Source organism: Oryza brachyantha, chromosome 4 (genome assembly GCF_000231095.2).
Source record: "Oryza brachyantha chromosome 4, ObraRS2, whole genome shotgun sequence".
Lineage (NCBI taxonomy): Eukaryota > Viridiplantae > Streptophyta > Magnoliopsida > Poales > Poaceae > Oryza > Oryza brachyantha.
In genome coordinates this window covers 5,319,475-5,380,422 of record NC_023166.2, presented here as the reverse complement: position 1 = coordinate 5,380,422, position 60,948 = coordinate 5,319,475, and the positions used below count along the sequence as shown (strand labels likewise).

General features: G+C 42.0%; 2 protein-coding genes and 1 pseudogene across 2 annotated transcripts; 2 read left to right on the top strand and 1 right to left on the bottom strand.

The window, feature by feature from the left end:
* Positions 1–367: 367 nt before the first annotated feature.
* Positions 368–4,867, bottom strand: LOC102709831. The gene is made up of 2 exons (XM_040523639.1): positions 3,541–4,867; positions 368–684 (listed from the first exon to the last, which is right to left on the bottom strand). The coding sequence occupies exon 1, from the start codon at positions 4,769–4,771 to the stop codon at positions 3,545–3,547; it is 1,227 nt and encodes a 408-aa protein (XP_040379573.1). The 5' UTR covers positions 4,772–4,867; the 3' UTR covers positions 368–684; positions 3,541–3,544.
* An 8,019-nt stretch (positions 4,868–12,886) lies between these two features.
* LOC102722209 lies at positions 12,887–14,580 on the top strand (annotated as a pseudogene).
* Positions 14,581–39,316: 24,736 nt separating this feature from the next.
* Positions 39,317–41,849, top strand: LOC121054275. The gene has a single exon (XM_040523611.1). It carries the CDS (start codon positions 39,496–39,498, stop codon positions 41,842–41,844), a length of 2,349 nt encoding a protein of 782 aa, XP_040379545.1. The 5' UTR covers positions 39,317–39,495; the 3' UTR covers positions 41,845–41,849.
* Positions 41,850–60,948: the final 19,099 nt, after the last annotated feature.

Sequence of the window (60,948 nt, the reverse complement as noted above, 5' to 3'; positions counted from 1 at the left end):
TCCAAATATTCAATGTGATAGGGACTTAAAAAATTTGGAGGAATCCAAAATAGCCCTAAGTCAAACCACCTAAAGCCGGATTCGTATTGCAGAAAACATATGCTCTCACCCAAAGTCAAACTAGGCACAACTCTACATATATGACAAAAGGCCATAATGATCCTCGTTTGAGTAAACCCAACAAACTATCTATCCTATCATTTATCCTAAATATAGATAATATGAGAAAAAAAAGATTTCAGTAAATTATCTATCTCATCATCCAAATATATAGCATCATTCATATTAGAAAGAAAAACTTTAAATATAGATATTCTATCCTTCCTTTATATCTCAATCCAACCACAAGAGAAGAGTAATAACAACATTGAAGAAGATGGTTACAAAATATTAATAAAATGCATATGGATAATCTGTTGGAGTGATATAGGAGACAAATAGAAAATTTATTTTGAAGGTCATCTAAATGACAATATGGATGATGAAATTGAGATGGGCAAATTTAGATAAGCTGTTGAGAATGCTCTTACATCAAGTCACGACAATAGTCTTCCAACCCAAACCTCCAATTGTTCTTACAGGTTATAAAAGAAAATGCAGAGAGAAAAGGAAGATAGAAGGTCATAAATATCCTTCGTGTCATCGTCCTTGCACCTCAATGTATCAGCCAATCCTCTTTTTTATCTAAAACGAAAATAAATTATATATCAGAAAATGATCAAAATGTTTCAGAGTGGAGCACCACAAAGTCACAAACTAGTAATTTAAGAGGAGTTTAACTTCCCCGCAAAATAAATGTCGGTGCCATTACATTAGAAGCTTAGTCTGATAATTGTATGCAATAACCTTACACCATCAAGTGCTGGGCATCAGACCATTGACCAGCAATTTAAGCAGTGGATATATTATTATTCCAAACATCACCAGTGTTTGCCCCTTCAAATTCAGTATTACAACATAATGAAAACTATATTCCAGACAGCTTATTTAATATTGAAAAAATATAGCAGGCAGTGCATTTGAGACCACCTATTTAACATAAGAAACGAAAGGTGCCAGGCTTTGAAATTGCTTTTTCAAAATAATAAAGGAACTTCACGAAGAACACACACATGACAATAAAAAAAAAATAAAAGTCTAGTTATAAATATTCAGTGCCATCACCAGGTCCAAAATGTATAAACTACAAGGTCATGATGTTGCTCAAATCTTCTGGGTACCTAGGTCTAGGCAGACCCTGTTAAATTTGTACAGAGAAACAAGTTGATTTGAAAATATTTAAAATTAAATATGCATTGCATGCCCTTGTTCTGGTAAAATAGAACAAAATAGTTCAATAAAATGTTGTCTAACTCAAAACACCATCCACAAATGATTAATGCATATGCTTCTGAATAGTAAACAATGTAAGAGGTTTTAAGCCAAAGCAGGATATGTAGTTTGATGCACCCAAAGTTCCTTGTTCTGCTTTTTCTGATAGTACAAGGGTGCAAAATACAAATGTGAAGTTTAGAACATAGAACTTAGAGTTAATTAGGTACTCCAGCAAAAATTTCAAGTATAGAGCAATCTACAACTTCAGATAAGATTAACAGTGTTAGACTACAGCTTTAAGCGTTGCACTAAAGTGACAAAAGGGAAAAATGTATAGAGCTAAAATTATCTGTGTACATGATGTTGCTGACTGAAAATGTATCTAATAAATAATTATAAGACAGCATATTCTTCAAGCAACATATGGGTTTTTCTGAAAAAAAAAGTAACATCATTATGATTGCAGAGAAGTGTCCTCAATCAGACAAATAATTACGATTGAACTTCAATAATAAGTTCCTGAGGGTTTAACCATTTCATTTAGTCCTTTTCAAATTCTTACTTCATAAATCAATCTTCAATCAAACTAATTACAGAAAAGGACCCTTGACTTTGACTCTACTACTATTTGTGCTGAGCTGTTATCTGAGGTAGCACGAATTTTCAATGTCACTGGAAATCACCTCTGCACCAGTTAGAAAATTTGCAGGACATTATGTACCATAAAGACAATGATAGTAAAGTGGTAAGGAATTTGGCCTCTCAACTAGGATACCAAGGTCCAAACCCAAACACCAACCTTGCATATAAACTTTAAAATATCTGCAAGGTTGCGCTTTGAAGCCTAGTGGTCTAGTCCCTTAGGTGAGAAACAAAACCCCCTACCACATTGACAATATAATTTTGTGCTAGATGGTGCCTTCTACATTTGTTTAAGTGGTGCAGAGTTCTGCATCAAGTAAGTTGGCACAGACCTCTCACAACATGAAAAACAGGAATGTTAGTGGCTGCAATTAGTGAAATAGTAATCGGGAAACAGACTAAATTGTTAAGAGTTCAGATAAGTTTCAAGCAAAACCCTGCTGGTACAAAAGGAAAAAAGCATTGAATGAGAAAATAATGATTTACAGGGCTTCAGCAACTCATTAACATAGCCACATAGAGAATAAACATGCTCCAAAATCAGATCTCTATCTACAGTTAAAACATGTAAACATATAAATCAGTATATGACATAATGTCTCAGGTGAACTGCCACAAAGTCCACAGACAGGTAATTTGAAAGGAATTTTGTATTATGTAAGCTTTCATTGGTATGTTAAGCTGTGACAAACTAATAACAGCTCATTGGTATGCAGTGGAAGCATTCTTTCCAACAGCTCCATTGTTCACAGCTTGAACTTCAATATCATAAGTGACAGTGAAAAACAGCAATTGCAAATTTTATAAGTGTCTAACATAGAGAAGACTTTATGCGCAGCCCTGAAATTAAATATAAGCTTCACATAGATTACATTATTACAGATGGAACGATTTCAAAATGTGCAAATATCAAGACATGTCAGGAAGGACCAAAATAAAAGTGGATCTCCATGATAATAAGGTTCGTGTCAATAGTATTTAATAAATTTATATGCAGTCATACTAAATTTATGTAGATAAAAGCCCAATAAAAATTACTAAAACACAAGGTTTGGCCATTTGGTTGCTCACTTTTGTGCTAGTTGAAGGAAATAATATGGTTTAATCAGAAGTCCCCTAATTGAAAATGCCACTCACAAATGCTTAACTAGGGACCAAAATCAGATCACGAACATAGAACTATGTTTGATAGAAAAACATAATCTGACGCATTTGATCTTCCATGTACGACTTTTCACTATGTTAGAAGGGATGGCAAGAAACAAACATACAACTGATAATTTAAAGTAAGAAGTTTCATCGATGATCTATAAAATGTGTACATAATTATCTAATTTCCTATAACATTCACTAAAATGGACCATATGCCATACTTAGTAATGCATTAAAGTGATATCTTAAGGAAAGGATACAATCATTAAAGAGCTAAATCGTCTACGTATGTTATTTGCATCATTATATTGTACAGCTGAAAGGCGTCAAGTACAGATATTATAATAAAAAATTCCCCAAACAAGATAATCAAAAAGTAACATTAAACAACAGAACGATATAAAATGATAGCAGCAGAAAGAAAAAGCTTACCTCATCAAACACATGGTAGTGTCTGTGATGGTGGAAAACCTGTGTAAAGGTAAGCTTCACTACTACCAGAACTTATCTCACAAAACCTCCCAAGCTGCATTGTCTTGATATCGAACACGAAATATGTAATATTTTGCTGAACTGGATCTCTCAAATTCTGCTTGGGGTGATCAAGCTTCATAAACAAGGACCCTTCATATGCACCTACGATGCCTCTAAATCGATACCCCCATTCCTCGGGCAAGTTGATTTTACTCTGCAGTTGCCACGGGTCACTGAAATACATGAACTTGTATAAATACAGGACACATCGTTTATCTGGCCGGAAAACATCCGCGACAACAACAGTAGTACTTCCGTCCATTGAGTCCATAGTGGAAATCTGATTACTGAACATCATAGCACGGCCTGAAAGGACAGGAGAGATATCCGCAACAAAGAACTCCATTCGCCGTGTGTCCAGTACAAGCCACCTATGGGTGAGGGTTATCATCCAGTAGAAGCACCCATGAGCATGGTTACGCTGCCCTAGTCGAACGCCCATGACCCTCCTCATACTCAAAGCATAGTGCTCGGGAGGTGAAAGAGCACGCCACTGCTGGGATTCGGAGGAAAAGAAGAACGCGACAAGCTTTCCCCGGCAGCACGCCATCCAGATCACAGCAAACGATGGCTCCTCTCCTCCTGAATCGGTGCCGCAAGATGCCAGGAAGATCTCGCTGCTGCGAGATTGCAGCCCACCATCGCCGCCGCGCTGGAGGTAGGGGTTCTCGACGGAGGCGGCAAGGTCGTCGGGGATGGGCGGGAGCATAACGTACCGCCGGAAGAGAGGGTCGCAGACGGCGATATCAGTGAAGGCCGTACAGCCGCCGGCGAGCGCGCGGTCGAGGAGCAACCGGTCGTCACGGTGGTCACGGAGGAGCCAGCCGCGGGCGGGGGAAGGGAGGAAGGACAAGAAGAAGTCGGAGGCAAGGGCGAGCGCGCGGGCGGCCGGCGCCGAGGGGTGCGGGCGCAGGGCGGGGTGGAACGGTGCGGCGGCGCCGTCGTGGCACAGGACGCCGAGCGGCAGCGGTGGGTGGAGCGAGCGGAAGCGGCGGAGGAACCGCGGGGAGGCGGCCAGGCGGCGGAAGGAGGAGCACGCCGCGGAGGCGCGCGCGAGGTCCCGTGGTGACGGCACGCGGACGAGGATCTCGGCGAGGACGTCGTCGGTGAGATCCAGCAGCCCGGCCATCGGCGGCGGAGTTTTTTTCCTTTCTTTTTTTTTTTTCTGAGACGGTCTTGCTGCTTGACAAGATTGGAGGAGGAAGCGGTGGCACGCGACAAATGGGCTGTGCCGAAGGGGCCAGAATGAAGGCGGCGGGGGCCGGTCTACTTTGCACGCGCGATCGGATTTCATATACCCATACGTATATTATATGTATATATATACGTATGGGTATTGGGTGTATATATATACTTTATACACGTAAACTTCATCATACAAACTTATATATATAAATACTATATAAATATAAATACTATATATATAAATATTATATATATAAATTTAATAAAGAAAATTTTTTATACATATAAGTTTATACATGAAAGTGTTATAACCATAAAGTAAAAAAGTACCATATATGCTAGAAACAGGTTGGCCCAATGAACTGTAACACAAGAAACGGGTCGTCTCCATCATGGACTGAAACGTTCGCGTGCGGCGTCGGTCTATGAGTACGTATCAATTAGACTTTTCGGCGGTGGGCTGCTCACCAACTTAGGTCTAGGGCTAGGAGGCCTATTGGCCATGTCGTTCATGTGTACCTGCTATAAGTAGAGTTAATAGGCTGCTTATATCACATTTTTATTATATACTAGCAAAATATATGTGTGTTGCAAATGGTGAAAAAATAAGAGTATTTTTGCTGTGCACCAATCCATGAGTAGTTAAGCACTATTCCTTCCCAACCAAAACGGTAGAGTATAAGGGTGTGAATAGGTTGGCTTGTGAATCCGTTTATAAGCTAATTAAGTAGGTACCTTGAGCCCTGCTAACCAAAGAATCAATAGCAAGTTGCGGGGACTTTAAGGCCCAGGTTTGGTAACTCTCAATTTGGATGGAGATGAGACATGCTGATCCAGTTTGTGATCTAGACGACCCGAACCCAAAAATCACAAAACTATGTCTCCTATGGCCATCAAACATGCGTTGGCATGAAATCTATTCCCTAGACATTTAAAGAAGTTATAAGCAATTAAAATTCATCCAAGTGGCTTGAAGCCATCAAAGATGAACTTTCAGATAGTAGGATGCAAATAGGTCTACAAAACAAAATTAGGCTCTAAAGAAAATATCAAACGATTCATAGCAAGGTTTATGAAGAAATGTTTTTTTAGAGAGAGGGAATTGATTATAATAGAATTTTTCCTTTTCTCAAGAAAAGGCTTATTTAGATTTGTCATCGTCTTGGCAACTCCCCATGATTTCGAACTACATCAAATGGATGTGAAAATGTTGTTTCTAAATAGCAAAATAATTGAAAATTTTTACATGGAACAACCAAAAACCTTTGTAATTGAATGAAAGAGACGTTTGGGATGCAAACTTAACAAATCCATCTACATACACAAACAAGCGTGAAGGCAGTGAAACCTTAAATTCAATGAAATTATTAACAAAGTTGGATTTAAGAAAAAAATAAGGTTGATACCTACATTTATACTAAAAATAAAGTTGAGAAATTCTTCATAATAGTATTCTATGTTGATGGCATTTTATTAGCAAACATCAATAAGAATTTGCTGCATGAAACCAAAGAATTCTTGTCATCAAATTTTGATATGAAAGATCTCATAGAGGTATCATAAGTCTTGGTTATTGAAGTTCACCGAAATAGTTCCAAAGGGGTACTAGGTCTATCTAAGAAATCATATAATTCTAGTTTGTTGGAAAGTTTTAATACGAGGAAATGCTCTACATCACCTACTCCAATAAGATAAATTTGGTTGATTCCAATGTCTGAGACATGATTTAGAAGCAAGACAAATGAATACGGTATTATATGCTTCAGTTGTAGAAAGCATAATGTACACAACAAAGAATTGACATTTTGTAATTAGGATGCTTGGTAGATATCTTTCTAATTCAGGCATGGATCACTGGAAGACAGTAAAGAAATTTTGCGATGAGTTAGACATTACATGCTCACATATGGAAAATCCGATAAGCTTAAAATCCTATAGTATTTAGATACTGACTTCGCAGGGTGCTTAGACAAACTACTTCAAAATATATTTCACTCATGCGGAGGAAGCTATAGGCAAATTGTGTGCCATCTTATCATGCAAGGCAGGTTGTATGTATGACTTAAAAACTTTATCCTATGCAACAAGTGATTAACAAGATGCAATGACATTGCGGTAATGAGGACACCATATTCAATAGGAGTAACAATAAGTCAAACTAGCTACCAAGCACGTTGATACAAAATGTCATGTAGTGAAAAATATAGTACATGATCAAACAATTAAAGTTGAATTTATAACAATTAAATTTATGCTCATAGATCCAATAAACAAAGTCTCATCTCCCAAATTATTTAAGAAACATGTGGCTGACATGGGATTGTGTAATGACTTTGACTAAAGATTTTGGAATCATGAGGTATAAATATTCAGTCAACACCTATAAATTAATGTTGAGTTTATTTATATGATATACTAAACTAAATGTATTATTTTCTCAATGATGTTTAATGTTGTTTGGACATATTACCATGGGGAGCTGTACTTCTGGATGGAATCGTCAATTAGCCTCTAAATCAACTAGAGAATGTTGGTTGTTTCATCTGCACTTGCTGACAATCGGGAAGAGATTTAGCCACCGTCAGATCTCCCTACCACAAATCGTAACAAACCCGATGGTTGTTTGCATGATCGGTTAAAACAAATCAAAAACCCATGAGGAATAACCCTCAAGGCACACCAACGTGTATATAAAAGAAAGAAATCGACTACGGGGGTGCTCGTCGGTTCTATGGCTCCTCTTTAAACCCTAAAAATATTACCGTTCAATCTATTGCTATGAAGAGCATTGTGAGGCGATTCCCGGCCAGTGTGGTTGGTGTCATGAAGGGCATCAATATCAGGCAAAGCTCGGTGACCACAAGTTGATCAAGTCAGCGTTGTTGCTACCCTAAATTCAATAATCGGAAGAAATGAAGATCTGAAGAGGGAAGAGGAGAAGAAGAGACTGGTGAATTCATCCACATGTCAAAAATTGATCTTTTTCATAAATAGGTGATCATGTTATATGATAATATTCGGTTACAGTAAATAAGTGTCCAACATGTCGTGCCCTTCATCTCGAATTTCAAGCATGCACTCGAGTTGTTCTTTGTCCACGAGCTGAGCCATTAGCATATTTATGATATAGCGACCAAAATGTGTATATACAATTAAATAAGTTATGACATGTGATAACAGATGATATGATAAATAAGTAAACGGAGAAAGTGGAGTAAACCATATATTGCATGAGACATATGTTTTGCAATACATAGTAGAATTAATGTTAGATAGATAATATTAAATTTAAAAGTAAATTAGTAGTATTTGTATATGCAAACGATATGAAAATCATTACTACTACTTGCACGTACGGAAAGAACCATGACAATGTGTTGAGCCTCATGGATGGCCACCTCGAGGTGTGTGTATTAGCTGTCAGTTGATGGATCATATATACCACGACAAATTTATGAATTGGTGATCGTGGGTGTTTTATGAAGATAGTTCGAATGGAGAATTTGTGGGATTTTGATTGTGAATGTGTATTTTGGTGCCACCTCGAGGCGTGTGTATTAGCTGTCAGTTGATGGATCATATATACCACGACAAATTTGTGAATTGGTGATCGTGGGTGTTTTATGAAGATAGTCGAATGGAGAATTTGTGGGATTTTGATTGTGAATGTGTATTTTGGTGCGTACTAGATTTGACTGGAAGATGCGGTTGGATGTTATTTTTTTTCTCAATCTCCATGAAGCGTTTGCCCAACATAACTTACCCATACGTTAATATCGTTTTTCATAAGTTAACATGGTGTCTCTTTCATAGGATCGTCGGTAAAAGTCGATTTTTGCCATCTACAAAAATGCGTTTTTATGATTCTTGGTGCTATTATGCCGAATGTATCGTTCCTAATTCATATCATTTGAAAGCAAGTATAAACTCATTGTGTGCAGTATCCGGAACATGTGTTACATGCTTAATCAATATTCAAGAACCCGATGGCCTGCTGCACCTATCAACAACTAAAAGCCACTAGACCTGTTTCACCTATAAAATCAATAATAACTAATTAAAAAAAGGCGAGACAGAACAACAAGCTAGAGCATGGCCTGCCCAATGACCTTGCTTATCTAGTTATAGCAGACAGTGAGAGATTGAAGTTTGTGTTAGAGTTTCCTTACATTATACTGTATTGGCCTATACTAGTGAATAATATAGTTCTATTGTTTCTCTATTACAACTGCTTATCATTAAGCTAAAAGTTTACTTTTAAAACTTTACTTTAGAGTTAATTTTGTAGATTTTTCACCGTGATTTATTTTAGAACATTTGTATTTGACTTGCTATAGACGTGTATATAAATTTTTACATGTAGTTTTTTTTTGCAAATAAGTTGTTTTTTCTTCCTAAAAGCAAAACGATATGTGCCACAATAGTTATCTAATGGTTCAAATCTACTCTATACTTAAATTTCATATCTATTTGTTATTTAAAGTTATTGATTTTTGGGACCACGTTTGATCCTTCATCTTATTGAAAAAATATAATTAATAATTGTTTGGTTATGATTTGGTTTATTATTAAAGAAACTTTAAGCATGACTTATAATTTCGTATATTAAAAAAATTAATAAGATAATGATCAAACGTATATAAAAAGATCAACGGCACTAAATAAAAATATCGAAGAAGTATAGGGTATAGACAGGCAAATTGTTAGGCATACGACCAAGGCCGCGTTCGGCTCCCCCCAATAAGTTAACTTATCCACCTCGTTTTTCATGCACACGCTTCCCGAATTGTTAAATGGTGTATTTTTTATAAAAGATTTTTATAGGAAAGTTATTTTAAAAATCATATTACTATATTTTATATTTTTTAATAATTAATTAATCATGTGATTGATCGATGGTTACATGCTTCTAGTCGTACGCAAGTCGTACAACTTGATCGTACGTATAGCAGCAAGTCGTACACTTGGTCGTACGTATAGCAGCACTGCATAGACACTGCATAGACAGTTACACGTACACATATATGTGTACCGCACCTAGCTTCACCCTGGTGCGAGTACTCGTGTGCCTTCTGATGAGGATGCTGTCGATCTATAGCCATAATAATAAAAGAAAAGGCCCTACCGACCAGCGGTTCAACTGGAAATCTGGCTACCCTAGCTGCCCGATTCTACTCAAATATCATTCGTGCAATCGAATCGGTAAAAAGTGGTGAAGGGGAAATTTTTTGGTGAACTGACAAACGGTGACGGTTTTTAGAAATAAGGTTTTTAAATTTGTCTTATGACAATATGGTATTGTGAATTTATTTTTGTTATGTTATGGCTACGAAATAATAGATATATTGTTTTATTTATATTTTTACTAATTTATGATGATGGTATATTTAAAATAATTAAAATTATATATAATATTTTTTATTTTTTTAGAGAAAATGCTCTCCAGCCCTGTTTTTTATAAAGCAAAGTGACGGTTTGTTGGGGTTACTGGCTTACATAGAAGCATTAAAACCATCCAAGAAAAAGAGACAAAGCCCCCACCAGAACTATCATCCAGCACAAGCAGAAGGGCTGAAATTCATTTCAGAAGCTACCCACTCAAGCCAAACTAACAACTAAAACGAAACTAGGTTTTACCCCACCCCCACCCTGTGATTGAGATGCCTGGCGCACAATAAAATCCGGTCTTTCAGCTCAGACACCTTCTTCTCTTCTTCTTCCTTAGCTAGAATGCTCCACTGCGTCAACAAGGAAACACCCCTGTAAATTAGTAAGCAAGGAGAGTTAACCATCTTAGCTCGAAAAATCATCTCATTACGGGTAAGCCAGATAGTCCAGCATAAAACACCCACAATCATCAGCATAGCTTGGCAGTGTTTATGAGAAAAACCATCTATACTAAAATGTAACAACATCTCTAAATTGTGTGGTGGAAAAGACCAGCCAAAAATATCCCTACAGGCACTACACACAAACTTTGCAATCAAACAAGTAAACATTAGATGATTAACTGTCTCAACCTCCCCACATAAGGTACAGAATTCTGAACCTCCCTCCCAATTCCTTTTTTTCAGCACAGCAGCGGCCTGTATGCTACCTCTTGCAACCAACCAGAGAAAATTATATATAATATTAATAAATAAAACACCAATGGCTCAACCAGTTTGTTTTTACTATGCCTGTAGCAACGCGGCTTCCAGTACAAGTCGGCTTGTTGATTTCTTGTGGGCTAAAGCTGAAAGGAACATCCTGAACCTAACATCACTTCCGTTTTTTGTGACAACGAAAGATAACAGATCGATTAATTAATTAACTGGCGTGTTTCTTGGTTATTGAATGTCTAATTAATTAACGAGAGGGAGCTGAGCTCCTCCGCGAGCAGCAGCATATATCGACAGATCTCGATGAAGTAATTGTAAATCTAGCTACAATTCGCTCACTTGCACGATGTTTAATTTCACCCAAATCTGTAGTATATAATCTGACGCGTGGCATTGCAGCTCACGGTGTCAGCAAAAGCATGACAGAAACGCAAAGTCGTCAAAATCTTAAGACAATTTGGTGTATAATCCAGGCGTATACTCTCTCCGTCCTAAATATTCGTTGTCGTAGGTTTTTCATACATAGTTGACTATTCATCTTATTTAAAAAATACATAATTATTAATTATTTTTATATAATTTTTTTTTGTTAAATATACTTTATATACATATATATAGCTTTACATATTTAAAAAGTTGAATAAAATGAGCGGTCAAAAAACTTGTGTTAAAAAGTTAACTATGTTAAATATTTAAAGACGGAGAAAGTATATATTTTTTAGCCTTAACATACTTGCTCGGCAAGGAGGCCTAAGATAACTTATGTGCGGTACGAAAAACATAGTAATTAATTAGTACATGATTAATTAATTATAACTTATAAAAAAAATATAAAATAGATTAATATGATTTTTAAAACAACTTTCCTATATAAATTTTTTGCGAAAAGTATACCGTTTAGCTGTTCGAGAAACGTACGTGTGGAAAACGAGATGGATAAGTTATCTTATCCGGGGGTAAGAATGCGACCTATGTCGATGAGAGCGTTCGTGTAGGCGTGTAGCCATTGCTAAGCTGGAAACACGTCTCGTTTCCGACCGATTTCTGTGTGCTATGGTGCGAACCGACGACGGCGCGCGGCGCACTAGTGCGGGCGATCAAATTCTCACAGTGAAACAACAACGCAAGAAAAAAAAAAGAATTGGGTTTGGACTTCGTAACCCAGTGACATGCTGGATGCTGGATACAATTGTGGTGACGGACCTATCTTTTCCACCAACTGCTCTATATCTTCTTTAGTTAAAAAATAGTCTTAGAATAAATGTTTACTTCTCTCAAAAAAATCTATAAAACATTTAATATACCGTTGTAAAACAGGGATACTTTGCTAGTTTTATAAATTACTCCATCAGATAAAATATATACCCATACAAATGATCTCATTCGTACCATTACCATAATCTCGTACAACTAAGGTATACTTTCGAAGAACTCTTCTTGTTACGTTCTGATTTATCCCTATAATTTTTTCTTCCTTTTTAGGTGCACATTTATCAATTTACTGTGTCTTTTCAAAAAATATTCAAAATTTTATTATCTCATATTTCTAAAATGATTTTAAGCATTGTAGTAACTATCTAACTTCATTATTTTTACTACTAATAACTATTTTTAAAAATCAGATATCTTTTATCTTTCCTATTTTATCCACTAAAGAACGCAGGGCACCTATCCTTTTCTCACTTAATTATGGTAACCAAACAAAGATTTTGAACAGGAACTGCAACGAAAAGGAAGCCACACCGACACGTACCAGCCGATCGGTGGAACTTATTCTCCGTCCTGGAAAAATACCTTCAATACCATATTAAAATAGCAGAATTTTATATTAAAATTAGAATTTTATATTAAAAATTTTAATATCTCAGGATAACTTATAAACTCCGGCTACCACTTCCATACTCATTATCTTACAGTCCAGGTCCTCTCTGTGCTCTCTCTGAACCTTTGAGTTCGCCATGGACGACACCGGGTCCTCGTCGTCGCCACGACCGCTGCACCTCGTGATCTTCCCGTGGCTTGCGTTCGGCCACCTGCTCCCGTACCTGGAGCTCGCGGAGCGCGTGGCGTCGCGCGGCCACCGCGTGTCCTTCGTATCCACGCCGCGCAACATCGCGCGCCTCCCGCCGGTGAGCCCCGCCGCGGCGCCGCGCGTCAGCCTCGTGGCGCTGCCGCTCCCGCGCGTCGACGGCCTCCCCGACGGCACCGAGTGCACCAACGACCTCCCGGCCCCCGACAAGTTCGAGCTCCTCGTTGCCCAGCGCCCTTCGCCGACTTCCTGCGCGCCGCGTGCGCCGGCGGCGAGGCCGGCAGCACCAACAGGCCTGACTGAATCATCGCCGACACCTTCCACCACTGGGCACCCCTCGTTGCCCAGCAGCACAAGGTGCCATGCGCGATGCTCCTCCCCACCGCCTCTATGATGGCTGGCTGGGCCAGCCGGTTCACAGATCCGGCCGGTGCCTCCATATTCCAACTGCTCGGAGCAGCAGAAGAACGACGGGCTGGCATGCCGCGTTACGAGTGGGAGCAGAAGGCAAGTTTTTTCGTCGTCCATGGCTCGTCAGGCATGTCCGTCGCAAAGCGCTGCGCGCTGACAATGGAGAGGTGCACGGTGGCGGCCATGCGGAGCTGCCCCGAGTGGGAGCCCGAGGCACTCCGGCAGGTCGCGACGGGCATGGACACCGCTCATCCCCCTCGGCCTTCTGCCGCCGTCCCCCGACGGAGGCCGCCGCCGCGCCGGCATGACCGGCGCAGCCGGAGAGGGCCAGGGCTCCATCCACCTGTGGCTGGACGCGCAGCCGCCAGGCTCGGTGGTGTACGTCGCGCTAGGGAGCGAGGTGCCGCTGCGCGTGGACCTGGTGCACGAGCTGGCCCTCGGGATGGAGCTCGCGGGACGCGCTTCCTCTGGGCTCTCAGAAAGCCCCGCGCCGTGGCGGACGTCGCCGCCATCCTTCCTCTCGGCTTCCCGGAGCGCACCCGTGGCCATGGGCTCGTCGCCACGGGGTGGGCGCCCCAGCTCGCCATACTGGCGCACGCCGCCGTGGGCGCGTTCCTGACCCACTGCGGCCGCAACTCGCTCGTCGAAGGCCTTGCGTTCGGGAAACCTCTCGTCATGCTCCCCATTTTCGGGGACCAAGGGCCCAACGCGCGGCTCATGGAGGAGAAGAAGGTCGGGTTGCAGGTGACAAGGGACGCCGACGACGGATCATTCGACCGCCACGGCGTCGCCGCCGCGGTCCGGGCCGTCATGGTGGACGAAGAGACCAGGAGGGTCTCCGTGGCAAATGCCGTCAAGCAGCAAGCGATCGTGGCCGATAGGGAGCTCCACGAGAGGTACATCGATAAATTTCTACAGCAGATTGCATCTTACGTCGTTCATGGCGACTCCAAGACACCCGGCCCAGCTACTTCCAGCTGAATTCTCAAATTAGCTTGCAGTCTATGTATCTCTTACCAGAGTAATTTTACAGCAGTGGAGAATAGTGAGAGCCCGAGCGGTACCAAAAATTTAGTGTAGAATTTAATACCTCTTAGTATTTAGAGCCTAGAAGTTACTAGAATTTTAATTAACTAGTACCTACTATAAAATTCATCGTGTTACAATATTTGTGATGTAATGGCTGCTACTTGGTGATGGTGCGTATATAGACATGGATTTACAATTAATTTCCTTGTCTCAAAGGGTTCACGTTCTTGCCCCCGACTGCAAATCATGTGCGTTGAATTATGGAATAAGTAATATGTGATCATAATATTGTTTCATGTTAGTTAATGCGCTGGTCAGCACGCTACCAGGGCCGTCACAAAAAAGAAGCTAATGTAGGGAGAACTGAGAACATGGTGAACAGAGGGGCAGAGCATAATACGGCAGAGGCAGAGGTTGTATTATTCAAATCTCACACAACGATAAGAGCTTTCAAATTACAAATGATTCGCACACCCAGTTATGAAGTCAGAATAAAATTAGACCCCAGATAAATAAACTATACCTACCACTTGCTATAAAAAAAATCTATGTTTAAATTTTCCAATTACATAGAATTTCAATGAAGCATCCGATGACCTAGCCCTCGATCCACCACATAACAGTATTGATGATGATAGAGCCTCCCCAAACTACTGCTCCCCTCGGTTTTTTATGTTCCACATTGTTCACTTTTAGATATATATTTGAGTCCCGGTTTTTGATGTTTGATATTGTTTATTTTTAGATCTATGCTTGACGACTATTCGCTTTACTAAAAAAATATTAATTATTTTTTTGTGATTTTGTTTTATTATTGAACGAACTTTATACATGATTTATATTGCATATATATTTGCACAACAATTTTAAATAAGAAAAATAATCAAACATTTATTTAAGAGTCAAATGGCAACACATTACAAATAAGAGAGTGTTTGAAAAGGGAAATAAACCTTTTTCTGCATATTTATAAAAACTTCACAGTTACACAAGTAGGGGGTGAACGACGTATTTAGAAAAAATAATTTATGAATATAATACGTATTCTTAGCCATTAAAAACCAAGGCTAAAAATAAACTTTGGTGAAAAAACTCCAAAACCAACTTGAGATCTAAGGTTTAAAATTTAAATTTTAGTTATAAGTGTAATCCGAAGCAAAATTATGGGGTTGTTCAAAAAACACTAATCCCATCAAGGATGCACTGAAAGATATGGTAGGTCTTTCGGTGCATTACCACCGGTAGTAAGCGTGTGCACGTGGAATCCAGCTTTGCTAAAAAAAAACATGATTGATTCAAACCTAATAGAGAGCTGTAATCGAACATAGATGTTTTAAGATACAATGTAAACCAAACAAAGAAGTATTTCTTCTATTGGAAGGTTCAATTGAATTACATTTAAGGGACTGCCATAAGAGTGCAAAACCTAAGCCTAATTTCAAGTTAATTTACACGATTTGGACAACCATATCGATTCCTTGTAAATATCACATGTTCGAGAATCACATTCATTTTTGGTTTTTCTGTGGAAAAAGCCAAACGACGTATTCGTAAGTAAAAAATAATTTATAAATAAAATTTTTATATGTGTGTTTTTAGCGACCTTAAAGCAAAGACTGAGAAATAAATTATGATGAAAAAACTCCAAAATCAACTCCATTAAGGTTGAAAATATAAAATTTTCCTTGTAAGCATAAGCATTAGCAAAAGCGAAAAGATGAGGATGAATAACAATAAACATGGTATATCATAAATGGTTAAAAGCAACTAGAACAACAGAGCAAGCGTGGTGAAGGTTAAAAACTTCTGAAATGACTGAACCAATCAACAAGTACTTTTATCCACTACATAGCAGGTATATAATTGTGAAGAGTAAAAAAAACATACATATAGGTATTAGTACAGACTACAGAGCATCAGGTGAGCAAAATTCACTAACCAAAGCTAATGACAATCACAAACCATCTAATGCCATTTTTGCAATAGGTACATGGATACACTTGATAAGAGTTTATGTAACATCCCGAATTTTCGACAATTAAAATGTAAATAATAAAATCGGACCCACCAAAACTATTATATAAAAAGTTGCATCATGTTGGATCTTCCTGTTTTCTTCATCTTTCTCATGCCGGTGCCAACCTCATTATTGCAAATTAACATGATTTAAACCTCGGAATTCTAAGAATCACTTTGTTTGGACGTAGACTTGTTGGCTTTTAAGCCAACTTTTCGGCTTACATGGTTTATAAGCCGTTGGCTTTAAAACTTCAAAATTAATAATAATAGGGTGCTACGACTATTCCAAATAAGCTAAAAAAACTTACTCGAACCTAGCTTTTAGTTTAACAGTGCAAGAGTAGATTATGGCTTTAAAAAATCTCATTGAAAAAATTCCTTATTTGGTTAGGCTATGTTTTTGGCTTAAAATCATCTTATAGGCCAAAATAAGAAAAAAGTCCACCAAAAGTCCCTAAAGTTAAATGCGAGTTTATTTTCGTCCTTTAATTGGGATACCATAAATGTGTGTCCCTAAATCTGTACAATTCGTTAAAAAAAATTACTCGACAGTATTTACTATTTTTTTATTGGTTTTGCTGATGTGATTTTCAGTGTATCCCACATATCGGTTTTTTATTTTTCTCTCTCCTCTCCAATCCTTTCCTCTCCTCTCTCTTATTCCTTACTTCTCTACTTCTCTCCCATCCTAGCTCACGGCCGGCCTAGACTCAGACTCGTCGTTGATTTGGAAGAAGAGGAGTTGGAGATGAGGATGAAACCCATCAGCCCAGGGTCGGAGCCCTGGAGCTGCGAGCCCTCAGGCACACGCCGCCATGACACCCCCGCGGACGGAGGCGCCCGCGACGCCGCTCAGCTTGAACCCGAACTCCTCGAACAGTGACGGCCACGCGTCGGCGACGATCGACGTCGTCTTTACCTCGGCGCGCGCCACGGGCAGCGCGACGAACAGGGTGCATATGATATTGATATTGTAACTAATATAACCTAAGGAGTAAATAATATGGTCGGTTCTTAAATTTGTCTTGGTACCATTTAGATTCATAAACTTAAAATATACATGTTTAGGTTCATGAACTTGTTTTAATCTACCATCCAGATCAATGAATTTGTTTTAATGTACCATCCATATCCATAAACTCGTTTTAATATATCATCCAGGTTCATAATTTTAGACGTTAAAACGAGTTCATAAATCTAAACGTGCATTTTGTAAGTTTATAGATCTAATTGGTACCGTGACATAATTTTAAGTACCGATCATATATTTTCCTCTAACCTAATCAACTTGGCTGATCGGTTAGGTTAGTGTGCATTCTATTGTAAGTAGTTAGGTCTGATTATGGCTGAGTTGGTAGGCTATATATATACATGTATATCTCTGCATCGTTTGATGATGCCATCAGACATCTATCAACACGAAACCACCGCACCGACAGTGTTCCTCCCAGCCGTAGAGGAAGGCGCCGTATGCCCACCAGTCCACGGCGGCGCCGTGCCCGCCACAGCGTTGCGACCTCAGGCGCCACGTACTCGTGCGTGACGACGAACGACGACGACCGCGCATCCATCGGCTCCACCACGAACCACGGCCGCGACGTGACGCGACGCTTCCACCTCCTGAGCCTGACCAGCTGCTTCGGGCATGACGCGGGTCGGTGGGAGGGTTCCCCTTACCGTTGCTAAAACCACGGTACCGCGCTTCCATGAGCCCGCACGGTAACCGCCAAAACCACAAAAACCGGGATGAATTTGAATCCAAAAAATTTGAATTTAAACTCGCGTGGTTTTCACGGCTTACCACGCGGTTTGCCGCGGTTACCGCACGGTAAGGCACAAAAACCGCGGTACCTACTTACTGGAACAGCACATGAGAACGGTGGTTACTGCGGCTTACCGCGTGGTTTTTTAGCCGAAACCGTAGTTACCGCGAGGAGACCGCGGGAGTGATGTCAAATGCAAAAAAACTTTAAAAAATCTAAAAAAATATATGAAAAATAGGAAAATATTTTGTGAGTATATTTATGACAATAGGACATGTTATAGGGAAAACAAGAAAATTTTCATATGACATTTTCTAAATTCTTAATATTGCAACGTACAAACATACACCGGCATATCACCCTTCACCAAATAATTCACTCCAATAATAAGTAATAACAATTTCATTTTGATTGTTGCGTCACAACTATACCTACTACCCATTATTACGAATAAAACTATTATGTACGTAGTAAGATGCACATATAATTTTTCTCTATACATATTTTCCATATATCCATCGTTGCATATTTGTATTTCAACATTATGTACCCTAGTGTCCAGTGTAAATTAATAATGACTCAATACAAAATATTCTTGACCATCTTCCTATGAAATATTACTTGCAATAGACTATTTTTTAATTTTATTTCTTAAAATACTCGTTTATGATTTTTAATTATGCTGGGAATATATTTTTTCATTGGTTTCTTTGACAAAACTACACTATATATATCAACATATACCACATATATTTTTTTCATTAAATTTCCTCCAAATTTTTAAATTCTCCTCAAATTTAAACTCGGTTAACGTGGCTTACCGAAACCGTGCCTCCGCGGAGAGCACGGTTACTACGATAATCATCATGGTTTTCGCGGTTTTGCAAACCCTGGACAGACAAGGGGCTCATCACTTCGCGTGGCGGTGTTTGCGGTGTCTCCGGCACCCCGGTCCGCCGGCGCCCGCCGCCCGCTGATCGTGGCCCAGCCCACACACCGTCGCCGGTGGCCGTGAGCTACAAGGACGGGAGAGAAGTAGAGATAAAAAAGGAAGAAGAGAGATAGAGGAGAGGAAGGGAGAGATGGAGAGAGAAAAAAGTGACATGTGGAACCCACCGGACACCATATCAGTCAAACTAGTCAAAAAAATAAGTCAATATTATCGAGAGACATTTTTTTAACGGATTATACGAGTCTATGAGTACACATTTCTGTATTCCGGTTAAATGAAAAAAAAAACAGACTTGCCAGTAACTTTAGGGACCATTGGTGGACTTACTCCCCAAAATAAAGAAGACCTAAATAGATTTCCATTCCTCAACCTGGGCCCACTCCTCCCATCCCCTCCCCGATGGGCCGAGCCGCGCAGCCTGCGCTCCTTCCCCCGCCTAGGCCACTCAGCCCAATGACCATTGACTTCTTTCCGTGCCCGAGTCCAAATCCGAAGAGGTGGTGCCAGTGTCAGAGGTCGTGCTGTTCTCGCTGCTGCCATTGTCCACGCCCCGCGGGAGCTTCACCTTGCCAAGCAACTCCATTAGCTGTTGCAGCTCGGTGTGGTGCTTGTCTGACTGCAAAGGAGACCGGATCGGTTTTCGATTAACTGAACAATCGGTCCGAGTATTAATCGGTCTACGTTTGCAAAGACTGAATTTTAGGAAGACGAAATTAACCCGGTTATGTATTACCCTCTTGTAGACCTGCCAGCCCCAAAAATCCCGGTTTTGCACTATTTAACCTTTTTGAATACAAATAACGAAAATGATTCTGTGTGAAAACTATTTTTCAAAAGTGATAGTTTGCTCTCCACCGCCTCCTGACGGAGCGGACGTCTCTCATCTCCGTGCCAAGGGATTAACGCTGAGATACCTGCCTAGCAAGGTCTGCGCTGAAAGACAAAGGACCTTCGCGCCTTAAGGGTGACGTGGAGTAAAACGGTCTATTCATAAAATAAGTTTTGAAATCAGTTTATTTTTTAATTACTTTTTAAGAAGGATCAAATTGCGTAAATTTTGGCCAAAAATCGATGCAACTGAATAAAATTCAATGGAATTGGCCATTTCTCGACGACTGCAAACCTTTTTGGACCTGTAGCTACTCCTATCTCGTTGATTTAGGCACCAGATCAAACACCTTGTGATTTATTGCTACACATAATCCGGCGAGAAACAAACCAAAAAAAAAAAAGAGATACTTTGAGGGAATTTTTCTGGACTTCTCTATCTGAACGTTCCTTTTGTTCTCTGTTACAGATTCTAGCTTATAACATACTTTCTCTGTTTTTTTATTGACTTTTTATTTATGTTTGACCTTCATCTTATTTAAAAATTTTATCCAAATATACAAAATGTAAATCGTACTTAAAGTTACTTTAGTAATAAATCAAATCATAATAAAATAGTCAATAATTATATAAATTTTTTTAATAAGACAAAGGGTCAAATATAGATTAAAAAGTCAACGGCGTCGAACAAAGAAAAATCGGAGGGAGTATATGTCATACATAATATCAAGTGTCATGCCATCCCATAACTTTGGATTTCCATGCAAAAGCTCGCACTTAGGGGTTGTTTAGATGGGGCTAAACTTTTTAGCCCTATGTCACATCGGATGTTTAGATACTAATTTGAAGTATTAAATATAGACTAATAAAAAACTAATTTTATAAATAAGTGGTAATCCATGAGACGAATTTTTAAGCCTAATTAATCTGTAATTATAGCATGTTTAGTGTAGCATCACATAGGTTACTCATGGATTAATTAGGCTAAATAGATTCGTTCCGCGAATTAGTCCAAGATTATGGATGAGTTTTATTAATAGTCTACGTTTATATTTATAGTAAGCGTCTAAACATTCGATGAGACAATGGACTAAAAAATAAGTACTTGTCCCAAACACCACCTTAAACTCACACACGCACAAAACGTGGTAACTAACCGGTAGGCATACATGCAGTTGCTGCTGCAGTATTCTTCTTGTTTCTGGCCAAATAAACATTTGCTAGGCTTCGCAAACAATTCATCGTAAGAGCCGCTACGACATAACAATCTAGATGTTGCAGCATGGTACGGTAGCAGTAGCGGAAAACTCCATTTAACACACGGGTGGACGTTAAAAATATCAAAAAAAAAATCCGATAAGATAGAGGGAAGGAAGCTGTTCGTGGACACTGTAGCATCCGTGTATGACAACGAATACAACAGTCAACAGGGAAGGAAGCCATGCGTGGTGGACACGGTAGCGTCCGTGTATGATAACGAATAAAATGGTGTCAGTGACTATACGTTTTCCATCCCTAGTAATCCCAATTGATAAGTTCATCAGCGGTGTAAGCTAATTTTATACTCCTTTCGTTACATATTAAAACTTTTTAGTCTAGTCTAAATTTATCGATTGATTAACTTATATAATCTATATATGTCTAGATTCATTAGTATCCATACAAATTTAGGCGAGGTTAGAAAATCTTACATCGTAAAACAGAGAGAGCACGTCGGACGACTCTTCTTCTAGCCTAGGGAAAGCACAGCCATATAAATTCACAACCAATTTGAGCCCCACGGATCAGCCTCATTGCATGTGTACTACCTTAACCTCGGACGCGCGGCCACATGTCAGGCACATTTGCGGTGGCGGCCCAGCACCGGGTGGGCCGGGCATGATGAGCCCATGCACGGCCCCGCGTGGTCGTCTGGTGGCGTGCCTAGTGGAGAGGAGTAAACCCGCCACCTCTGGGTCTGGGTGCTGGCGGGCCTAGGGCGGGCCCAAGATGGAATACGAGTAGGTAGGTGCGCAGTGTAGTGTAGCCGCAGCAGTTCATGTGCGCGTCGCAGGTGTGCGATGCATGCAACGTTTATGTACGTGTCCGTAGCCCGGAGGGCTTAGCTGGGCGTGCCTCACTGTGTACTACTAATAATGCGCTGCTGATTGATCAGGATGGTTGAGGGATGCACTCCTTCTGGTATTAATTAGTCCTCCCTGTAAGAGACAGCAACCATAACCATCTGGGTACCCAGGTCATTTGGCATCTACTATCTACGTCAAAAAAACTTTATATTTTTTATTTATGTGTTTAGCGTTTGACTATCTGTCTTATTAGAAAAAAATATAAAAATACTTTAAAAAATTAGTCACGCGTAAAGTATTATTCATATTTTATCATCTAATAACAATAAAAATATTAATCATAAAAAATCAAATTAGACAAATAGTCAACCATTGTATCCAAAAACTAAAAAGTAAATTTATTTTGCATGGATGGAGTAGTTATGTTATAAACAAAATTTTTAATTTTTAATCTTAGATTTGAAGCTGATTTTAGGAAAAAATTCGTCATTTATTTTTAGTCTTTGTTTTTTAATCGTTAAGAATATGTATATAAAAGTTTTATTTATAAATGATTTTTTTTTGCAACTATGTCATTTGATTTTATTTTTTCAAAAAAGACAAACAATGACTGGCTATATTGCCTGGATGTATACGTTTTTTATATCGACAGTAAAGTTGTAAATTTTCCGTGGTATTGAGTTGCTCGAGTTGGCGATAAATATAATGGAGTATTAGCTTGGTCCAATCAACAACAGGTTCACCTTGCTTATACACAAGATGACGGAGAAGAGGCGACGGAGAAATGTCAATTATTTTGTGAGCCAAATGAAACAGTTCTGCACTCGTTTCGTAGATTGTCCTCTGACCATGTTCATTTGGAATGATATACTTGTTCTTTCAATCTGAAAACCTTTTAGTAGTCCACAAGAAATGATTGGACCGTACCTGAAAGATCTTCACAAAGGCATGAAAGTTCTCATTTTAGTTGGAGTGCCTGTACTTATATGGGATAGACGTACTCCAAAGTCAAAAAACTTGGTGTCCAACACACATATATATACACATACATGGGTCCAATAGTTGTGGCTCTTAGAGATCAGTGACCAAGTCAGTTGCAACAGTCTTGCGTCATATGATCTATATACAGAATACATAATATGCTACTTGTTTTAAATAGAAATTTCCTAAAAAAAATAATTTTATCACTTCTTCGCCATTACTACTGAAGCAGTGGGAAAAATCAAAGAAGGCTGCTTTTGGGGACCCAGATCCTAACACAAGTAATAGACAAAGCTCTCATCCTTTTCCTTTTCCTTCGGCTCAAATTTTTTAGAGTTAATTTTGTTGTTTTGTAATCATAGTTTATTTTAATGCATTTGCTTTTAAATAGTTATGGATATGTTTATAAAGTCTGTATATTATTTTCAGTTGATAATATAGAACAACAGTTTTTCTAAAGATCAAAACGATAGGAGCAGGAGTTTACGACTCAAAGTTTCGATGGAGGGGCAACAGGAAGAGGCTGGAATAGAAGAGTTGCATCGCAGAAGAAATTGTTACATGTGCCCTATTGCCCTGTGTTTGGTTTGCGAGTAGATACTTTCTCAGGTTTTTTTGTCCGAATTAAGCCAGTTGAGGTGAAAAGTTCTGTCTTTTGGTGGAGAGACTAGCTAATTTAGAGTTTAGACTTCTTGTATTTTTGGAACCTTCCGTGTTTTTCGTTTGTTTAGCCAGTGTTCTTTTCGGAGGAAGCTATTTCGTTGTATACACGTGAATGTGCTTTCCAAAGTATTGAATGCGGTGCGTGTTAGCGTAAACTTTCTACGTAGAAAATTTTTAAATAAGTAAAACTTTTAGATTTACAATGGCTAATATTTAATTAATCATGTGCTAATGATTATCCTCATTATCCTACGCACGACTTTGTAGCTGAAAGCATCCGCTTCCGTTATATGATCTATATTGAGACGTAAAATGCTGCTGGGGTTTTGCACTGCCTCAGTCCAAACAAAAAATAAAAGTGATCATTTTAGCTAAAATGTTTATCTCAAAATAAGTGACTGTTTGGGGCTTGGAAGAAAAAAAAACCACATTAAATTGGCCATGTAAAATTATTGCACATCCTTCTATCACCAAAATGATAAATAGATTGAGGTACGAATTCATATTACTTGAGCTAGTACTAATTTATCTGTCTGGAGGAGAGAATTCTTTATATAACCGGTTTTCTTGTATGCCACTCAAAATTGGTTCTTCTCCTTAATACCATTGTTTGAAATGTATCTAATATACCACTCCGATCGATAAACCGTCGGTTGACCAAAAAAATACAGTTAGTCTTACGAAAAAAATATACTTATCAATGTTTATCGATGTTTTGTATCGACAATAATTTATGGAGATGGCATATGAGACTGAAAATATGATGGTTCACCGAAGATAAGGGTTTACGTAGGTTCAGGCTCTCAAGATAAGATAATATCCTACTCCTACTTAGGTGTAGATTGATTGTGTAAAGCCTTAGAATAGACTTAACGATGATTTGTTAGATCATGTCCCCAGGACCCCTGTCTCCCTTTATATACTGGGGGACAGGGTTACAAAAGATAGAGATATAATCTGAGCTGTTCTAACGAATCGAGTTAATTACATTGTGTTGGTAGCGGAACTCCCTTCTAAATTAGAGAAAGAAGGGCTTTCGAAATCTAATACACATATAGATACTGACATAGCAAACGATTAATCACATAACTCATATCATAATATAGGCTCTTTAGTTCAATTTTAGAGTGAAAATAGGAATGATTATGAAATAGAAAATTCATAATTTTTTTAGAATTGTTGTAAATCCATTCCAATCGAATATTGAGTAATCACTTCAATTCATAGTTTTTGTAATCTTTTAAAAAGTGGTACCAACGGCTAGACGGCAAGACCCCGTGCACCTTGACTATAGCTTCGCAGTGACAAACTTGATCGAATGTGTAGGAACGCACAGCGGGGACGGTCCTTTTTAGTAGACGACTCCTCGAGCCATCAGAGCGGGACTTTCTTTGGTGAAAAGAACTTGAATAACTTTGTTTTTCTGAAGGAGTCTGTCATTTTCTATCACGAAGGCTAAGTAAACTTCCTATTTGGTAAAAGGAAATATTTCTTTGTTTCAACTTTGCGACATCAAAAAAGAAAGACCGTCACGCCCAAAAATTCCTCACACGAATTTCTAAACTTAATTGTGTATTAAAATCCCTGTCCAGTACCAATCAGGGTACACAAAAAGACAATGTTGATTACATGACCATCGTTCATACAAACAACTGAAAATAACACTTATTCTAACGGAAATGCAGCGGAAAGAAAAGTAGACTAGCTCCAGCGGACACGGCTCCAGTCCACAGGCAAAGCTTCGATGGTAGACCAGCTCACCCCTGAGAGTGTCCTCCATCGGATTCCACTTCTAACTCTAGAGGGGGAAATTGGGCAAGGATGAGTACAAACCACCGTACTCAACAAGTAGCATGAAAAAGAGGGTAATAAATGATGCATAAGTATCAACAAGGACATGCTAGGGTTAGTTGCAATAAAGCAGTATTTGAATAAATAACAAAGATTAAATTGAATAAAAGTAATTAAATACATTAAAGAATAAGTAAATAACAGTTGTAAAATACCACAACACTGTCCAACGTTACACCACGTTGCGACAAGCCCAACCACTACTTAACGTTACACCACGTTGTAGTAGTCCCAAGTGAAAACCAGTTTACCCAAATCATTAAACGTTCACTAATCACAGTGAAGCTGGGAGTCCACCCGTAACCGTGTGCATGGCTATTCGAATAAATTATACTCTAATCAGAGGTGTACTACTGTACCCACAAGACACGACTCCACTACACTTGAACGTGTGCCGACATACCATCATGGCATACCGGAAAGGAGACCGTGATAGGACCCGTCACATAACCCTCCCTATTTAATCGCACCGCATTTCAGGTTTCACCACCTCCTTTACACCAAGTCGGGCAGTCCCCTCTTGTGCCTTGGTAGATCCGGAAGCAGCAGAGGCTTTCGTTACACCACGATTGCCCGTCCATACTCCATCACGCCTACCCTTACCTTGCTACGTCAAATAGTTCGAAACCATGCTCTAGATCCCACCTTACCCATTCGACATGTGGTTAGAACTAACTTACTTCCAGGATTTCCCGTGAACCGGTCCTTAATTGCCATGGGTGCGACTCTCAAAATCATGCACCCACAACCCACCATTATCAATATTTTAGTAGACATTAACCTGAACCGGGTGATGAATCATAATTAACAGCTACCCGTAACTAGTAATGATTAAGTGTGATCCCATGAGCTACTTGTTCTAAGCATGGCTAAGCATTAACCTAGGCCTAACTCTACTCAAGTTACCCCTGGTCTAACATGAAGAAAGTTAGATAAACAACGGCATAATAATAAGGATTACCCAAAAAATAAATATAGTAAATATTTTCACTAAAACAATGCATATTTGAATAAATAAAGAGGGGAATTTGCAATAATAGGTTTAATATGATCAAAGATGAGTGCCACTTGCCTTGCTTTGGCCCTTGAGGTACTTCGGCGACGATCTCGAAGTAAACCGGCGCTTCGGCGGGGTCCGAATCTAAGCGACAAAACACGAAAATAAATAAAACAGGCACAAACTCTACTGAAACAGTAAAAGAAAGTATTTTTAATGTATTCTTGATGATTTTATGAATTTAATGAAATTTGAATGGGCCTAAACGGAGACTAGATGAATTAGATATGAATTTTAGAAGTTTTCTGGGTTTTTATCTAAACAGAAAAGTCCTAAATCAATTATTGTGCAATTAATAGGGCTGCTGACGTCAGCGAGGAGAGAGGAGGCGCGCCGATAGGTGGAGTCCACCGTCGGTGAGGGAGAGAGGGAGGAGAGGCTGATCGGCGGGCCCGAGGGGAGGAGAGAGGAGAGAGGGGTCGGCCGGGCTGACGGCTGGGGCCTGCACGGCAGAGAGAGAGGGCGGGACGGTCATTGGAGACCGGGTTGCGCACGCGCGCGCAGCGGCGGCGGCCGTTGCAGGCGCGGCGGTTGCGGCGGCGGCGGTGTCCTGCTCGGACACGTCTGCGACGCGGGTTCGGTCTGGGAAGGAAGGAAGGCCGGACTTCGGGCACGACCCGGACGGGCGAGACGCACTGTCCCGTGGCGGCCCAGGCGGGGAGCGGAGGGCACGCGGGGAGGAAGGGGAAGCGGGCTGGCTCGGCTGGGCTGGCTGGCTGGGCCGGCCCAAGGAGGTGGGGAAGGGAAAAGAAAAAGAAGAAAAAGGGAGAGGGGAGGAAAATTGGACTTCGGCCCAATTTGGGAAGGAAAGAAAAAAGAGAGAAAAAGGAGGGAAAAGGAAAGCCCCACTTTTGCCGAGTTTTAAATTAATTTGTTTGGCAAAATTTTATACTTCTTTAATTTAAGTTTAAATCTTGTTAATCGATTTGCGAACCTCGATTTAATTAAATTAATTTCTTTAGAGGGATTTTTCCTGAGTTAATTAAGCTAATTATTATTTACGAATTTCTTTTACGAATTAAGGCTTAGGATAAAACTCCGGGTGCGACAAAGACTAGAAAGGGAATATATAGAACTAGAACCTTTTTAAAGCGTATCAACCAACCTAGCTTACAAATTTATGCCAACTATCAAGGAATTTGTAAGGTTTTGAGCGGAATGGGAATTGCTATTCTTTCCACTTTTCGAGGTATAATGACAGATCGAGAAGCTCAACTAAACAGAATTGGGGGAGAAGTCTTATGTTATATATGGTAATCGTCCCCACTTGAACTTCCTATTTTTTAAAACAAAAATACAACATTTTTTATTTGAAAATAAAAAAGAAAAATAGGAGAAAAAAATATGACGCAAAAATAAAAACAGGAGAGAAAAAACTCGCGAGAAGCGAAAATTACTAAGACTAAGCCTAACCCGACTCGTACCCAACTAGTTATGGAAAACAGGACATACAATCCTAATCCTTGTCATATATCTAGTTGGTTATAGCCTGGTATCTATCTTTACATCTTTATTTATAATTCAGAACCCCTTTCCTATACAGATACATACAGTCCACCGGAGTCGTACATAGCTGCACAAATCATAGGTAGATTCTCGATCATCAGGTATATCTTCACACACCATGTTGGTCATCTCTCAAGTGCTTCCTTGTCCAAGATTGTAGAGGCTGTGTAGGGCTCCGAAGAAAAGAAAAAACTAGGTGCATCAAGCATGCACCTATTAGGTGCATCCCTTGACTCTATGCTTAAATAGGAAATAATTTAAACATAGAGTGTAATATAGATTGTATCAAAAAATAATGTTTAGGTGCATCGAATAGATGCACCTAATAGGTGTAGGCCCCGACTGTATGCTTAAATGCGAAACAATTAAACATAGAGTCTAATAAGTACTTTAACCTAGGGCATCCTCAAAATCTCGAGTATCCTAACTCGAGCAGCACTCTCCCAAGTGCTTACTGACCTGAGTCATACCAGCTCACATTACTATCTTCAAGTGATTTGAACCCGAGTGGTTTGGATATTAAAAAAATGTCATAATACCTCAAAGACACAATTGAAAAATCATCCTGCCCAAAGAGTAGATAATGCTTTTTAAGAACAATCATAAATGCTAAGTAATTAAATACCGAATCAATTAGACTTTACTCAAAATCGGGCACATGCTTAACAACATTTTTAAGTGCCTTGGATGTGTCCAACAGCACCTGCATTTTTGGAAGAAACTAGCCATCAACCCATTTTGAGGGCATGCCATTGGTATCCCAATTGGGGAGATCACGACTTTCATGTTACCATTTAGGTCAACCATAAAAATTGCAATGTTCCCCTAGACTTGGCATAAACTTCGCTATCATCGTACAACGGCTTGCTCAGCCCCAAACACACATTTACACTTACTCAAAGTGGACCGCACCAGTAGGTACATTTTTAAACTCGTGGAGTATGTTGTCTGGTTCAAACTTTACATGCAAGAGATAAGCTCATGGCCATGAATCTATGTTACACACGTTCCAATCTAGATCTTATAGTATAAACACATAGAATAAATAGCATTTGATGCAAAATATATCTACTTGGGAAAATTCAATTAATATAACTTAAGGTATAAGCATTTTTATGTATTTTGCCCATTCCTCAATTAATAAGCCTTGATTAGTACTTAGGATCTCGCATTATAAACCCATGCCGACAACCCCCAAGTATACTTAGCCAACGCTAAGCGTAGCATATTATTCGGTTCAGTATGGTAAATAGGGCGTCACAACTTGATACCATTCTCTCTCAAAAACTCATAACCAAACTACGCAATGACTTTAAGAAAATATAGATATATTGTAGTCTATACAAGTATTTTTCCACCTTTTGATTTTAATTTCTCTGATTAGTTGATTTCTTATATTTAAACACTCATCCTATATAGAGCTAAGCTTCACGGATTATAATGTATGCTACTCGAGTATTTTTGCAACCATTAAGAGCAAAAACAAATTTATATATGCTTTTGATTTTCTCCAAGTAGTACTTAGGGCAGTCCCGATAGTATATTAATGGTGGTTTCTATCCTCATTAAATAACTTGTCACAAAAGCAACATGACAACGTAATTAAAGAAGAAAGAGAGGAAAAAACTTAGAAATGGTTTCCTCGTGAAGAAACCAAGTCTTCTCTTCACCCAATGTACCAAGAAACCATGAATTTACCATTGGGGAGAAACCACTAGTTTTAAGGGGCATGTGTGATGCTCACCATTGGTGGAAGAATATAGAGTTAGGAGAGAAAAACAGAAAATAATTATTACTCCAAGACACCTCTATTGTGAAAAATGACTTCTATAAATGATTTCTTATGCTATGATAATGATGGCAGTTTCTTCCATTAGGACCGCCCTTAGCACCTTATGTCATACACTCATCTCGGCAAGCCCCCAAGTGCCAAAAACCAGTACGAAACATAGCGCAACACTCAGGTTGAGTTAGTAAATAGAGTTTCACGACTCAACACTTCTTCTACTTGGATTCATTTGCAAGCAACCAACACAGGCACAATTCAAATTCTTACATGTCTAACTAGTATTTTTCTGAGTGGTTAATACCTATGTTTATACACCACTCAACGCGGAGTTGAGTTTCATAGTCGGAATTTGTTTAACCTAGAAAGTTTACTAAAAGGTTGAAAATATTTGCAAAAAAGTACGATACAACCTGTGCAGCTGAGACAATGAAGCAAAGAGAAACAACATTACTCGGGTAAGAATAAAAAAAGACTTAGCTTTCCGATATTCCCCGAGCCACAAGTTGGTGACGATGATGGTGACCGATGTGTGCACAAAGTCACCATGCGAAGACTACGTCGATGGCCGATGTAAGGAAATGACCATCATGGCGATGATGGATGTGGCCGGCATGATAAGGAATCATTACTTGGTAGTGACGATCTCAACGTCGAAGCTGGACATGGCCGGTGTAGTGATGGGATCACTACTCAACGACGACTATCTTAGTAGTGGTGGAGTATACAACCAACATGGTGATGAGATCATGACCTGATAGGCAACAATAAGTGTAGCCAACATAGTGGCTAGATCACCACTCAGCGGCGATGATCTTAACGATGATGGGGAAGGCAGTCGGTGTGGTGATAAGATGACCACTTGGCGGCAATGATTTGGTTGGTGTGGTGAGTTGATCACCATTCGACGGCGACGATCTTGGCGGCGAAGGCGGGATCACCACCCGACAACGGTGATGGATGTGGCCAGCATGGTGATGTGGTCACCACTCAACGGCAATGATCGATGTGGTCGACGTGTTGACGATATCACCACTTGGCAGTGATGATGTAGTCGATGTGGTGATGAGATCGCCACTAGGTGCCGACAATCTCGATGATGACGGAGGATAGGGCCATCATGGTGATGTATTCACCACCTGATGGGTGATGATGGATGTGGCTAAGTGGTTAGTAGATCACCACTCGGCGACGACGATCTTTATGGCGATGGTGATATATGTGGCTAGCGAGGTGATAAGGTCACCATTAGGTGACAATAGTCGACGTGGCTGACATGGCGATAAAATCACCACTTGGTGGCAAAGATCTTGTCGACGATGGTAGAAGCAGCCGAAGTGACGATGATATCACCACTTAGTGGCAATGATGGTTGTAGCCTTGTGTGGTGATGCAATCACCACTCGACAATGACAATTTCAACGTAGATGGTGGTTGCAACTGGCGTGGTGATGAGATAACCACTTGACGACATGTCACACCCGAGTTTTGTCCTAAGCCTTAAATCGTAAGAAGAAATTCGTAAACAACAATTGGCTTAATTAACTCAGGAAAAATCTCTCTAAAAGAACCTAATTTAATTAAATCGAGGCTCACCAATTGACTAACTGGATTTAAATTCAAATTGCAGAAGTATAAAATTTGGCCAAACAAATTAATTTAAAACTCGGCAAAAGTGGGGCTATCCTTTTTTCCTCCTTTTTCCTTTCTTTTTCCTTTCCTTCTCAAATTGGGCCGAAGTCCAATTTTCCTCCTCTCCCTTTTTCTTTTTCTTTTTCTTTTTCCTCCTTCCCGGGCCGGCCCAGCCGAGCCGGCCCATCTCCCCTCGGCCGGCCAGCCGACCGGCCTCCGGCCTTCTTCCCCCGCGCGCGCGCCTCCCCTCCGCCTGGGCCGCCGCTCGGCCCAGCTCGCGCGCCGCGCTCGCCCGCGTAGTTCGCACCGCCTCCCTCCTTCCCCGTGCCACTGACAGGTGGGGCCCACCTGTCAGCGACCGCGCCAGCTCGCTCGCCCGCGCCCGCGCCGGCCGAGTCCGAGTCCGTCGCCGCGCCGCAACCGCCGCCGCCGCAACGACCGCCGCCGAGACCTCGCCGCGCCCAACTCGGTCTCCAACCTCCGCCCCGCCCTAGCCGGCGCCGCCACCCTATAAATCCCCACCGTCGCCGCGCCGCCGCCCACTTTTCCCCTCTCCGCCCGAAGCTCCCGCAGCCGCCGCTCCTCGCCGCTGCCGTTCGATCTCGCTGCCGGACGCCTTCGTCGCCGTCCAGCCGTGTCACCACCTCCGCGCCGCCGTCGCCAACTGGTTGTCGCCCCCGTCGTCGCCGACTGGTTGTCGCCCCCGTCGTCGCCGGCGAGCATCCCCAGCGCCGCGCATTCTTTCGCCACTCGGTCGCCGCCGCGTCCGGCCTCCTCACCGCCGCCAATCGATCTCCGCCGCCATCGTCGATCTTCCGCTCCTACCCGCGTCGCCACCTCCGCCTCAACCTCGCCGACTCACCCGCACGGTCGACGCCGCCGGTGAGTGTCTCCTTCCTCCTCCCCTCTCTCTTTTCCTTCCCGGCCGACTGCCACCGAGCCGCATGCCGTCGCCGGACGTGTGCGAAGCTCGTCTTCGTCGCCGCTCGCTGCTGTCGTCGTCGCCTTCGCGACGCTGTCGCCAAGTCGCCGCCACCCGCGCCCGTGCGTGCCCGCGCTCGTCGCTCGCTCGTCGTCGCCGCGCCAGTCCGTCGCCACTGCTTTGCCCGGCTGCGCCGCGTGCGCCGCCGCCTTGGTCGCGCGCCACGCGCCGTCGCCGGACGCCGGTCGTCGCTGGACGCCGGTCGTCGCCGTCGCGCCGTCGTCGCCGTCGCCGCGCGTCGCCGCCGCCGGCTGCCGCCGTCCGCTCGAGCTGCTTTCCCCGCTCCCCTCTCTGTTCTCCTCTCGCCGACCGTCCCACCCGTCAGTTGCCCCGCGCCCCTCCTCCCTCTCTCCTCCCGTGGGACCCGCGTGTCAGTCTCTCCTCTCCCCTCTCTCCCACCGACAGATGGTCCCCACTTGTCAGCCGTCAGCGCCTCCTCTCTCCTCACTGACGTCAGCAGCCCCATTAATTGCGCAATAATTGATTTAGGACTTTTCTGTTTAGTTAAAAAACCCAGAAAACTTCTAAAATTCATAAGTAATTCATCTAGTCTCCGTTTAGATCCATTCAAATTTCATTAATTTCATAAAATTGTCAAGAATCCATTAAAAATAGTTTCTTTTGCTGTTTCAGTAGAGTTTGTGCCTGTTTTATTTATTTTTTGTGCTTTGTCGCTTAGATTCGGACCCCGCCGAAGAGCCGGTTTACTTCGAGATCGTCGCCGAAGTTCCCCAGGGGCCAGAGCAAGGCAAGTGGCACTCATCTTTGATCATATTGAACCCATTATTGCAAATTCCCCGCTTTCTTCATTCAAATATGCATTGTTTTAATTAAAGTATTTACTGTATTTATTTTCTTCGGGTAAACCTTATTATTTATGCCGTTGGTTATCCAACTTTATTGATTGCTAGACCAGGGGTAACATGATTAATGTTAGGCCTAGATTAATGCTTAGCTGTGCTTAGAACAAGTAGCTCATGGGATCACATTTAATCATGCTTAGTTCTGAATAGCTGAGACAATGATCCATCACCCGGTTCGGGTTAATGTCAACTAAAATATTGATAATGGTGGGCTGTGGGTGCATGGTTTTGAGAGTCGTACCCATGGCAATTAAGGACCGGTTCACGGGAAACCCTGGAAGTAATTAAGTGCTAACCACATGCCGAAATGGGTAAGGTGGGATTTGAAGCATGACTTCGAACTATTTGACGTACCGAGGCAAGGGTAGGCGTGATGGAGTATGGACGGGCAATCGTGGTGTAACGAAAGCCTCTGCTGCTTTCGGATCTACCAAGGCACAAGAGGGGACTGCCCGACTTGGTGTAAAGGAGGGGGTGAAACCTGAAGTGTGGTGCGATTAAATAGGAGGGTTATGTGACGAGTCCTATCACGGTCTCCTTTCCGGTATACCATGGTGGTATGTCGGCGCACGTTCAAGTGCAGTGGAGTCGTGTCTTGTGGGTACAGTAGTGCACCTCTGATTAGAGTATAAACTATTCGAATAGCCGTGCCCACGGTTACGGGCGAGCTCCCAGCTTCACTGTGATTAGTGAACCTCTAATAACTTGAGTAAACTGGTTTTCACTCGGGACTACTGCAACGTGGTGTAACGTTGAGTAGTGGTTGGGCTTGTTGCAACATGGTGTAACGTTGGACAGTGTTGTGGTACTTTACAACTGTTATTTACTTATCCTTTACTGTATTCAATTACCTTTACTCTTTTTAATCTCTGTTATTTGTTTAACTGTTGTTTTATTGCAACTAACCCTAGCCTACCCTTGTAAATCCCTATGCATCATTTATTGCCCTCTTTTCCGTGTCGCTTGTTGAGTACGGTGGTTTGTACTCAGCCTTGCCCAACTTTTCCCCTTCAGAGCTAGAAGTTGAGTCTAATGGAGGTGTCTCTCAGGAGTGAGCTGATCTGCCGTCGAAGCTTTGCCTGTGGACTAGAGCCGTACCCGCTGGAGCTAGTCTACCTTTTTCTTTCCGCTGCATTTTCGCTAGAATAAGTGTTATTTTCAGTTGTTTCTAAGAACGATGGTTATGTAATCAACATTGTCTTTTTGTATACCCTGGCTGGTCCTGGACAGGGACTTAATACACAATTAAGTTCAGAAATTCGTGTGAGGAATTTTTGGGCGTGACACGACAATGATGGGATTGACATGGTGAATAGATCACCACTCAGTGACGATGATCCTGGTAGCAAGGGCAGAATCACCACCCAACGATGGTGATGGATGTGGTTACCATGGTGAAGAGGTCATCACTCGACAACAATGATTGATGTAGCCAGTGTGGTGATGAGATCAAAACTGTATCTAGCCCCTAATCGAGTTTTGGATGATTAATGACAATGCTAGTCAAGCATATTTGTGCTACTGACTTTGTGATGCAGAGAAGTAAGTTCGGTCCAACAAGGATTGTGTATTTTGAATGGTCAAAGTACTACTAGGCGGATTTTGATGAAGATCGAAGACTTTTAATTTTGATTTTGAGTCATATGAACACTGTACTATAAAGAGGGTTGCAAGTACCTCTATATACATCCATGAGTAAATCGTGTCAGTTTTTCTGAGTCTAGGTTTGAATTTCCAGAGAGCCCGACAGGATAGTCCGGCCTCTGTCTCAAGAAAAACCCTAAGTGTTGGCCGGATGGTTCGGCCAGTTGGTGCACTTTTCCCAATGGCTACATGACGTGTGACAGGGATATATATTGGACTCTAGTGCTCTAGCCGTTGGTGAACCTTGTAGTTCGAACCAGTAAACTCCTAGGATAGTTTTAGCACCTCTCAAGCCATCCCAACTAGTTCTAACACCATCTAGAGTGATTATTGTGAGCATCAAAGTTTAGGATGGATTTCTAGTTGGAGTGTTCTTGAGTGTTTCTTCTTGGATATCATAGATGCATATGGTGGCGCTTGGAGCTTGTTACTCTTGGAGATCATTCTCCTAGACGGATAAGCGTCGCCTGTGAGTATCCGATTGGTGTGGATTGCCCTGAGAAGTTTGTGAAAGTTCCGCCTGGCCTCCACAAGGAAATTAGGTAACTTTATAGTGGAAAAACTCAGGCTTTCTTCTAGAAGGTTTTTCGGTAGAGCAAATCATAACATAGGGTTGAGAGGGATCGCTTGATTTTGATCTTGGTGGTCGATCAAGAATCAATCAACCTAGGGGTGTGGATTTGGAGACCCGAGTTGACCCTGTCGGAGAAAGCCGAGTGAGGAAAAGCATTGAGAGAGATCCAGCTTGCAGGAGCGCCTCAACGGAGAGTAGGATTGAAAGATCAGAACTTCAGAAAAAACTCGTCGTGTCACTATCTTTCTCTCTATCTTTATTCCTATTGATTTGGTGTTTTCTCTCTCTATCTTTTGTACACCTTCACCTCACGCTCCCTAGAAACTCATTGCAAGAAGGGGATTCTTTGAATCCTTCTTTTGCCTGACCGGACGGTTTGGTGTTCTTGACTGGACGGTCTTGCCAGAGGTCTCGGTCTCACCCGAGAGCCCCAACCGGACGGTCTGACCCTACCACCGGATGGTCAAGCCTACTAACCGTTGCGACTTTGAAAGAATTTTCAGGAATGCCTATTCACCCTCCTTAGGCTACTTCATTGGGATTTCAGAAATCACCACTTGGTAGCAAGGATCTAACAACGATGAAGTTGATGATGAGCCTACGACCTTCTATAGGAGATGAAAGTGGTGCCAACTATGCTAGGGATGGAGCCATTGTGCTCATTGAGATTGATGTCAGCACTGCCCCTATGTGATGCGCCAACTATCGATGTTTTGTATCAGCAATAATATAAGGGGGTGGCACGTGAGACCGAAACTATGATGGTGCATAGAAGACAATGGGTTACCCAAGTTCAAGCTCTCAAGATGATGAGATAATACCATACTCTTACTTAGATGTAGATTGATTGTCTAAAATTCTTAAACAGACTTAGCAATGATTGTTATGATACATGAATCATTACAACATATAGTGTCTTGCTCTTGTTCATTGCACGCCTTCTTAGGAACATACAATGTTGTATGATGCGGTCACGACGTTGCGTGACTAACTTTTAATGCATGATTTGTAATACATTCTCAATGTATGATAATTGCATAACTTTCACAACCAATATTCTCATTCTTGTACTTATTATCATGATTAAATACCTCGGCAAAAGTATAAAATATCAATAGACATAATGTAAACATAAGGTATGATAAATAGTTATATATTAATTCATGGTGAGAGTAATAGATTGTAATCTATGTGGTTTATGCTGGTGTTCTGTTTAGTTCTCTTATTTTTTTGGACAATTACAAATTTGTCACTGGTTTGAAACATTATTGCATACTGCCACTAGAAAATTATAAAATGCCACTAAAACTGTCATTCGGGTAGCATCCTTGCAATTTAGAAACCAGTGGCAAATTTCAAAATGCTCCTATTTTTTTATCAAACTGTATTTCAGAATTCACAGTTCTTTTCAACCAAATAAATAAATTTACGAAATGCCATATACTATGTGCTATCCAGACCTAAAGTGTACTCATGATTAATGGACATGAGGGCCATGGACCCACATGTCATAACAAATCGATTAAACACTAAATCTAAAGATGAAAAATAGTTAAATATCCCAGACTTTGTGCAGTGTACACCATGTAATGCTTTTTTAGTGATAAAAAATTGGAGAATAAAACAATTAAGTATGAAAACTGAAAACAACAAATAAGGCAAGACAAAGTAACAAAATGCACTCTTTCCATCCCACACTATAAGGATTTTTTTCACTCTAGTTTGCCCAAGGTATAAGAGATTTTGTTGTACTAGTTGTTAAATTAATGCCCAGTTCGTTTCTAATGGAGGATTTTGGATTTTCGGGGCTAGGTTCATAATTTTTTTTATTGGAGCAAAAACTGAAATTACTCATATGATATTTCTAAAGTAACAATTTCATTTTATGAGAGTTAATTAAATCATTTATGTTCGTAAATAATTATAAAAAACATATAACCCTTTGATTCTCATAGTTGGCTATCTCAAACATCCACCAATTTTAATTCATTTTTCTCATCTTATCCCAATTACTCTCGCTCAAACTAAGGGCGCAGCTACAACGAAATATAAAATACCACCCACTTGTATTTTAGTGCTGGGAGTAGATTTAAATTGTTATGGGTGTCTAAATTTCAATTGAGTAAGTATATACACGGTGAAAATAGATAAATTCTAGCTAATTTTTTTTTAAACCAGGCTCCTAGGCACCCCTTATGTACAGAGGGGCTCCGCCCCTGCCTCCAACGACATCTTTTTTGATAGGGGTTTGTTAATCTTTTATTTCCAACCTTAGCTTCTTTAGAATATGACATAGTATATCATATTAGGGGACAAAGTGAATAGTATACAAAATAGTCTTTTATGTAGTGTATATCTGATATTATTTTGAGATGATTAGGGAATAAGACCATTTTTAACCCCTCTTGTTTGTTCCAAAATAAATTTATTTTCAGAAATCATTACATTATAGATTATGAAAATAGAAAACAAATGCATTGGACTAGATAAAATGGATGACAATCGTGTTGATATTTAATAAAGAGAGGGTATTTTAATCCTTTTCTTTTATATTGGTACGCATGGCATGGTAAAACAATAAAGTTCCAATATATATATATATATATATATATATATATATATATATATATATATATATATATATAACGTATCGTTACATTTAATCATATAATTATAATTATTATGTTTTCCATTCAAAAGTAAAAACTACCATTCTAGTTGTAACTTATTGCCCTTATTTATTTTCTCAGCAAACATATCTATTTCCCGCTTACTCTTTGGGTTTTTTTTTAAGATGGGGCTAAAACTTTTAGTCAAATGTCACGTCAGATGTTTGGATACTAATTTGAAGTATTAAACATAGATTAATAAAAAACTAATTCATAAATGAGTGGTAATCCACGAGACAAATTTTTAAGCCTAATTAATCTATAATTAGAGCATGTTTACTGTAGCATCGCATAGATTAATCATGAATTAATTAGGCTTAATAAATTTGTCTCGCGAATTAGTTCAAAATTATGGATGAATTTTATTAATAGTCTATATTTACTATTTATAATTATTTATAATAAGAGTTTAACCATTTGATAGACCAAGACCGAAAATAAATTCTTGTCAAACACCACCTAATAATTTTCCGTGAGTTAGATAAAATAATTAAAGCTAGCAGTTTTGCCTGTTACGCAAGAATCTAGACGCAAATCCAGGGTACAATTACCCGGATTATTTTTCTATATCATCAGTGTACAATCCCTGCCGCCCTGTCAAAAAAGAAGCTCTGGTGTGGGCTCTCACCAACTGTTCCACCGCAATAATTGCCGCGGGGGGGCCTCGCACAGTGGCAACAGCACAACTCGCCCGTACCAATCCCCCACCTTTTTATATTATTATTGGCATTGTACCATAAAGCATACAGTAGCACTATATCAGAGCATTCCTCTTGCAGTCTTGCAAGCCCAGTCAACCCCCTACCCAAAGACCACCAAAAATAAATGCCAATACCACGGAGAAAAAAAATACAGTAGTAGTAGTAGTAGTGTGTGTCTGTGTGAGCGGCAGCAGTAGTGCGTGTGTGTAAGAGAGGAGAGAGAAGCAGTGCCCTTTAAATTGCAAGCTTGAGTTCTCTCAGTTGCTGCTCCCTTCGAGTCCCAGCTCCCAAGATTTACAACTTGTATTGGGCTCAAGAAACCAAGTTAAACAGTGTGGTTGTGAGAGAGAATTAGTGGAGTTTAGATAAAGAGAGAGAGAGGGAGAGGTAGAGGGAGAGGAAGAGAAAAGGGTAAAAATACCACTACCCTCCCATCCAGTAGTAGGGGAGGCCCCTGGCTCGGGTGGCCTCTCGCGTCGAAACGTTCGAAACCCCACGAAAACCTCCAAGAAAACGAACCCAACCGACGTAACGCGCGGGACATGACGGCCGCGTGACGCCATGTCGGCGGAGGAGGCGGGGGGCTCGTCGGCGGAGCCGTCGGGGTCGGCGGCGCCGGGGGCAATGGTGGTGGGCGCGGGCGGGGAGGAGGCCGCGGCGAGGAAGCGGTACGACGCGCTGATGCAGGTGCGTGCCAAGGCGGTGAAGGGGAAGGGCGCCTGGTACTGGGCGCACCTGGAGCCCGTGCTCGTCCCGCCGCCGGGCTCCGGCGTGCCGCCCAAGGCCGCCAGGCTGCGGTGCGTGCTGTGCGCGGCGACGTTCTCCGCGTCCAACCCGTCGCGCACGGCGTCCGAGCACCTCAAGCGCGGCGCGTGCCCCAACTTCGCCGCGCCGCACGGGGCGCCGCCGCAGCCGCAGCAGGCAATTGCCGTGTCCGCGTCCGCGGCGTCGTCCGTCGTGCCCATCTCGTCCATCCCGCCGTCGTCGCAGCGCCGCCACTCGACCGGCGGCGGCGGTGGGCGGAAGAGGCACGCGCTGGCCGCGGCGTACGCGGCCGTGGAGGCGGCCTCCCAGCTCGTCGTCGTGGGTGACCCTTCCTCGTACTCCCCGACGCCACCCACGCCGCCGGCGCTACCCGCACCGCGGCAGGTGCTCTCGGGGGGACGAGGTGACCTGGGCCCTCTCGCCCGGCTGGAGGACAGCGTGAAGCGGCTCAAGTCGCCCGTGGCGTCGCCTGGGGCTATGCTGCCGCGGCAGCAGGCCGAAGCGGCGCTCGCGCTGCTCGCCGAGTGGTTTCTCGAGTCGTCCGGCAGCGTGTCTCTCGCCGCGGCGGAGCATCCCAAGCTCAAAGCCTTCCTCCGCCAGGTTGGGCTGCCGGAGCTGTCGCTCGCCGAGCTCGTCGGTGCACGCCTCAACGCGCGCTTCGCCGAGGCACGCGCCGACGCCGCGGCGCGCATCCGTGAGGCGCGGTTCTTCCAGCTCGCGGCCGACGGGTGGCGCGACCAGGTCGTCATCCTCTGCGTCAACCTCCCGAACGGCACGTCCGTGTTCCAGCGCGCCGTGCCCACGCCGGCGCCGGCGTCGTCCGACTACGCTGGGCAGCTTATGCTAGAAGCTGTCTCGTCCGTCTCCGCCTCCAGCGAGCTCCACCATTGCGCCGGCATTGTCTCCGACCGCTTTAGCTCCAAGGCTCTGCGCGATCTCGAGCACAAGCACCCGTGGATGGTGAACCTTCCTTGCCAAGCCCATGGCTTCTCCCGTCTAATCAAGGACATGGCCCGCGAGCTCCCGCTCTTCCACTCGGCGGTGGCGAACTGCGCCAAGATGGCCGCCTACTTCAACACTGCACCCACGGTGCGGGCGCTGCTGCACAAGCACCAAGTCCAGGAGCACGGGCACGCCATGCTCCTCCGCGTCGCCACACCCTCCTCGTTCGACCGCGGGGACGGCAATGGCAGCGAGCTCACCGCCGCATTCGCGATGCTCGAGGACATCCTGACTTCAGCGCGGGCGCTCCAGCTCGCGGTGCACGAGGAGTCGTACAAGCTCGTGTGCATCGACGACCCCGCCGCGAGGGAGGTCGGTGGCATGGTGCAGAACGTGGCGTTCTGGACCGAGGTGGAGGCGGCGCACTCGCTCGTGAAACTGATCACCGACATGGTGAGAGAGATGGAAGCCGAGCGGCCGCTCGTCGGGCAATGCCTTCCTCTGTGGGAGGACCTGCGTGGCAAGGTCAGGGGCTGGTGCCGCAAGTTCAACCTGGACGAGGGCATCGCCATGAACGTGCTCGACGTGAGGTTCAGGAGGAGCTACCACCCGGCGTGGTCGGCAGCGTTCATCCTGGACCCGCTCTACCTGATCAAGGACGTCAGCGGGAGGTACCTGCCGCCGTTCAAGTACCTAACGCCGGAGCAGGAGAAGGACGTGGACAGGCTGATCACGCGGCTGGTGTCGCCGGAGGAGGCTCACCTCGCGCTGATGGAGCTCATGAAATGGCGGTCGGAGGGGCTCGACCCGCTGTACGCGCAGGCGGTGCAGGTCCGGCAGCCCGATCCGTCGACGGGGAAGATGAGGATCGCCAACAAGCAGAGCAGCCGGCTGGTGTGGGAGACGTGCCTCAGCGAGCTCAAGTCGCTGGGCAAGGTGGCCGTGCGGCTCATCTTCCTCCACGCCACCGCCAAGGGGTTCAAGTGCGGGCCGCCGATGTCCCGCTGGCTCACCGCCCCCGGCAGCTCCGCCGCCGGCATTGCCCGCGCGCAGCGCCTCGTCTACGTCGCCGCCAACTCGAAGCTGGAGAGGAGGGACTTCTCCAACGACGACGAGAGGGACGTGGAGCTGCTCACGGAAGGAGACGATGACATGCTAACTGAGACTACGACCACTGCCATTGTGGATCCCTCTTCGGTGTAGCTCATCATTCACCCTGCCTGGTTTTAATTGTTTTTTTTCTTACTTGTTAATTAATCCATTTTAATATTGCTCTTAATTAGCATTCGTAGAATTTGATCACTAGTAGGAATTGTTAGGTTCTTTCCTTTTTTTTTTCTCTCTATTTTATTTTTATTATCATTTTTCTTGTGCTCATGTTGCCAGTTCTTGCCTGCTCCCTCCTCTTGTTTTGGTGGGGTGGGGGTGGTAGGGGCATGAGATGGAGATCATTTGCACCCTTAATTTGCTTTGCTTTGCTTGCTAATCATGTGTGTTTTAATAACCACGCATTCACACAAGCCCTCTCATTGCCACACATGTGCCCCTCCCTGTGTTGTTGAGACCGAAATGTGCGGAAGCCGAGGGGAAATTGCTGCCTATATTTGGAATCAGCAGAGAGCCAGGGCGAGATGAACAGGGAGATTGTGTGTGAGCAACCACTTTTGGTATGGTTTGAATGGGAGCAATTTTATATGCACGATTGAATGAAGCCTTGCATTTGCTTCCTCAGTTCATTATTGGCTCTTCTCCCATATCTCTCCTCTTCTTTGGCACCGGTAGGAGTATATTCTTCTCTAGTTCTGCACTTTGGTTCTCCCAAAAATAAAAATGGTCTCTGCACTTCTGCTTGGCTTAGCAAATTTGTCAGCAAGCAATAGACTTTCAAGAAAGCAGCACTAAACTACTAATAATATAACAACGACACTGCAAAGGTATTGTTAGTACTCTAGTGACAAGAAGCCGGGTATTCTTTTCTTCTTCTTTTTTTTTTTCCTCTCTTCTATTCTGCTTCTGTGTTTTCTTCCCGTTTCCTTTCGAAAGTGTGATAGCGTTGCTGCCGAGCAAATGTACGCATAAGGTGGGTCATTCATCATTGGGTGTTGCTTTGGCTTGGCTGCTTGCAGTCTTCTGGCCAATGCTCACGTTGCAATAGTGCTAGCACAAGGTACAATTGTCTAGGATAAAGGGCAAAAAAAAAAAAAAAAACAGTCCTCGACGGCTTGACCTCTCTTACCCATGCATGCACACTAGCAGTAGTATAGTATCGTGTCGTGCCACACCTTCTGCACCGCCTACGAAGCTTGCACAGTAGAGGTGGCAGCACGGCGGCAGCCCTCATCAACCGAGGTGATTATGCAAGGATTTTTGCATGGATTCGTGAGGATTTTCCTCTCTACTCTCGAGCGGCAGGGACACGTACTACTACTCCTGTGCAATGATCCTGTGATGCTGCCTGCCACGCCCCCTAGCTAGCATGTATATATCATCGTCTTTACCCCCCAAATTCCAGCCGCGAGACCAGACGATGGACCACCGGCGAACCTACCTTCTATACTCTACTAACAGTACATTGGAAGCGTATGACACAAAGCTCGTGGCCTCGCTTGCGAAGCTTAAGCTTTTGGGCCAGACTGATCGATATCTCCACACGAATCAGAAACCGAAACATGGTAGTTAAGTTTTTGGGTTAGACTGATCGATATCTCTACACGAATCAGGAAGGTAGTTAAGCTTTTAGGTTGAACTGATCGTTATCTCTACACGAATCAGGAACCGTAACACGGTAGTAGTAGAGAGGGTGATCTAGGAGGCAACATGAAAGAGCGGAGGGGTACACCGGAATGGATCTCCACCGAATTCTTTTTTTTCCCAATGTTTTCACCGCAGAGGGAGGGGAGTAGTACAGGTTAAAACTTTTTTGGTCTTGGGCAACTTGCATGACGAACAGTGGCACTGTGAGTTTAGCACAAGGGAGGCGTGTTGCTTGCAGCAAGTTTGGCTGTGCTGCTTTGTACACACAAGAAAACATCTTCCTTTTGATTTATTGACATATTTATTTTTTGTTGTTGTTGTTTCATCTCCTTTTCTTTGCATTGATAGGTACTGTTGTCCCTTACAATGGCTGCACCCTTTTGTTGGTTGCCCCCCTCTCAACTGTCAGTGTCGTCCTACTAAACCAAGAGTTTGAAAAGAGAGGTAGAGAGAGAGGAGCTGAAGTTTGCATGCATGTGTGTGTTGTGTGTGCCCTAACGGGACAGTTCCATTTGTGAAGGAGAGGAGAAAAAAAAAAGGCTGCTATGTACAGGCTGTTCATGCAGGGCTGATAGGAGGAACACATGGGCCTCCCGCAGTATCTCTCCAGCCTCTGCACTGCACATGCCTAAGTAAGCAGCATTACAATATAATTAAGACGTGGCAGGGAAGTGCAGGGGGGGTTATTGTCGGAGATGAGGTCGTAGTAAGCATCTTTAATTACCCCTCTGTGTGCGGATGGTTCAATTCCCTCGCTGGCCAGGCCAGTTGGAGCCACAATGGCAGCAAGGTATTTGGTCGCAGACGATCAATTATAGCAATTCAATTCGAAAGCCTGCATATTAAAATGCTAACGGGTCATCTGAGCTAATAATATAGCCATAAGGCTAGTCTCGTAAAGGTTTTATGGAGGTGTCATTCGGATTAATTAGGTGACACATAAGCATAAGAGAATACATATTTGTATGAAACTATAAGGAGAGAGAAGAAATTAGTTTCATGACCATGAAACGTTTGGGCACTGTTACCAAATTCTCGGTAACGCAGTGAAACTCGTATCGAGAGGCTTGAGGTGTTTCATGCAATCAAACATTGTTTGTATGCAATTAAACTTTCAGCAGTAATTAAATGATTTATTTAGTTTGAAAACGGTACAATGAAGCATTGTATTGTGGGAAGTTGTTTCATGCATCGTTTCATTAAGTTAGTTGTTTTGGAAACCGTGTAGTGATTAAGCATTGAAACAAGCCTAATAGTCTTTATAGCCTTATCTCAGCCCACACTATATAGTAGATATCTCTTTATAATTAATACATGATTCACTTGTCTCTCTCATAAAGTTTCATGGTTCTTGTGCTACACCCGGTTGTAAGCTATCAGACCGCTTCTTATCTCTCCTCACATCTCTCCTCCATCTCAACATTTAGCTGGCTTGTAGCCTGCTATTATACTTGCTCTAAGTCTTGCTCCTCCCTCGGCCATATGATAAATACATTTCTAAAATTCAAATTTATATCATAAAAATGTTTGCATTTGTAGAGTTTTAGTTGACCCATCAATTATCTCATATTTAAATATCTATTCATTTTACCCATACCTACCCTATTCCATACGATTTTCTTATTTAATTATGCGTATTTAAATCGTTTCTTATTTTTAACTAATTTGCCAATACTATATTAAAAATTCACTTAAGGATGAAGTGGGTAGCAATTATATGCACTAATTCACTCCATCCAAAAAAAAATAAGCTTGTCTTTCTTGTTCACTACTCATTTTCTTTAAAAAAGTAGTAAAATTCACGCAAAGTTCCTTGGTTAGGAGGTAGGTCTTAACAATACTATATGTAATTTTTTTTTATCATACTAGTACTATTTTCGTGCTACCTATACATCTATGTTCAATAATGTAAATTAGAAGTCATAAACTGTTTTGTCAGATATGTAGACTCGGGGTATCCCCTGAGTGTGTATGGCGCACGGTGATCATGGGCCCATGAATCGAAATCCCCGGGATGGGAAGTCGGGCCGTGGAAAGCCGTGTGCCCCTAGGGGGTCAGGCCCGGAAGGTTGTAGGGTGATCGAGCGCCGGAGGGGTCGGCGTGGGGGCTGCGCATTGCGAGGCCCACCGTGGGTTAGACGCGACCTCATCGCCCAACAACCGCATTTACGGCGACGGGAGGGCGCCTAGCATGCCGCCGGGCGTAGGCGTGTGTCTGGCCGCATTAAACGCAACCGCATGCGCACGCCCCTGTCTACGCCTCTCTCCGAGAAAAAGCGGGGCGAGACATGCTACCCCTGCACAGTGACGTCTCTGTCACCTCAGGGATAACCCGTCTCCCTCGTGTCACAATCGCATTAAATGCGGCAGATGACCGAATGAGAGGAGTGGTGGCTTCTCATTTGGACCGCTGGGTCTAGGGGACGCTGTCCACTCCTTCACCTACTGACCGATGGGACCCAACTGTGGTGGTATGACGATTTGTTGACTGACGACGATATCCGCAGCAGTCCCAAGAAAGAAGATATCATACACACCGCAGGTGAGAAAAACCATGGTCATTGTGGTGTCCTCTTATAGTATAAAAGGAGGCCCTGACCAATGGAATGAAAACAACAGAAGACAAGTAGAACATTCCCACGTAAGCTTATAACACATTTATTCCCATAATGCACAAGCGATAGAAGTAGAGTATTACGCCTCACGGTGGCCTAAACCTGTATAATCCCTTTGCATCCACCAAGGGGCCCGATTCCCCTCGAATCTCTATGTGTTATATTTGCTTTCTTGACGAGGCTTTTAGGCCCTAGCTCATACCCTTATGCCAAACTCACAAAGAGCGTCCCATAGACTTCCGCTCCAACATGTTTCAAATGCAATACTATAAGCAAAATATTCAGAGTTATTTATCTACCAAGTTTTTTTTACTCTGAATATCTAAACAAACTTTGACAAAAATAGCAGCTGACCACCGACTAATAGTCACTACTATAGCTTTGTGAAATTGGAATATACTTACATCACTTATGCTTTAAATGGTTAATGTATTTTTATGTAAAGTTATACTAAATCTTGGTCGTGATGTCTGAAGAATATACATAACAACTATAAGCACTAATCAGCTTGACATACATTCAACAATGGGCAACAATAAGAGCCCATTGCCAATGAACATCATCTCGGCACGCAACCTTGAGGCTTGAGTCAAGGGGTGTCAAGATGCCCACTGCTTTGATGATCTGGAGCACATTGGGTCCACTGGTCAATATGGTTGCTCATGTCTTAACGAAAGAATATTATGCTAGCAAATATTTTATGACCTAGTTCTTGGTTCCATGAGAGTTTATAAGGTCACATTTAGCTTTTGTTGAATAAACTTCTAGCTGAATATCTGCATTTTGCTTCCACTGAATCTATTCGGTTATTCTTCTTGTTTTACATATTGGAATGAGGAAACAGCATGCATTTTCTATCCTTTTCTTATCTTTCTAAGTGAATTGAATTGAACAAAATACTTAAAATTTTGCATAAAATATATATTACTAACAATACATGTAGAGGCAACTCAACACCGATAAAATAAATTATTTTTACTTTCTTTTTGCAGCTGTTTTTCAGAGTTGCTATGGACGTATGGTCTCAAACAATATGCCAAAAGTATGTACTAAACCATGATATCATTTAAAGTAACTTGCTAAATATATCATTCAGTCAAATTATTAGTATCTTGAACAAAAAAAAGTAAACTCTTAAGCAAAAGATGTTGATTCAAGTTGATTATACTAAGACGGTGCCAACAGAATATTTTACCCAGGACTCCCCAAATATTGATTCGTAGTTAACATAGATTTATTTGATTATATTGCTAGCGATATGGCAATCTAGGCATCCAACAATGGTGGACTGGAGCCTTAATTGATCAGATGACGAGTGAAGCACCGTGGCCTGGCGGTGAATACAAACTTTAGTGTCTTGCCATCGTTGTCGGTGTTCTTACGGTATTACACATTAGGTTGCGCCATGCTTGGACTTTGATCCTAAAAGTATATTATGTATATTTATTAAAACTCTATAATTAGAAAATATCTAATATATAGAAAAGGTTTATATTGTTTCTAATTGGAATGATAAATTTCTAATATATAAAAATTTTATATTCCTTTATCTTTATATGAAAAGAAAAAGTCCAAATTACACCCGCAAAAGATTGGGTGAGTAAAATTATCTCCCTAAAACCAAAACTTAAATATCTTTCACTCTCAACTGGCAGTAACAGACAGAGAAACCCCTTTGAGCGCCTTTGAGGCTGGTTTTGGTTTAGATTAGGACATGTTGCCATACACATGAATCCAAAAAAAAAGGGCCACATGTACTAATCCAAGCTAAAACCAGTCTCAAAGCTACTGGAGGGGATTTTCCGTTCAGTATTGCCAGTTGAGGGAAAAATGTCTGGTTTATGGGTTAAAAAGGGTAATCCGTACTCACCCGATAGTCATGGGGTGTATTTAAGACTTCAATCGAAGTTGTTCTGGACCGTTGGAATAATACAAATGATTCTGGATCATAGGATTTGTTCAATGAGTAAAAGTAGTTGGTGTACTATACAGGGTAGGGTAGATTAGTTTAGAACTCACATTATTAAGGTTTCTTTTGAAATAAGATCGGTAAGAATTTCACACGAATCAGATAATCAATTTAAGTTGGGCAAAAAAATCTCTAAAATTCGTTAATTCAATCCAAAGGAGGCCCTAACTCCCTAAGGCCGCGATCGTGAGTGAAGAGGGTAAGTTAACTTACCTGGCGCGGAAAACGTAGTAATAGATTAGTACATGATTAATTAATTATTAATTATTAAAAAAAAATAAAAATATATTAATACGATTTTTTAAAACAACTTCTCTATAGAAATTTTTTGCAAAAAATACACTGTTTAGCAGTTCGGGAAGCGTGCACGCGGAAAACGAGAGAGGTTATCTTACCATCTCATACGAACGTGGCCTACCGTAGAGGAAATATTTATGAAGAACTAAATCACAATATATACAAATTAGAAGTAAATTTCAGTTACAAAAATGGATAGTATGGCTACTCCATTCACTTGGTAACATAATAATATTATAGTATGAAGTTTTCCTTTATGTTTTGTTTTATTAGCAAACTTAACAAAACAACAAGTTTTTTAGATACTGGAATTTATCTCAGCTTTACTTTAAGGAAGTTATAGCCAATTATTATACAAGTTGAACATAAAACAACTACGAATTATAGTGTTTGTAATTACGTGACCAAAAAATACGAGTGGTCAAAGTTCCAAAGCGAACGGTGTCCAAGTCAATTACTAAGAAACTGAATGAGTAATATTATATTGTTCAGCAAGTCGTTAACGCTATTATCAGTGCAAGATTTTATCATGCAGTTTCCATAGTGCCAAATCATCAAAACATCTTTTTAAGTGGGTGCATGAAACATGTGCTTCTCAATGTAAAATTTCACTTCGCAGTTTCATAGCCTAACATATTACTTAAATTCTATATTTAACTGACCAATAGGAGTTAATTAATTGCGTGATGATAAAACGAATTATTCTTAGTAAATGTTTCAATTCAGTTTCATGCTATAGGTAACCGTATACACCAAGTTTCATTTCAATAAAACTTAAATCCTCTCTCATCATAAATTCTAGTTTACATAATCTTGTTTGCCTATGTGACAGGTAATTTAATGAGTTTGAGATCCATATGAAAGTCTCACTTAGACTAGTCGAAGAGATATGGAACACGTATATTTCTTGATTTAAGAATTCCCCTGTGCCAAAATAACTGTGGTCAAATTGGTTAGCAAAAATTGAAATTTAAGAGAAAAAATGAATATAACGTCCCTTATTGAAGGATGTATGGTTGGGAGCGCCATGATAAAAAAAAATAGAAATGGAGGTGAGTGCTGACAAGCTTTTTTATACAAATGGATTATTAAAATGAGATATCAAGGAAGTAGGTAAAAATTAAAATTAATTTATTTTAAAATAAAGTTTAAATTTTAGCAGGAGATTCACTGAGGACAGGGAATACTAGCCATGTCTGTCCTAAAAATAAGGTCAAAGCAAGAAGTAAATGCATTGACAATATTATACAATACTACTCAGTCCCTAAAATGATAATTTCTGGGTTTTTAATTATTTGAAAAATTTATTAAAAAATCAAAAAAAATTAATTATATGTAAAATATTATTAATGTTTTATCATGTAGTAACAATAAAAATATTAATCATAAAAAAATTTGAAATAAGACGAAGAGTTGAAAATTCTATCAAAAACTTAGAAATTCGTTTATTTTGGGGTAATGTGTTGGATTCGGTATGGTATTTTAATCTTTTAGTTTATGTAGTGATAAATGTGTAATAAGCAGAAAATAAAATTATTTTACGATGGAGGGAGCGCAAGACTGTAACCATATTATTTACCTCTACGCTGTATTCGATTACTTGCCCTACGTAAATAACGCTCGCTTTTCTTTTAAAATACTCTTATATATGTTACGGTGTACTACTTATATACTCTATGTTACTAGTAGTATATTATTTTGTCAACATAGCAGACGTACGTTTGTTTTTTTAGTACTCGTTGGCCGTACGATTTTGCTGCTGGAACTGGTGTATTCTGCCTTTTAACTTTTTATTAGAACGGAGTCGTAATATTTTAATTTGTCAGGGCAGAGAGCTGCTTTCATCAGTGACCTTTGCCATGACCAGGTACCAGTACATGGTAGTACCATATTTTTGTACATGTGGTGTGCAGTAGTTGAGGCAAGAATACGATGATGTTGTTGCACAAAGGGCCCTACGGTGAACACCTTTTTTTCTCCATTTTGGACTGGCTGTCCCTGCCGTCCCAAGCCTGTGCATTTGACACGGAAGTAATTACTCCATTTTTGCCTTTTTGTCTTGTCAATTGACAAGGCAGAGAGAGAGAGAGTGGGGGTGAAATGAGATGTGAAACAGACGTGGTTTCCAGCTTTGCAAGTACCGACGTGGATAAAGAAAATTTCCGTGTTCCAACTCCCAGGAAGCAGTACGTACCAAAAGGCGAAAAGGCAGAAGAATACTGCTGCCTGCTGCCTGTTTCTGAACTCGGGGGAGTTTAGCTTAAGAAATAAAAAATGTTGGTTATCACATAAGACGTTTGATGAATGTTAAAATGGGTTTTCCAGACGAACGAAAAAACGAATTTTATGGCTCGTTTAGAAACCGCGAGACGAATTTATTAAGCTTAATTAATCCAACATTAGTATATATGGGCTACGGTAACACTTATGACTAATCATGGACTAATTATGCTTAAAAGATTCGTCTCACAATTTCTCACAACAATGTGTAATTAGTTTTTCATTTCATATATGCTTGGCTATTTAAATGTCCAAAGATTTGATGTGATGTTTTTAAAGAAAAACTTTTAGGAACTAAACAGGCCCGTTCAAAAGATTAGTAGATAGAAACCTGCAGACAGCGTGGAGATTTCGGGAGGAGCCACCCGAATTCAAAACCCTGTTTAAGATGTTTGCAAGGACGATGTTGCTGCAGTTTTAGAGTGATCCTGGATACACACACAGGTCAATTGCACTATTATTAGGGGTTGAGACTTGACAGGGTTTAGCTAGCTGGCTGCTCGTCCGATGGATGGATTGTGATGCTTTCACTACTCGGCTGGTCGGTGTCTACTACTTCTATCTCAGCACATGAAAGAGATTGTCAACCTCTCAGTCTTTTCTCTTCTCTTATAGTAAGTATAACTATAAGTCAAAATTTAAAGTTTTGGTATTTTCTTTTCTCTTATACTTATATTTATATGGTTTAGAGGAATTTCAACCTCTAGAAATAAGAATGTATAACATACTCAATCCATAGAATTTATTTCTCCAAAAAATGTTTAAGTGGATGGGAATTTCTTTATGTTTCCTTTTTACAATTTGTAGAAAAGAAAATTTTTCTTCGGTTTCCTATACTTCATTCGTACGAACTGAATGGCTTTCAATTCAATACGTAGAAATTGGATCCTTTGTTTTTTCTTCAAAACGAATAGAAACTTAGAGTTAATTTTGAGGTTTTTATCAAAATATATTTTGTAGCCTTTTGTTTGTAGATTGTTAAAAACACATATATAACAGTTTTATTTACTATTCATTTATAACTATACTGTTTGGACATTTAAAAAAGCCAAAGAATTACATACTGTTCTCCCTGATTAGTGCCCTTGCTTTCCTGCTGATTTCTTTCTCCTGCACTCGGAGCTCACATATGGACAAATTGGAAGTTGCGAAGTTCTGCTCAACTGGCAAGACATTAGTCCATACTTGATACAGTGAGCCGCATGGTCAATGTTGTGACATTACTACTACTAGGCCGTATCCAGGATAATTTAACTTATCCCTCTCTTTTTCCACGCGCACGCTTTCCGAACTGCTAAACGGTGTATCTTTTGCAAAAATTTTCTATAGAAAAGTTGTTTTAATAATTAATAATTAATTAATCACGTACTAATCTATTACTACGTTATCCGTGCCGGATAAGTTACTTATCCTCTCCCTCCCTGAACACGGCCTAGGTAGCTTAGGCTGCGTTTAGATAGGAAAAAATTTTGTGAGAGAGGTCACATCAAACGGTCACATATTTGAAGTATTAAACGTAGCTAATTATAAAACGAATTTCAGATTCCGCCTGAAAATCGCGAGACGAATCTTTTGAGTCTAATTAATCCATCATTAGCACATGTTCGTTACTGTAGTACTTATGGTTAATTATGTACTAATTAGGCTCAAAAGATTCGTCTCGCGATTTCCTCCATAACTGCGTAATTAGTTTTAATGTTCATGTATATTTAATGTTTCATTTAGGTGTCCAAAAATTCGATGTAATGTTTTTGGAAAAAGCTTTTGGGAACTAAACAGGGCCTTACTGTATCATATTGTTATGTCGATGTTGACAGACCTTTGTTGATGACCTAGCTAGGATTAAGGAACAAAACACCTGAGATTAGTAGTAAATGGTACTACATCAGGGCTGACGATAATGACACGACGGCCAATACTTACCGTTAGGTATGGTAATGGTAACCACATGATAATTGCACGAAATTCAAATAAATATAATAATAATACAAATTTGGTTAGACTTTACAGAGTTTTTTTTAAAGGTTTTTTGCACTTGCCATCAGGATGTAGTAACCCTGCCAAGAGGTGAACCCTGCATCATATAGGGTATTTATAGAGGACAAAACTTTATATCAACAACTGTGTCGGTTACATTGCTAGATAATTATTGTTGACTCCATATAATTTCTTGGGATATGCCTCCTTTGAATGTTGGGTTGGAAAAAACTGAAGTAATAGAAAAAACAATAGATTTTGATAGGAATGTAAGTGTAATCCAGAGGTTTGCAAAACATAGAAAAAATATTGAAATAGTCATTTCAATAGATTGTAGAAATCAAATGAGATAGCCTGAAAGCAAATTTTCCAAGAGGTTGGAGCTATTGCTAAATTAACTCCAAAATCATCCAAAATCTACATGCATTGTGTCATTCTACTCTAATCCTCTGTTTCAAAGGGCTATATAGGGAAAATTCTTATACAGATCCTTTAACTCTTTGATTCAAATGAAAAACAAAGGAAATTTGGAGGATTTCAATCCTATAGGAAAAATTCCTACGAAGGCCTTCGAAACAAATGACTGAACCTATCATTTCCTTTGAAATTCCTATGGATTGTGCAATCATATAGAGATTTTAGAGGAAAATAAGTATGAGGTAATAGGTCATGTTTTCTTCCCCTCGGTTGCTGTCCTTGGTATTGCCGGTCTCGCTATTGGTCAATGACGTTGACGCCTCTGTCAACGCTGCCATCACTGCCTTCTCCACCGCTGCCACCAGGTTGTCACTCCTCCTTATGTGTTTTTTCTGTTTTGTAGGATTTTTTGGGGGGGGGGGGGTCGGGGGTATCCCTCACCAATCAAACGATTGCTAGCATCTCCATCAACACACCTCCTTTTCCATAGCTAGTTTCTCCCCTCCTCCCTGTTCATCATTTATGGTGAGGTGTTGCCTCTTTATAATCCTTTTTGTTTGTTCACAACCTATTCGATGAATTGCCTCAAAGGAGTTCTTGCTTGTTTCGTGCAGTTTATGTAGATGGCAGGGACCCTAAGAAGAGACATGAGAACGCTGATGAATCCTCTAAGAGGTCTTCGATGGCTTATATTTTTATATGATAATGAAATAATAACTCATTGGTTGGAACTCTGGTGAAACAATTACCAAGGCAATCAACTTAATATAAACTATTTCATCAACACAACCTAATAGATTGGACCTAAACGAGACAATACGAGATTGAGGATGTTGCTGAAATGGGATTTAGGGTCCCCCAGGGTTAAGCGTGCTATGACCCACCCTATCAGCAACACACAAAAGCATATTAAGGGCCCGGTGCCCGACGTCCCCCAGGTCCTTATCCTCGAGACATACAAGATCTACATCTTTAATGTGCTCAACCAAGTGCACCTAACATTAGGACCTCATCGAGGGCCATGTCTATCATACATACAAGGTCTACATCTTCAAATTGGCCTGGTCAACCCCTGTCCCTTGGGGTGTACAGCGGGGAGAAGGGGCCAGGACCCGACCAGGTCAGGTCCTCGAGGCACCAACGCCTCATAGCTTCTCATGCTCAAAGGTAGAGACCTTGGAGGTATACAAGATCTACATATACAAGGTGTTGAAGCAGGTGTACCCCGACATCAACATCTCCTCTATGTCTGCAGTGAAGACAACAAGGTCGAGGCTCTAGTAGACCCGCATGCAACTAGGAGGTGGCAATCACTACAATTACCTACATGGCCACGTCCTCCCCTAGGGATGAGGACAGAGCGACACGACTTGCCCAAGTCATCCGACGCCCATCATTTCACCAAGCTGCAAGGCAGTTAACAAGACCCTGTGATAGGACCTTGGTTCACCAGGCAGGCTTAGGACATGTGTCAGCTGCATCTCTGCTTACTTGTCTTAGGACTTTGTGTCACCGCACCCAAAAACCATGAGCTAGAGAAGTTGTGGCAGGCACAAGCGTTAGCACTGGGCACAAAACTCGAAACCTGAAGATTGAACCCAAAAAAACTGACTCCAAACTCAAAAGAACCGAAACTCGATGCCCAAATTGTATTTACCGGTTCCAAGTCTAAAAACCCGAATTTATTTTGGGTCAATTTGGTTTGTGTCTCTGTTACCCAAAATACCCGACTAACACAAAATATGTGCAATAATCTCTTGCTTTCTTTGGTTCGAACCCAACCCGAAAGGTGAAACCATTAGCCCACACTCAGACAACCCACAAGGAAGGGGAGACGTCAGGTAGAACCAACAATCTCTTGCTTTTAACAGTTTAATGCGTGACTTGAGACAATTTATGTAGTTTGACAAATGAAATATCGCTGAAACAATATTATTTTTTAGGAAAGTGACATTGAAACACTACTATTTTTTCTGCCAAAAGACATCCAGAATATTTGTTTTTAGTATGCTAAGCAATGTTCGGGTTATTACGAGTAACCTGAAACCCGATCTCGATTTTGTGGGTACCCAAAATGTCGGGTCTTAGATTTTTTTTCCACTAATTTCGCTTATTGATTTTTGGAAACCTGAAATTTTAAAAACCCAAAAAACCCGACCCAAAATTTTTGGGTAACCCAAATGCCTAGTGCTAACTGGCGTTAATTCTCTCCTAACAACGGGGCAAGGGCAAGACTAGACCAAGGTTTTTCTAATAAGACAGTTGGCGCTGTAGGCTCTCCTTGAGGTATAAAAGGGTTCACCGTCGCCAACGGCTCATGAGATTCGGGAGTCAATCTCAACAAAAAACAACATGAAAGTTGTAAAAACAATCATTCCATAACCCAAACATGGGAGTAGGGTATTAGACCTGTGAGTAGCCAAACCTGGATACTTGCTTCAGCGCATTTTCTCTTTGGATCAAACTCATCAAAGTTCAGTTTTCCGCTAACTTTCTACTAGAAGTTGAATCTTCCTCAAGCAAATCCTTAAGGACATCACATCCCTTTTTAGGTAACATTTGTTCTCACGTGTGCTCATAGTGCTTGATCCTGGGCCGAACCAAAAAAGGGTGGGGGTGGGGGGTACCACTTCCTTGCTGTGGGAACATTGAGCCTCCATAGAGGATAACAAATAGTAAAATACTAATCTAATATAAATTGCACAAAGTGATTAATCAGAACAATTGAAGAGACAATAGTAACTTAAATTGAGTCGATAAGATTCGATAAGATAAGTAGCAACCAAACACGTTTGATCATAATACTGAACTGAACCAAGAAAGTACTGATCTAGCCAATATAGTTATTGGATGATGAGAACTCACCCAAGTGCCGAAGATTGAAGCTGATGCATCCTAGCCGAGAGCTGTCTTCATCGAAAACTACTATCATCGGTGGAAATGCGCCAAAAGTTGTGTGTTGAACTCTTTGCTTTTATAAGGTCCATGGGTAGACATATATAACCTTAAGACTTACTAAAGTTTGATTCAAGTATAGGCAACTGATCGGCAATTATTCCTAAAAGTACAAGGAAAATATCTGATTTATAGAAAGAAACTAAAGTAGAACTATTCATAAACTGGATGGAGTCCCCTTAATACTTTATGGAAACCTCTTCAAGGTCAGATAGGCTTTTATTGGCTTGACGAGTTAAGATTTCCATATGCTCTTTCTTGCTTTACTCGCGCCCATTTTTTCCACATAAATATTTCTTAACGATAGGTCAAATTTTGCCATTAACACTTGTCCCATAATTTCAAAGTACACACTAGCACGGGATCCCTTATCTTTAACGGGCTAAAAGCATCATCTATATCGGGTAGCGCCCCCGTTAGTTAGCAAAGGTCACTGATGTGTGCTAATATCTCAATCGGGCACAAGCCAGTCACCGATGGATATTATTTCAATCGGGCCCAGTAATATGCCCGTCAGAGATAAGCTTGACCAAACAGTGCGAGTCAGACCTAGCTCGTCACAGATATCCTATCTCAATCGGGCTAACACACAAGCCCGTCACTGATAAGTACCTATCTCTATCGGGCCGAGAAAGGAACCCGTCATAGATAGATTTGACCCACGTGAGGAATAAAAATTGACATGGCTCGTATGACCTTATCTCTATCGGGCTCAAGCCTTAAGCCCGTCACAGATGATGATATCTCTACTGGCCTATTCTAGAGCCTGTTACAGATGACTTTATCTATAACGGGCTTAGGTTGTACGCCCATCAGTGATCAGTAGGTTAGTAAAAAAATAAAATTTGTATTTTTGGCTAGCCTCAGGCTTTTGCTAGCCATGCCCGCTGCGAAAATACAGATTATATACAGATTTGTCGATCCCAGCAACCCAGATTTCAGTCCATTCCCATCACATATATATACGCATTTCAGTCCACTCACATAATCCATCACGGCAAAAGCAATTCACAAAATATTATACAAATACATTCACATCCTTTATGGCCCACCAAAGCAGAGTTATGAACTAAAACAAGTTAAGATGTAATCAATTAGTAACCAAGATTTTATACAATCTAGAAAAACAAAGAATACATATTAGATCAACTTAAGTGCAGTAATTGTCAAAGCATTGTAAATTTATGTCGCAAGTACGGACTTAATTACAACTCTTGTTCAACACAATTCAATGATTATATAATTATACAAATAGATGTTTGTCACAAGCATTGGAAATGTGGAAGTATTCATGGACGAGCTAGCTAGCACTTGACTCTAAACATTCCCTTGCTTGACAAGATATCATCAAGTATGAATCGTGCTATCTCTTCTCGAATGATATCGAAGTTGTTTTCCGGCATCTTTGAAAGTTTATCTTGCATGCGAGGTGCAAAGTTAGCCTACGTATGTTGCGAGTTATCGTCCTACGTACATAATAAACAACCGAAGCACACACCTCAAGGTCGAGCAAGACTGTCACGCCCAGAAATTCCTCACACGAATTTCTAAACTTAATTGTGTATTAAATCCCTGTCCAGGACCAGCCAGGGTACACAAGAAGACAATGTTGATTACATAACCATCGTTCTTAGAAACAACTGAAAATTACACTTATTCTAGCGGAAATGCAGCGGAAAGAAAACAAAGGTAGACTAGCTCCAGCGGGTACGGCTCCAGTCCACAGGCAATGCTTCGACGGCGGAACAGCTCACTCCTGAGAGGCACCTCCATCGGACTCGACTTCTAGCTCTGGGGTGGGAAAGTTAAGCAAGGCTGAGTACAAACCACCGTACTCAACAAGTAACACGGACAAGGGGAGAAATAAATGATGCATAGGGATTAACAAGGACAGGCTAGGGTTAGTTGCAATAAAGCAGCAGTTAAACAAATAACAGAGATTAAAAGAACGAAGGTAATTAAATACAGTAAAGCATAAGTAAATAAACAGTTGTAAAATACCACAACATTGTTCAACGTTACACCACGTTGCAACAGGCCCAACCACTACTCAACGTTACGCCACGTTGTAGTAGTCCCGAGTGATAACCAATTACTCAAGTTATTAAAGGTTCACTAATCACAGTGAAGTTGGGAGCTCGCCCGTAACCGTGGGCACGGCTATTCGAATAGTTTATACTTTGATCAGAGGTGTACTACTGTACCCACAAGACACGACTCCACTACACTTGAACGTGCGCCGACATACCACCATGGTATACCGGAAAGGAGACCGTGATAGGACCCGTTACACAACCGTCCCTATTTAATCGGACCACACTTCAGGTTTCACCTCCTCCTTTACACCAAGTCGGGCAGTCCCCTCTTGTGCCTTGGTAGATCCGGAAGCAGCAGAGGCTTTTGTTACACCACGATTGCCCGTCCATACTCCATCACGCCTACCCTTGCCTGGGTACGTCAAATAGTTCGAGGTCATGCTTCAAATCCCACCTTACCCATTTCGGCATGTGGTTAGCACTTAAGTACTTTCAGGGTTTCCCGTGAACCGGTCCTTAATCACCATGGATGCGACTCTCAAAACCATGCACCCACAGCCCACCATTATCAATATTTTAGTTGACATTAACCCTAACCGGGTGATGAATCATTATCTCGGCTACTCAGAACTAAGCATGATTAAATGTGATCCCATGAGCTATTTGTTCTAAGCACGGCTAAGCATTAACCTAAGCCTAACTCTAATCAAGTTACCCCTGGTCCAGCAATGAATAAAGTTGGATAAACAACGGCATAATAAAAAGGTTTACCCGAAAATATCATACAGTAAATACTTTGATTAAAACAATGCATATTTCAAATAATAAAGCGGGGAATTTGCAATAATGGGTTCAATATGTTCAAGGATGAGTGTCACTTGCCTTGCTCTGGCCCTTAGGGAACTTCGGCGACGATCTCGAAGTAAACCGGCTCTTCGGCGGGGTCCGAATCTAAGCGACAAAGCACAAAAATAAATAAAACAGGCACAAACTCTACTGAAACAGCAAAAGAAACTATTTTTAATGGATTCTTGACAATTTTATGAATTTAATGAAATTTGAATGGACCTAAACAGAGACTAGATGAATTACTTATGAATTTTAGAAGTTTTCTGGGTTTTTTAGCTAAACAGAAAAGTCCTAAATCAATTATTGCGCAATTAATGGGGCTGCTGACGTCAGCGAGGAGAGAGGAGGCTGACGGCTGACAGGTGGGGACCACCTGTCGGTGAGAGAGAGGGGGAGGGAGAGACTGACATGCGGGCCCGGGAGGAGAGAGAGGAAGAGAGGGCGCGATGTGACTGACGGGTGGGGCCCACTCGTCAGCGAGAGGGGAACAGAGAGGAGGGGAGCAGAGCGCGCGGCTCGGGCGGACAGCGGCAGCCGGCGGGAGCTGCGGGCGACGCGGCGGCGGCGGCGCACGGCGACGGCGACGCGACGGCGACGGCGCGACGACGACGACCGGCGTCCGGCGATGGCGCGACGGCGACGACGGCCGAGGCGGCGAGGCACGCGGCGCTACCCGGCGAAGAAGCGGCGACGGCTGGCGCGGCGACGACCGGCGAGCGGCGAGCGCGGGCATGGACGGGCGCAGGTGGTGGCGGCTAGACGACGGCCTCGCGAGGGCGACGACGACCGCAGCAGGCGACGGCGATGAGGAGCTCCGTACCTGTCCGGCGACGGTGTGCGGCTCGGCGACGGTCGGCTGGGAAGGGGGAGAGAGAGGGGAGGAGGATGGGGACGCTCACCGGCGGCGGCGAGAGCGCGGGCGGGTTGGCGAGATCGAGGCGAAGGTGGCGACGCGCGAAGGAGCGGGAGATCGGCAGTGGCGACGGAGGTCGACGGGCGACGGCGAGGAGGCCGGACGCGGCGGTGACCGGGCGGAGAAGGAGCACGCGGCGCTGGGGAAGCTCCCTGGCGACGACGAGGGCGGCAACAAGTCGGCGACAGCGAGGCGGAGGTGGTGACGCAGCTGGACGACGACGACCGGCGGCTGGCGGCGAGATCAACCGACGGCGGCGAACGACGACAGCGCGGCGGCGGCTCGGGCGGAGGCGGAAAGTGGGCGACGGCGCGGTGGCGGTGGGAATTTATAGGGTGGCGGCACCGGCTAGGGCGGGCGGAGATTGGAGACCGAGTCGGGGACGATGCGGTCTCGGCGGCGGCGGTTGCGGCGGCGGCGCGGAGTCGGACTCGGCCGGCGCGGCGCGAGCGCGGGCGCGGGCGCGGCGCGGGAGCTGGGCCGAGGCAGCGGCCCAGGCGGGGGCGCGTGCGGGCGGAGGGAAGCGGCCAGTCGGCTGGGCCGGCCGAGGGGGAGTGGACCGGCTCGGCTGGGCCGGCCCGGGAAGGAAAAGAAAAAGAAAAAGAAAAGGAAAAAGAAAGAGGGAGGAACATTGGACTTCGGCCCAATTTGAGAAGGAAGGGAAAAAGAGAGGAAAAAGGAGGGAAAAAGGAAAACCCCACTTTTGCCGAGTTTTAAATTAATTTGTTTGGCCAAATTTTATACTTCTGCAATTTGAATTTAAATCCAGTTAGTCGATTTGCGAGCCTCGATTTAAATGAATTAATTCCTTTTAGAGGGATTCTTCCTGAGTTAATTAAGCCAATTGTTGATCACGAATTTCTTTTTACGATTTTAGGCTTAGGACAAAACTCCGGGTATGACAAAGACCACCATGTCTGCGAAGCTTCTCATGTTATGGCAGACATGGAACAGACACTGGTAACCGACTTGTTGACGTATTGGGAAGTCTTTCTTGTGACCGAGTGTGGGATGCCCGTCATTATGCCTTCCGCCTATTGCCATGTACTTGACCCAGGTGTCATTCAAGGCAGCTTCGATCGCCGTCCAATCATATATGTTTTTTTTTATGTTGGAGTTAAGGTAGTAAACCAAACTCCACTTCGGCATTATGACCAGAAGAATCCAATGACCCCTACGACGTAAATAAATTGATAGTTAAGTACTTAGAGATATGCATGTCATCGCATTTCATGGTAAGTAGGG

What these genes read in the sequence shown, in the direction of transcription:
- LOC102709831 (XM_040523639.1), bottom strand. Translation starts at nt 4,771, where the DNA reads ATGGCCGGGCTGCTGGATCTCACCGACGACGTCCTCGCCGAGATCCTC.
- LOC121054275 (XM_040523611.1), top strand. Translation starts at nt 39,496, where the DNA reads ATGTCGGCGGAGGAGGCGGGGGGCTCGTCGGCGGAGCCGTCGGGGTCG.